This window comes from Saccostrea echinata, unplaced genomic scaffold (genome assembly GCF_033153115.1).
Source record: "Saccostrea echinata isolate AGI-Se365-2 ecotype Australia unplaced genomic scaffold, CSIRO_AGI_Sech_v1 ptg000003l, whole genome shotgun sequence".
Classification (NCBI taxonomy): Eukaryota; Metazoa; Mollusca; class Bivalvia; order Ostreida; family Ostreidae; genus Saccostrea; species Saccostrea echinata.
This window is the reverse complement of record NW_026889752.1, coordinates 13,243,452-13,314,974: the sequence shown is the minus strand read 5'-3', so window position 1 is coordinate 13,314,974 and position 71,523 is coordinate 13,243,452. Positions and strand designations below refer to the sequence as shown.

The 71,523-nt window shown below is 33.1% G+C and overlaps 8 protein-coding genes and 2 long non-coding RNA genes across 11 annotated transcripts; 5 read left to right on the top strand and 5 right to left on the bottom strand.

Annotated features, from left to right (window-relative positions):
* Positions 1–1,274: 1,274 nt before the first annotated feature.
* Positions 1,275–10,649, bottom strand: LOC133178639 (uncharacterized). Its single transcript, XM_061313364.1, has 8 exons — positions 10,563–10,649; positions 8,444–8,546; positions 8,044–8,254; positions 7,709–7,828; positions 7,511–7,580; positions 2,246–2,376; positions 2,071–2,151; positions 1,275–1,450 (listed from the first exon to the last, which is right to left on the bottom strand). Exons 2-8 carry the CDS (start codon positions 8,522–8,524, stop codon positions 1,275–1,277), a joined length of 870 nt encoding a protein of 289 aa, XP_061169348.1. The 5' UTR covers positions 8,525–8,546; positions 10,563–10,649.
* Positions 10,650–22,246: 11,597 nt separating this feature from the next.
* LOC133178638 (prostaglandin E2 receptor EP4 subtype-like) lies at positions 22,247–24,377 on the bottom strand. Its single transcript, XM_061313363.1, has 2 exons — positions 23,604–24,377; positions 22,247–22,441 (listed from the first exon to the last, which is right to left on the bottom strand). The coding sequence occupies exons 1-2, from the start codon at positions 24,360–24,362 to the stop codon at positions 22,247–22,249; spliced, it is 954 nt and encodes a 317-aa protein (XP_061169347.1). The 5' UTR covers positions 24,363–24,377.
* Positions 24,378–34,317: 9,940 nt separating this feature from the next.
* On the top strand, positions 34,318–37,218 carry LOC133178637 (THAP domain-containing protein 11-like). Its single transcript, XM_061313361.1, has 4 exons — positions 34,318–34,614; positions 35,406–35,589; positions 36,423–36,618; positions 37,182–37,218. Exons 1-4 carry the CDS (start codon positions 34,318–34,320, stop codon positions 37,216–37,218), a joined length of 714 nt encoding a protein of 237 aa, XP_061169345.1.
* Positions 37,219–37,386: 168 nt separating this feature from the next.
* Positions 37,387–38,305, top strand: LOC133178636 (uncharacterized). Its single transcript, XM_061313360.1, has one exon. It carries the CDS (start codon positions 37,387–37,389, stop codon positions 38,299–38,301), a length of 915 nt encoding a protein of 304 aa, XP_061169344.1. The 3' UTR covers positions 38,302–38,305.
* Positions 38,306–41,893: 3,588 nt separating this feature from the next.
* On the bottom strand, positions 41,894–43,968 carry LOC133178487 (uncharacterized). Its single transcript, XM_061313181.1, has 7 exons — positions 43,618–43,968; positions 43,264–43,400; positions 42,744–42,916; positions 42,526–42,642; positions 42,307–42,435; positions 41,997–42,192; positions 41,894–41,897 (listed from the first exon to the last, which is right to left on the bottom strand). The coding sequence occupies exons 1-7, from the start codon at positions 43,966–43,968 to the stop codon at positions 41,894–41,896; spliced, it is 1,107 nt and encodes a 368-aa protein (XP_061169165.1).
* A 1,814-nt stretch (positions 43,969–45,782) lies between these two features.
* Positions 45,783–49,183, top strand: LOC133178905 (ashwin-like). Its single transcript, XM_061313565.1, has 4 exons — positions 45,783–45,913; positions 47,023–47,216; positions 47,488–47,902; positions 49,038–49,183. Exons 1-4 carry the CDS (start codon positions 45,788–45,790, stop codon positions 49,098–49,100), a joined length of 798 nt encoding a protein of 265 aa, XP_061169549.1. The 5' UTR covers positions 45,783–45,787; the 3' UTR covers positions 49,101–49,183.
* A 3,090-nt stretch (positions 49,184–52,273) lies between these two features.
* Positions 52,274–54,823, top strand: LOC133178904 (uncharacterized). 2 transcript variants are annotated; one of them, XR_009720068.1, is made up of 3 exons: positions 52,274–52,525; positions 54,252–54,338; positions 54,479–54,823. It is a non-coding gene; the product is annotated as an uncharacterized LOC133178904 (long non-coding RNA). The 2 variants fall into 2 exon arrangements; XR_009720069.1 differs by lacking the exon at positions 52,274–52,525 and adding an exon at positions 53,852–53,915.
* A 1,104-nt stretch (positions 54,824–55,927) lies between these two features.
* LOC133178903 (snRNA-activating protein complex subunit 1-like) lies at positions 55,928–57,960 on the bottom strand. The gene is made up of 2 exons (XM_061313564.1): positions 56,915–57,960; positions 55,928–56,384 (listed from the first exon to the last, which is right to left on the bottom strand). The coding sequence occupies exons 1-2, from the start codon at positions 57,924–57,926 to the stop codon at positions 56,095–56,097; spliced, it is 1,302 nt and encodes a 433-aa protein (XP_061169548.1). The 5' UTR covers positions 57,927–57,960; the 3' UTR covers positions 55,928–56,094.
* Positions 57,961–59,320: 1,360 nt separating this feature from the next.
* LOC133178902 (uncharacterized) lies at positions 59,321–60,502 on the top strand. The gene is made up of 4 exons (XR_009720067.1): positions 59,321–59,382; positions 59,509–59,564; positions 60,109–60,256; positions 60,435–60,502. It is a non-coding gene; the product is annotated as an uncharacterized LOC133178902 (long non-coding RNA).
* A 1,162-nt stretch (positions 60,503–61,664) lies between these two features.
* On the bottom strand, positions 61,665–68,535 carry LOC133178900 (uncharacterized). Its single transcript, XM_061313563.1, has 3 exons — positions 68,489–68,535; positions 65,161–65,288; positions 61,665–62,619 (listed from the first exon to the last, which is right to left on the bottom strand). The coding sequence occupies exons 2-3, from the start codon at positions 65,281–65,283 to the stop codon at positions 61,738–61,740; spliced, it is 1,005 nt and encodes a 334-aa protein (XP_061169547.1). The 5' UTR covers positions 65,284–65,288; positions 68,489–68,535; the 3' UTR covers positions 61,665–61,737.
* Positions 68,536–71,523: the final 2,988 nt, after the last annotated feature.

Genomic DNA, 71,523 nt, shown 5'->3' with positions numbered 1-71,523 from the left:
TTTCCCTTCTTGGTAACCATAACAACAGTGATGTATTTTTCAATAAACTTTATCAATATATGATATTCAACTTTAGTTCTACCAGTTAAGTAGTATTCAAGGTGAGTCAAATAATATGTTTCTTGATTAAAAGGTAAGTAAATTCCTAAAGGAGCAAAAAATATCACTTTAAACGACTGATACATTGTTTCCATGGTTACAATGCAAAGTAACATTTAATCCCAATTTTTCTTATGTTGTTGGTGTTGCAAGGTTCCAAGGATGCATATGTGTTAGTCATGAATTTTATTGTTTTTCCTCAAGATAGTAGCATTAACCCAATCATAGCAACAGATTTTGCATGGTTACGCTGTGTTACCATGGCAACCATGAAAGTTATTTTTAGAATGATATTGCCAATACCTAATTACATAAGGTCAAATATTTTTTATTGTTTTTCTTAGGTTGTTGATTGAGTTTGATCATGTAACATCTAACATTGGTGAATATTGAGCGTTTTTCAGCATTTTTCAGCATCTATAATGTATTCCAAATGTACCCATGGTTACCATTTACTAAGAGATAAATTCTAAATAGTTTCTTTATAGCATAAGTGGCAACAAGGTGTCATGTTTTTGGGAGAATGGTTTGTTTGTTTTTCTTAGTCTTTATTAAGGCGTAATAAAGATTCAAAGTAGCTGAAAATCTCAATTTTTTCAACTTTTCTGGCTGTTACCATGGCAACCAAGACACATAGCAACGAAATTTTATTTAATATATGTTTCTGGTGTCAAGTTGTAATAATGGGCAAAGTTTCATCAAAATCGGTGACCATGCGTGGCAAAGAAGTTTAAGCGGTTACAGAGAATCGCTAATAACTTGTCATGATCTTTTAGAATTGTAGAAATGTCTTTTCTCAGAGCGGTGTATTGTCCTCGCCTTGTACGCCCTCATTCTTTTATTGTAAGACAAATGATACGCAGAAATATAGTGACGATACAAGTTTAAATTTTTGAGTTCTTTTCTAAATTTAAAAAAAAAAAACATTAAATAATAAATCAATATTTGCTTTCTAAGAGTGCTCTCGGTCCTCCCGGGGTTTCCTAGGGGTTTGTGTCAGCCCTATAATAGACCCCGAACAGACAATGAAGAACAAGCATTCGGTTCGGGTCCGCTTTCTCATGTGTCTGGTTACTGTATGTTTAAAGTTCTGAACATGTCCCGTGCCACCCATCTTTGACATTGTTAATCTGAAAGCAAGTTATTATCCGAAATTATCCGCTAAACCAAGAATTTTAAATTTCACTTCCGTTTTCCATTCGAATATTAAATTCCGACTCTGATTTTTCTTCAGTTACTGGACTAGGGAAAATGTTGTACACTGGAGGTTTCTCTGATGACGTTATTTTGTCCGTTGCTGTGTAGTACGTTGGATCAGGACTAATATTAATGATATTTTCTCCTGGATGCTCTGAAAACGATAGACAATACTTGTACTGGCGTGACATAAAACATTTTGACAAGATTCAGACCCTTATGACATTTGAATATCTGTAATATGAAATACATATGGCGATCTGATCTTAATTATTGTTGTAATATATTGATATGTTTAATATATCTCAACCCTTAAGGACATACGCAATGTACCTTACCTACTGATAATTTTTCAAAATATTCTTAATTTAACATTAAAGTGCCATCAGATGTTCATAGGCAAAAAATCAGCATGTATTACCAGGGGATTTGATAAGATATCAACTGATGAAATTTCTTGAATGATTCAAAGAAAAATATATTAAAATTGCTAAACATTATTCTATATTTTTTTTTTAAAATCCAAACTTGTTTTAGAAGAAGTGTACAACACCATATATAGACATAAAAATATAGCACACAGTTCCTTCAAGTATTGGAACTCTTCAACTCCATGGAAAAAGGCAATAAAGTTCAAACTACGTTGCGTATGTTCTTAATTCAACTGTGAAACGCATGATTTTGCAGAGAATTATACCAATTCTAAAAATACAGTGGGGTGAATACAGGTATGACATCGTTTCATTTATGCAGAATGAGGAATAGTGTACGTACCTGCGTCACTATTTTCGTGTGTGTCTGTTTGTGATTTTAATTCCGACGTTTGCACAAAAGGCTCACTTTCCTTTTTAGAGCCTAAAATGAAGAAGCAATTTCAGCGAAGTCTCAGTGATGTTCTAAAAATTCTTCGTCGAAAAAGTAGCATTTAACATAATTATATTAAAATTACCTTGTCTCAAAGATCCCTGCCCTCTTTTGCGTTTCCAGCATATGATACTGAGTATCATAATTCCTATGACTATCACACAGCCAAGGCAAATCAAAATCACTTTCCATATCGTAAATGACCGCTGAGTAGAGCTAAACAGCACAAAAAATGGAAGTTTATCATGAGAAATTTGTAATAAGGTATAGAAATATTATAGGGTTCATAGATTTTTCAAAGACGGATTAATATATGTTGGTAAATACAATTTCATCAGCAACCGCTTTAACAACATGTCTTCAAACATGTTGTCACTGATGAATTGAAATATTTGAAACTTTTATTCAAGCATCTAATAATTAATTTGACAAACTCTATTGTTCTTGAGATGACTTTATAAATATGTCAAATGCTAACCCTATGTGTGACCACATTCTGACACCAAGCGCTATGACTGTGTACTTACATAAAAATCTGAATATTTTTCTACATAAAGCTTTATAATTTTTTAATTCTAACTTCGAACAGGAGAGTAAAAGGATGCAGTTCCCTCCCTACTTAAAATCTGGTGATGTTTAAAAGCCTGATTTCAATGGATAGAGTCTCCTAATCCAACCCCCAACCCCACCGTTATGATAAGACTTGTAAATAAGAGCAATTAATTCACTTTTTGACACTCTTTTTCATATTATTAATCAATTACTAATGAACTCATCTTTGCATTCAAAGAGGTTTTAATGGCCAATTTGCCCATTTGGCGTTTACATTGAATGCTTCTGGATCCTTTTATTATTTTTCAAAGTATTTTGATAAATTCAGGTTGATATAGTATAATAGTAATATTTTGTGAGAATTCTTTGACATTTAGCTGTGAAAGTCTCAGCAATGTGGTGAATGTTAACTTAACTAAATAATCATTTGTGATACTACAGTTGTTCGTAACTAAAAAAAAAACTTCTTTATCAAATAAATCATATATGTTGAACCTTTTGTTATATAATGTCTTACAAAAATGCATTTGTTTAAATAAAAATAATTTTATTATTTTAACACGGTGATGTATAGAAATCGTTAAACTCAAAACTTTCTTCATAGAAATCAGTAAAATGGAGTGAAGCTTCTGTCTAGAAATGTGTAATTTTGCTCCTTCTTTATAATATTCGGGCCAATATTATCCTTCTTGAATTAGTTGAAAAAAATATCAGAATCCAACAACCTTAAGAGATTTAATAAATGTTTTTATAAAGTCATTCTATTCCATCATTTTAAAAATTCAATTTTTACGTTTTTCGAGGAATTTTATCAATTTTTTTTCAATATATAAATTTGTCCAGAGCTTTTTCAAATTGCGTTATACACTGCAAATATGGTTTTGAAAGAGAAATGAATAAATAAGTTACTTACATGTAAATTTTATAAGAACCGGTCTTTTACTACAGTAACTGTTATTTTTCCTAATGGAGAAATATTTCGTTTAGACCATTGGTTAATTTTTTTTCTAAATAAGTTTAAACTTCTTGTCAAATTAAGTTCTTTCATTTCTCTCATTCTTCGTAAAAAGATTTTCAGTAAATTAGTATGTAAAGCACAGAATTGAAAACTGTTCTGTTGTCTATTTTGATCCTACTGTAAAGTGTATTTTCTGTGTTAATTTCACAGCCAACCCAGACTGCTTTTGCTTTTGGAATATTTCTGAAAATTTTGAAAATTGGAAGAGAAGATCAAGGAACTTTTAATATTTTTTGTGATCCATCAAAAAGCAAGAGGTTCATGAACCACGTTGCTCACCTGAGAATTTTGGCTAGAGAAAAGCAGAAATCAGTCCATGATTAAAAAGTTCTAATATGTAAGTGGTCCATACCTACCCTCAGGGGGTCATGATTTAAACAAACTTGAATCTTCACTAACTGAGAATACTCCCATATTTATTAAATGATGGATTAAGAAGATTTTTTTTTTTAAATTCTTATATATTTCTAAGTAAAAGTTTGACCTTCTATTGTGGCCCCGACCTACCCCCAAGGTCATGATTTGAACAAACTTGAATCTAAACTTCCTTAGGATGCTTCTGTATTAATATGTGTAATAATGGCTTTGCTGTTTTTTTCTTGAAGATTGTTTTTAAAGATGTCTCCAATATATTCCTATGAATAACTTTGATCCCTTGTTGTGGCCCCGCACTACCTTCCGAGGTCATGATTTGAACAAACTTAAATCTATACTATGTTATGAAGCTTTCACATGTTTCATCTTTTCTGGCACCGTGTTTCTTGAGAAGAAGATTTTGATTTTTAAAAGATGTTATTAATTTTTCACTTATTTTCGATTTTCTTCCCTTGAAGGAGGGCGTGGTCCTTCATGTGAGCAAATTTAAATCCCCTTTACCTGAGGATGCTTTACTGCAAGTTTGGTTGAAATTGGCACTGTGGCCCTGGAGAAGAATTCGTAAAATTGAAGTTTACAGACAACAAACTAGAGGCAGACGGTTATGGCAAGGCGATTGCTTAAAAATTATTTTCTGCACAACGATCACGATTTTATGCACGAGCTTGATAAAAAATATACACGAGTACAATAAAAATGCGCGTATCGGTAAAAATAGTTTGAAAGATTTTTACACAAACATAACGAAAAATACACGATTAAAAGGTATAAAATGCACTATAGAAATATTTGACCGCCCATTCTGGTCCCATCTTTGTCCCGGGGGTCATGATTTGAACAAACTTAAATCTACACAACATAAGGATGTTGCCATATAAATGTGACTAATCATGGCTTTGCTGCTCTGGAATAGAAAATTTTCAAGAAGATCCTTCCTATATATTTCTATGATCGCCCGCTGAATCCCCTTAACCCAGGGATGCTTTGTGGCAAGTCTGGTTGAAATTAGTTCACGCAGCTATGTTAAGGCTTCCCGAAGCTTTAAAATGCGCTCAAAACATAATATGTCATTGCGAGGTCGGTTTTGGTTTTAATTTATAAGTATTGAACTTTAGTACTTCCAATTCATATAAAGGGTTTTCTCGGCTATATATTAGCATATTTGTTATGATATCACATGACTTTGTTGATCACGTGACGGTCATTTATAATTTTGTGAAGTGTTTCATATAAATCGCTTCGGCGCAGCTGATTAACACAATAATTATTAACATTTTGTTATATAAATAAACTCATCGTATCCTTGTGTATCCGAAATGTGCTTGGGAAAAGTCATAGTATTACTTGGGTACAAAATATTTCCTGAGAAATTCAACTTACCTACAAAATTGAGGGTATTTTCCACACAATATCGTAATCTGTATTAAAACAAAGCCAACACACATTTTTCCCAAGCAAGATTCAGTTAGAGAACAACCTCTTCTTACAGATTTCCACAAAAATTCTCAGATTAATCCTCATTAATCACCTGCGCCAGGCTCTTTTATACATACAAAACAAATTCTACCTCCAATCACGGGTATAAATAGAGTACATTTCAAAAGTATATTTTTCATTAGCATTTTGAACATGATGAATTTCAATCAAGGGTAGGTAAGCGGTGTATTTTAAAAATATTCGGACATATAAGACTTAAAAAACCTTTAACGACCCGTGGATTTTTCAATAGCTATCTAGCATTTTACATGCAGTTTGAAATAAAGAGTAAAGTTCATGACACTCTCCCCGTCATAGCACCTCAAGTTTGCAGTGACCTGACGTCATTTTCCATTATGACGTCACATTTTGGTAGTTCAGAGATGTAAAGGCACAGAGTGCACTGTCATTTTCTACGGGAAGCCTTAACCTACCTGCGCAGTTATTCTTCAGAAGTCGAAAAGTTTACAGATGCAACGATAAACGACAGACATGTGACGAAAAATTAAGAACCGTGTCATCTGCATATCGTTCTTTCCCTATTTCAATCCTTTGATATTTCTACATCAAAGCATAAAGTAAAACAAAATACAAAACGAAATCAAGAGATTTTACAGTATCATGATCAACAGTAACAAATATATTGTCTGGACAGAATATTACAATTGTAAATTGCCCATGATCTTGATCTGGGAGTTCCTGAGTCATGATTACAACAAATCTTTTCATGGTCAACAAAACACAGACTGCAGTTTCCATTCAGTTTAGTCTAAGTTTTTATTAGTCCCCTACCGGTGAAACCGGGGGGGGGGGGGTCTATAGGTTTCCTCAGAGTCTGTCCCTCTGTCTGTCAGTCTGTCCCATTTGGTTTTCCGCACTTTTTCCCTAAACGCTTGCAGATATTGAGCTGATGTTTGGTATGTGAGTGTATCTTGATGAGTTACAGATCAAGTTTGCATTTTGTTCCGCTTCATTGATCTTTGACGGAATTACGACCTTTTCAATTTTTAAGGGTTTTCCGCGATATTTTTCTAAACGCTTGCAGATATTGAGCTGATTTTTGGTATGTGACTTTACCTTGATTACTTTTAGATCAAGTTTTCATTTCGTTCCGTTTCAATGATTTACGAAGGAATTATGGCATTTTCAATTTTTAACGGGAACCAGATCATACATGCCAGTAGGGGACTAGTATTGCTAATGCAATACTCGCAGAATGCTTTTTGTTATAATCATTGCCTAATGAACTTGGCCTTTGGCATGTCACGTTGACCCAAGATCATGAATACTCGTTAGATTATAAGCATCAGAAATTGGTTCCTGCGAACTAGGGGGAATTGATTGGAATGGATTCAAATGATGTCCTTGAAATAAAGATACATCATAAATTGATTCAAGATCAAAAATCAGGGTTAAAGTTATTGAGCAATGAGATAATAAGATTGATTTCGAGCAATAGTTTGTGTGTGTTCCCCTTCCAATATATATATGTAAATACCCATAAGCTTAGTATAAATACTTTGTCATTATGTAATTTATTTTATTACTGTGACAAATTGTAAAAATTCTTCTTCTACATTATTATTCTGTATATTGTATTTGTATGTATGCTACCCGATCTAGGGAGCCCCTGGCACCCCTGGTGAGGATTATTAACTTGTTTCTATAAATAAATAATCAAAAAAAGATTGATTTCGAGCCACAATTTAAGAAGATTTGATTGCAATGGATTAAAAATCATGTGCTTGGCTGAATTTATTCTAAGTAAGGTTTCAAAAGTTAAGACAGATAAACAATATGTGACAGACACATAACCATAACCGTAGTAAAGGCAGTTGTCTCCAAATATTAAAAATATTATTCAAAACCATTTTCCTCCTCACTAGACCATTGATCATTTTATACAGAGAGAGAAAAAGAGTGAGTCACTTTTCGTTGTTTTGGGTTATTTGTCTTTCACCATTAGGTTGCAGCTTTGTCAGATTATAGCACCCAGGATCTGATCGAGAGAGAAAACATAGTCAGTCCAGTTATTACTTAAGGTTATTCTGAGCGCCATATTTGATTTAACTAAAGCAACAAAAAATCTTAATAATTAATATGTTCAATAAATACAACATATCTTACATTTATAAGCAGTCGTCGAAGAATATGTGTATGAACAATTCTCTCCTGCTCTCTGACAAGTTGCAAGAGAATTTTCTTGTATAACTTCCCCTCCTGGATTAAATTCGGCACATTTTCTCTCTACAGAAACATTTATTCAAAAACAAGAACAGTAAGAATTGTTTCACATTATATTAATCCTCGCCTCATGTAATCACCAATCATTTCTTAATCTAACATGAAAAAGATTAATTTTATCATTATAAAACCTAAGTTTAATTGATCATTTATTCACTTATGTAACCTAAAATTGAAATTTTACACACATTATGTGATGCTAACACACAATACTGTACCTATTATATTCACTCTTTGTGCACAAACTTCTAGAGTTGCGTTAAGAAATGGATTTATTAAACAATGGTATTCATATTGACATTTCTCTGAATACTGAGAGCAATTTTTCCTCAGAGAAGAAATCTGCCATTCTACAGCCGTAATAGGACAAGTAGAAACATATCTGACGGTAGAACTTGGCTTAACACATCCGTCCGTGTAAGTGGAAGCCTTGTGAAAAAAATTATTAAGCACCAATCAAGATGTATTAGACTTGAATTAATGTAATGCTTGTTTGGTCGTTAAACGATAAAACTATAGCTTTGCATCATATTCTTTTGTCTATACTTGAGTTAAAAAAAACTACATGTAGGTACTATTTTTAGGCAATGAATTGAGTTTTGGAAGACATTTACTTACCTGAATAACAAAGAGTAAAAGGTAGACTTTGTGAAGTAGTTGTAGGCAAAAGTATTTTATCATATTTCTCCTTTCTACCATAGCATAGAATGCATTTCACTTCCTGAAATCGAATGATCTGTTGATGTGTGGGTCAACATAAGCGACATATATTTTTACATCTTCAACAAGGTTTGGAAATAAACCCTAATATTTCATTATGTAAACTGTTGCTTCTTTATAAAAAACCAAAATTTCCAATCTTTGTTCAAAACTTTCTCTTAAATATTAAGACATAGTTAATTAAGGTCAAGATCCAGTAAATGACTTCAGACTAGCTTTTTGGTGCTAGATCCATTATGACGTCATAATCAATTTTAACTTTCTTTTTCCCGTACTTTACGGCTGTAGTAGAATTTTGTAGAAAATAAAGTACTTTCATGGAATTCAATTTGAAATCATGTGAAAAGTAATCCTGATACCTATATTCAATTTGTTATTATTTTAAAGAAGAGGCCAAGAACATACAAATTATCGTTTTCTGAGAGACTGTAGGCAATCTGGATACATTTCTTTGTCTGATATGGAAAAAAACTCCCGTATTCATGACTAATTTTCTTAATTTTCCATTGAAAATGACAGTTTAAAATATGATTTTTCGTCTTGTTCATCTACAAATTATGCCCCGAAACACCTTATTTGCCCAAGCTAAAGTTATAAAGCACCATTAAAGGTCTTTATTTCTCAAATTTGAGAAATCTGTAGGCACCTTTCATTTACTAGATCTTGACCTTAATGATTTTCAGCCGTACTCACCGAATTGTCGAGAACCATTTACTTGAATTTTGCAAGTACTCGTACATTGCAAAATGTGGCTCAAAGTGATAAATTATGTACCTTTATAAATTCGTTACAGTCGCAGTCAACGATTTAGAATATAAACCATTTTTTTTTTATTATCGTCCAAAAAACTTGTTTTTCCCTACAATCATGCTGATATGACCTTCGTGACATCTTTAATGCAATTTTCACAGCAAACAAGTATTAGGGATTAACATATTTAATCGACTGTTCTGGCTATTTACTTGACTGGGAATATTATTCTCTATCTCACTGTTCAGTAACTTCGACTTTTTAAGGTATGAACTTTTTGTCAGGGTCAATGCACAAGGTTTAAGTCTTTAAGATATCAGTAACAAAATATTCGTCTGAATTCATTCATTCATAAATAAAGGGGTTTGAAAGTTATGTCTCGAAGACGGTTGCATTTCATTTTTTAAAATAATCAACTTTTCATTTCCGACATTTTGTAGTTTTCATCCCCGACTTTATCATAAAGTACTTTTCCCTTAATCCATTTCCATCAAGGGTTCTAGAGTGATAGTTACAGAGATAGACAAACACTAGATAGACAAAAATACATGTAACTATGCTATATAAATATGTATCCTCCACTTGGAAGAGATTAAACATCTTAACACTGAAAAGCTAAAAAACCGCGGAGCCTGACGGGCGGCGGAGATTAATACATGTTACACATGTTTTCAACGGGTATACATGGCCCGATTTTCTAATATTTTAAAATTTTGCAGCTACAATCCAACCCTTTCCCATCGCCTAGTTTTCACTTTTCATTGCTACAACTTCAGTTTAAAACTCAATGATATGCATTTTAATGCTCATATGTTTGGACTTTGGTCTTTGGCTTACTAAACGAGGAAGAAACTATCTGTTTCGAGCATTTCTTAGTTAAATAGTGTTAAAGGTCAAGAACACTGGTACTATTTTGTTCACAATATATTAGGATTCACATCTCTCTGAAAAGTCTATCGAAATTATACATCTTCAATTCTTTAGATGTATATTTTGTTTACCATTGAATTAGATAATTTTATATGTTAACATAGATTCAAATATTCGTCATAAGTAGAAAATGATTCCAAGGGAATAATTGCTAAGCATATGCCCACTAAAAGAAAAACCCATTTAGATTGCTGTACTTGTTTGTTGTTTTCCCCCTCTCCCGTTCTATACATATTACTAGTACGTAGTAGACCCACTTCCGCTCTCTCTAATTTTATAATATCTGGAGAGTTCTTATTTCCATTTTAATTCCAAAACTGTTAATATAACTTCCTACCTTCCCCACTGTGGAATATTTTCAATTGTTTCAGACTGAGACAACATTTTTCCGGAATGTGTACATAAGTTTTTCACACCATATATTCCTCGAACATGTCGAAGTATTATGATCATATACAAAACGAAAGTAGAAATTAAATACATAGTGAAACTTAAATTTTTTAGATAAAATTAATGTTCACATGACATTTTTCTATTGAACATACATACAACAAAATTGCTTCATGAATATGATCGATGTGAGGTGAACAGTATATTACCTTATTTCTTTATTAGTTGTTGAATGTATTTGTAAAAATAGAAAAATAAAATCAAAGTACTGCTATCCAATGAATATTTAAATAACAAAAACATTGGTTGCGTTTGTGAAAATAAACAACATTCAGTACTCATCCCCCCCCCCCAAAAAAAAAATTGTATATTGAATCGTTTGAAAGAAAATTAAGTTAAAGAGGACTGTGAAAAATTTAAGACCCATGGGAGGGGGTGAAATTAAACAAAAATGAAATTGAAGAAATTCATATTTTAAAGTATACACTTGTTGTCTTGTATATATACTCATTTGTACACATTGCCGTCATAGTCGTAACTATAAAAAAAATCATTTTCCGATAGTTCTCCGATTCTCCGATAGTTGATTGAATCTGCAAGTGCCCCAAAATTTTATTATCGAAAAAAATGTTTTTCCTTGTTTTGATTTCAAACTGTAGCTTAAAGCACAAGTCAGTTATATTTCTCATTATATTAATTCTTCGTATTTTTTTCCTTAACAAGATACTAGTATATTTTATTTTCACAACCCTTGATTGAAAATCCTGGTCACTTCCTTTATGTAATCTCTTTAGCTGAAGTTTGATGTATTATGGTTCTATATATATATAATTTGCGCCTATGAAAAGGAAACAGATTTATGCAGTATCCCTAAATGACATTTCTTGAAAGTAAAATACAAATGCTATAATTTCCGTGTTCACTTAAAAATTTATATTTTTGGTGCTTTAAAAAGTTAGTGTCAAGTAAATTATATCATAATCAACGTATTGTCTGGGATGATAAACTTTAGAATTAGTTATAATGATTCCACTGTTGATTCTCGAGCTTCTGCTGTGGTCTTCGCCTTCCTGTCAATCTAAGTGCACAGGGTAAGTGTAGGGGAGGGTCATTATGCGAAGAATACAAAAACCTAGCCAAAATATACTGTAGGGACTTTATAAGAAAACTATAGATTTTTTGTTATTCGAAATAAAAGAAACAGAGCTGAAATATTAGTTACCGACTTGTAAATTAAATTAATGTTTTCTAGATTGTATGGCAATGTTTGCTGCTCTGGTTACATGCTTGATGAAGCTTTGAATCAATGCATAAGTGAGTTCATTTTTTTTTTTTGTATTCCATATATGATTAATTTTGAAAAAGACATGAGGAGTGGAATCGATGCATAATTGAGTATACATGTAGTACATTATAACATATCTATTTTTGATATTCTTTACATTTGTATATAAATTTACTATGATAAAAAACCTAGATTTCTATAAAGTTAAATGGTCCGTGATAACTTGCGTAGGAAAAATGCCTAGTAGATAAATGAATTTTTCTACTTATTCTGAAATGTACAAAATTCAAAACATCGAATCTCGGGAAAAGTGAAATGAATTTATCAAAATGCACTTTGGCAACCTCCACAGCTGTGCGATATCCTAAGCAGATCATTTTTAAAAAGATAAATACCAGTAGATTCGGGTATCAATAAAGAATTTAAAAAAAAAACCAACATGTTTTACAAAACGGGTGTTAAGTTAACCAGCATGTTTCACTTATTCCTCGGAGCGAAGTCACAACAGCATGTTTCGATGATTAATTTTATGAAAACATTTGTTTACAAACATGCATCGGCAATGTATTCTAATTTGATGTATATTTCGAGATAAATGATAATTTTCTTCAGAGAGTAATTTTTTAACTAAACATGAACCATAATATCTCACACTTAATTTCTTTGGCCAAAAATATCTTGTTACGGACCGGACAAAATCAAATAAGAAGAATACAAGGTAATTTTAATTGAAAATATGATGTCTATCAGCAATTAAACTGTATGTAAATTCTGAATTTACCGGGTGAAAATGTCATATCGTAAATTTTATTTTTACTTCCAACCGTCAAATTCAAAACTTACAAAATGAAAAAGCTCACCTGTGCCATATTTTAATGTGGTCATTAACATAAACCTGATTTCCGTTATAATATTAATAATACAATATTAACAGTACATAAATGCTTTATGTCAGATGTATTCTTGCTATTCTTGCAGCAATATATCGATTTCTATAAACCTATTGTCGCCACATCTCAGCCCAAGAGGTCGTGATTAAAACAAAATGGAATCTACATGGATATGCATTCACATTTATGTATACTTAAATATTCTGAAAACTGTTGTGAAACTGTTCTCGTTTTGGAGAAAAAGGTGAAAACGTGAAAAATAATAAAAGGCACATATGTTCATGCGTACATGTACATATAAGTACATATGCTTAACAAACTTAGATCAGGAAAGGTTCTTTGGGATTCTGGCTCAGGTGAGCTTAAAATTAACAACACAAAAGAATTAGAAAGGACAAAAAATGTATTTTTTACTTCAGAATGTCCCGATGGCTTTGTTGGTGACAAATGTACAAGACAATGCCGATTTCCAACGTACGGATTTAGATGTCAAGGCACTTGTGATTGCCCCGAACATTTATGCGACTTCGCTAAGGGATGTATAACGTTGACAACTAATGGTAAAGAAACTTTTGAAAATATATATTTAGATTAATTTTAGATCAGCTTCTTTTACTTCTCTGAAATCAAAATCAAAATGACTATCATGCTTGAAAGGCAACTATTTTCGGGCTAACATGTATATTGAATATGTTATTGTAACTTCCATTGTTTGTCGTTAATATCAAGATTTTTTGATACTATTTTAGAGCAAAAAATTACAAGAACAACAAAAGATAAAGAAACAACACCTAGTGCCGAGTCAAAACAACAGGAAACGAACTCATTTTTCATCCCAACTAGTTTATCTACACATGGTCTTGCTGAACATATTTTCCGTACTTCTGCAACAATTACTGATTCACCAGTGCTAAAAAACTTTTGGAATTTCCAGAATATCATGATAGTTGGAATGTGTAGCATATGTTGCCTTATTCTAATCATTGTCTGTCTTCATGTAACATGTCATTACCAAAACAGAAAGAAATACAATATTACAAAAGGCAAGAATAATAAGTCGATCCAACACGATTCCGAGGACCATTACTTTGAAATAGAATTATCAAACTCTGCCATTGGCATTGGTCCTCCCCTTTCGCAAAGTATTTTATTTGAGGGCTTGACAAAAGCAAAAATAACACATTTGAATTCCAGCTCATATTTGATAGAACTTCATGGTGTTGAATCCAAATTAACCGAGGAAGACAACAAACCATTTAGATTCGAACGTCAAGCAAAAATACAAGAAAATCCAATGGAAGGAGGTTACATAGCACCAAACTACCATATGGAGATGAATAAATCACTCACTGAAAAGGAGACAACAGAGACCAGTGATTCGGACTTAAAAACAGGTCATGATTATTTATCTGTTGTAGCTGATCACAAAGTGTAAAATGGGCTGTCATTTTACCCGTGTTTAAAGATCAGATCAGTTAAAACTGAAAGAAGAACACAGCAGAGAGATTGTATTTTTCCTGCTATCAAAATTGTTTTCAAACTCACATTCAACAATATACATGATATCCGTTTCAAATTATTGATTTAATTGATATACCAAATGACTTAACAAGTTACCAAATTATTATTTATTTCCCGGTGTATATATTTAATAATTTTTTGTATCAAAGGATTCTTTGGTAAAGTATTATGACACGTCCATCCTAATTGCACAGATTTTTAATTGTTTTAAACAATGTCATAGGTTACAAACCTGTGTAAATATCTTTAAAAACAAAAACAATTGTATTTGAGCTGTATTTCATTTTATATATGTTTTTCTCTACTAGAGACAGACATTTGTAATCTAGCTGGTCTTTTCATTTACATCGCCAAAACCCTATAAATCACTGGATTCCGAGCAACAGCGAAGAGCTGTTTGGAACGCATTTGTATTAAATATTTCTTCTAGATTGTCATAGAAGGGGGTACTAAATGATCTTTTAACGATTTATGACATAAAATAATGCTTTGAAGTACGCCAAGTCACACTTTACGATCTTCCGACGAAAGTAATATGAAAAATATTTCAAAATAGATATGAAATATTTCAACTATCAATTTAAGTATGTAGTTCTTTGGGGGGGGGGGGGGTATTTTCTGTCAACATTGATGATTTTCTGACACATCTTCGCTAGCCAAGGGTTTCCGATCCGAAATCTACTCTACAACTAGTAGATTTCGGATCGGAAACCCTTGGCTAGCGAAGATGTTTCTGACAGAGCTTAAAAAAGAAGTGTGAAGTGAGAATAAAATTTACAATTATAAATTAATGGTAAGAAATTATTCACAAAAGTCGGCAGAACATAATGTTTAATGTATTTCTGTATTGTTTTGGAAGATACAATCTTAAACATTAAAATTCGGAAGGGGGAAATTCAAGTTGTTTTTGTTTTAAATAAATTAATTATTTGCTTTATAGTTAAAGGATTATTTAATCAACACGGAATAGGTAACTTGTATTATCTCATAGGCAAGGCACAAAGAGAAAACACATAGTGTCGCACTTATGAAAAGTGCCTACAATAAAGACAATGGTTCTTCCACGGCCGTTATCAGAAAATCGAACTTTCTCGCCGTGGGTATTTACTTTCCATTTCGCTGCTCCGTCGCGTTTGAAGAATACCTGAGCTTGCTCATTCACACCAAGGGGTGCAACATGATATATGTTTCGAGGTTTACCTCTGCACTCTTTACAACCCTTGAAGTACTTGAGGGGTATACTGTATGTCTCCTAAACTCTCAGCGGGAGAGCTAGGGTGCGTGCTTATTATAAATACGACTGGAGCAACAACTTGGTCATCACTGTGAATCTATCAGACCAACGAATAATACCAAAGTACATATCCAAGCATTTACTGCTAAACGATGTCCGACTTGACTCTAATTTGTCCACCACAAGGAAAATCTCTTGCCGATGATTTTGCAGAGCACATCAATAACTGGGTCGAAAAAAGGATGAAGCAGTCGATGTCTGATATCGAATTCAAAAGACAACTGTCCATGGGTAAGATGTCTAAAGAACAAAAAGACTTATTAAAAGACATGGCTAAGATAAGAAATGTGAAAGAAACTGGTAAAGGAAGGAAGAAAGCAACCTCAACGTTATCCGGACCTACTTTTCTTGCTACAGAGAAGGCGCGACTCCAAAAATTAAAAGAAAATATGAACCAAGACAATTATCGCTCAGATGGCAATAGTTCGGATGATGGTTCTAGTGTATACTCACTGGAAGACGAGGAGGAAGAAAATTTGTCACCAAAGTCCAACTCTATGTCAAAATATAAATCAAATATTTCAGTTTTGTCATCCAAAGCGAACAGTGCTAAAAAGTCCTCTTATGAAGACAGACTACGGGATGCCCGAATCGACAATCTTCAGAGGAGATATTCAGCGCAAGTTCGAACCGAGCCTATAGTTAATGTTAACAGGAGACTGAAGTATGACAAAAAATGATAGATGCTGCGTTGGAGAAAGGAAAATATCACATATTAGCTTCCTCTCAGTAACTGGTGCTGTGATGAGGTGACATCGAATGGTGCTTACAAAGTGAAGCCAAAACAAACCTAGAATGTGTTTCAAACTAAAACGGTGCTGTGATGTCAGAGTTGGTCATAGAATTAAGACTGTATAAAACTTTACTGAAACTGCTAAATTGGTCTCTGATTTATCAAGTGATTGATGGAGTAGAAGGCGATATTTTCTATTTTTGAAAGACACAGTATGCAGTTTTGTACTATATTGAATGACAAAGTTTAATTTTTTTTTTCATTTTTACAACATATTGTGCAATAATTAATCATCGTCTTTGTTCTTTGTTCAAACACATACTTTGACTGGGGCGTATTTACACAGATGTGATTTATCTTATCTGTTTCATTCATTATTATCTTAAACATGCCAGTTAGTTTAATAAATTAATCTTTAAAAAAGAACATATTTTTTTCATTTTAAAAACAACTGTTAAGTTGAAGGCTCAAAACGATTTTCAGTTGATTAAAAAATAGAACGTGAATTATTGTATGCTTAAACGTTTTATTTTATGTAAATTGTTGATTTTATTATTAAACAAAGAATTAAATGAAGAAAAGTTTTCCATCTCTCTTTCTCTTTTATTTACTTTGTTCATTTTAAAAGTAAATAATATTATTTGGAAGCCAGATATTTTCTACCTTTGCAATGTTTGAAAATCAAGGCATTTTGTGTGGGAATTATGCAAAAATGGATTTTAATTTGAAAACAGAACAAGTGGGAGCGCAAAAAAGAAACTTTTACTTTTTTCACTAGGGTGACACTTATGACCTATTTTTTCCTTCTATCCGTTGATCTATCATAGAGGAAATATCTGTCAAAGGCAGGTGAGCGTTTTAAAAGAAATGAATTAAATAAATAAATGAATGAAATTAAAACAAAATATAATTTAAGTGATTTTATACCTCGTTTTAGAGCATTTAAATTATGTTATTTGTTAACACCCATGATATATCAAGAGAGTTGGAACCCCCTCAGATTTCCAATGCCACTAAATTTACATAGAACATGTAGAAAGGTACGCTGATTGCTCCTCTTCCCTTAGAAGGAAAGATGGGTTAGTTATCAGAAAGGAAAGTCTTTACACACACACACACACACCCACACACACACAAACACAGGTTTTCAGATTGATAATAACGTTCATTATAATGTGCTACAGACGTTTGTAACAAATTGAATGTTCATTATGTTTCCAAAAGATATTGAGCTTGCTCCTTCCATCGGCCAATGTATGGATAAACACCGTTATAGCAAAAAACAAATAAAGCCATCAACCTGACAATGTATGGATAAACACCGTTAAAGCAAACAACAAATCAATTCATCAACCTGACATGAATTTAGTTTTTTATTTATTTTTTTAAATATCGTCCACTTGCCCAGTTTCTTTATGTCAGTCAAAGCACAGCAATAATTTGAGCTTCCAATTTTCACATTACACATTAAGATACATGTACGTGAAAATTTCATTATCATCTCCAATTGAACCAAAATCGTAATGGATCAAGGACACGACTTATTCTCAGGTCCTAGCAATTTTTGAGCTTCCAAAACTTCGTATTAATAACTATGACTCAGAAACGAGTTTTGCTACGAACAAACAGTCTACATAAAGATTCATGTTTATTTGGGATATAAACTTGTGCAGACACTCTTATGAAAAAAATATATATTTAGAATACACGCACTTTCGATGTTCTCTAGGTTTTCCTCTGTTCTACACAATCATATTACTTTAAGTACAAGTTAAACATGTTCTCAAATTACTCTGTCAATATCTTCTAGTCCGTTACGTAAGTACAATCATGCTAGTTGCCTGGCAAGGCCGTCTCCGAACACACTCAGAAATTGTCCCTTTCACTGCAGGGGAGATTTTTTTTTTTGAATTTTAAACTCTGTTTTCTATCTGCATTGTTTCTGTAACACTTAAGTTTTAAAAAAAGAACAAAAGAAACTAGATAATGTAGAACGCATGATTAGTCCTTCCCAATTGGTCTTCATGCTTTGTAGTTTAACTTTGAAGTTTTCTGATCTTAAAATTTGTAAAGGGGTTCTTATATGTTTCCTATATGCATGCAGAAAGCTTAATATATATAATACCGAGTGTCTGGAAAAATATACGATTTAATATCGCAGGAAGTACGGAGGCTACAACTTCTAACCTAATTGTATGGAGTATTTGTTTTCAGGAGAATAGCATTCTATTAACCATTCTGTTTAGAACTCAGCAGTTGCGTGAAAAAAATGGTGCCACTCAAGTTATTTCATTTAAACAAACTACCGAGCTCTGTAATGCTTCCATCCGTTTATGTTGAAAGGAAAAACCAGTGTGCAGATGTCCAGCTACGTAATACAGCTAAAATACTCTCTGACCAAAAGCAAAAATACATCAAGTCCTTGAGTAAACGAAAAATAGCACTTATACTAGAAATGAAGGAAATGAAAAGAGTGAATTCAGAATCTTTAAAAGGTATGGATTCCTCGAAAGGGAACGCGGAAGAAACTCAGAAGGGGCCTTCAAAAATCACTCTTACCAAATACTCAAAGATACGACCAAAGGTTCGGCAAAGAAAACTGGGGAACTTAAAGCAGAATATCACGGCCGAGGAGTTTCTAAGATTGGGATTTAAAAAAGTATGCAATGATAATGAGGATGAGGACGATGATAACAAACGAAAGAAACTCAAATACACATTCCATGAGCCGGAAGTACTAGAATTCGAAGATATCAAACCAGAATTACCAATCGAAAAAGTGGAACAAAAACAGTTAATCAATATGGTAAGGCGGTTTCGATTGAGCTCTCTTGGTAACAGAACTATTCAACATATTTGCAAAGTGCAAGAAAGAAAGGATATGAGTAGAACGAATGCCGAACGACAAAGACGAAAGAGTCAGAGAGACATCGATATTAACTCTGATGGGTGCTCTTCTGACAGTGAAGATAGCATTTTTGGAGATGATTATGTGACTAATAAACATAAATCTCGGCTCTTATTACGAGCAAACACTGCTGGAAATCTTCTGTTGAGGCGGAAGCACAGGGAGACTCGGCCCTTCTCATACAGAGAGAAAACTACCATTCTCAATTTTTAAGATTGATTTTTTTAAAGACTTGCATTTGAATGAAGCAAATTGGAGTACAATTAACATGTACTTCCTGTTTATTCCGAGACTTTAATGTAAAAATAAATCTGAACTATGTGATTTTTGGATTTTCAGATTTCTCCCTACTGTCCAAAATAGAGTACCATTAAATTGTTAGTTTTTTGAGTGTTTTTGTTGCCGGAATGTTATTCTTTGATATTATGTACAAAGACACAATTGGATTTCGTTTTTTTAAAGTTGTCTATATATATCAAAAGATATCATGAAATTGTAGATTTAAATTGTAGTACAAATTTCTTCTGTTTTTTTCATCATCCTCATATCTCTCCCTTTATAGGGCATTACTGTACTGTGAAACTTTAAATGAAATGTGGAACTTAATGCATTTAAACTTATTCATTTTACTTAAATAGACAGATATTCAGTCGTTTTTTTTTCATATTTTTTAGGGAAAGAGTTTGTAGCATTTCTTCTTAGATACGTATTTTTTCTGCAATTTTGATCAGCATCGTCGAGGTATTAACTTGAAGTATATGCCAGTCAGGCACAAAAACTAATGAAATATGATTATATTCTAAATTTCCTGCACTAATTTAATGACAGTTCTTGATGCTTCGATGATTTCCTTGATAATTATGACATTCATATTAATCTCTAACCTATTTTTTAAATTTGATTTTTTTTACACAAAACTAATTTTCAAAAAAAAAACTTTATCAAAGACAACACTGATCAATGATTTAACATTTATGTAAACTTTGGTATGAGGAAACACAGCAAAATTTCCATTGAACAGGTAGAGTACATGTAAATGTTCAACATTGTCGCGGGTCACAGGTTTCTTGTCATTTCTATGTGGATATAGAATGGACACAAAATTTAGAATGGACTCAAAACCAATACCTGCAACGATGATGATCATCAGAGGCATAAAGTTTCATATCACAATCCAATACACACACATATTTGCAAGATTAATTTCAATGACACGAGCTTTCAGTGCATTTGTTCATCAAATTGATTCATCGATTTGAAAATTAGTGATGAATAAGAATGACATTGTATTGTTAAATGCAGATCTTCAGATGACTCCAGGAATAAACTCTCCACGTGCTGATACCCTGGATCTTTGTCATGTGACAATGATTTCTGCAGACTATGCTGCCAGGGGCGGCGATGGACAACACAGTAAATGCATATAGTGAAGAAAAAATATCGTTGCATCATTTGCAGCTGTAGCATATTCAATTATTTTTCTCTGTTTTACCAACTTTTCAATTTTTATTCCTCTTTTTTTTCTCTGCATTATTAGTATCAGGAAAATCTGACGATTTACCATCATATCTTGCACTCTCCCCATTGAGGAGAACGCATTGTAATCTCTAAGACATAGTGGTTATCTGATGAGAATTTGAATGAAACATTGAGATAACGAACAGTATTCAAGCTCAAAAGTCCATTCAATCAATACAAATCAGTAGCAGAGCAAACAGGGACCTCTAAAGTATCAGAGATGAACTAATGAAACGATACAAATTTTGAGCAGAGCAAACACGGACCTCAAAATTTAGAGGTGGGATCAGTGACCATGGAGTAGTGAGCATCCCCTGCCGATCGGTCACACCCGTCGTGTGCTCCTTGTGATGATCGGGAAAAAACGAGAAAAACAGTAGACAATTCATTGTGTAAATATTGGCCTAACAATTAGTATGAAAAACTTTATGATAGATTGTATTTGCTGACAAGGTCATAGAACTTGCGAAATGATGACTTTTAACGAGACTGTTGATATTCCTGTTTTAACAAATTGTTTGTCAATAGCTTGCCTCGTTTTAGAAATTGTTCATACGTAGTGTATGTTTGTACACACAAGTACTCTGAAGTTGATGTTAAAAAGATGCTTGAGTTCCTGATTGACAACATCTATGTAGTTTTTGGAAATCAGGTCTTCCAACAATCTGTTTGAATTCCCATGGGTGCCAATTGCGCCCCCTTATTAGCAGACCTGATTTTGTATTCATATGAAGCAGAATTTATTCAAAAACTTCTACATGAGAAGAAGGAAACACTTGCTGTGGCCTTCAACTCGACATTTCGATATATCGACGGCGCATTATCAATTAACAATAGTTACTTTCGTTCATATGTCAACTCGATATATCCCAGTGAGCTTGAAACAAAAGATACCACAGATTCTGGCACATCTGTTTCATATTTAGATATTTAATAGAAAAATACGTTAATGGTAACCCAACAACAAAGCTTTATGAGAAACGTAATGACTTCAACTTTTCAATCAACTTCCCTTACTTATGTAGCAATATACCCATATCACCTGCATATGGGGTTTATGCCTCTCAGTTGATTCGATACACAAGAGCATACTCTACGTATGAACAATTCTAAAATGGGGCAAGCTATTGACAAACAAGTTGATCAAACAAGAATATCAACAGTCTCGTTTAAAGTCATCATTTCGCAAGTTTTACGGTCGTCACAATGACCTTATCAGCACATACAACCTATCATTGAGTCAAATGCTGACTGGCGTTTTTCATACTAATTGTTAGGCCATTATTTATACACTGAACGGATTTTTCCTTTTTTTCCCGATCATGACAAGGAGCACACGGCGGGCGTGACCGGTCGGCAGGGGATGTTCATTCCTCCATGGAACCTGATTCCACCTCTAAATTTTGAGGTCGGTGTTTGCTCATACACACATTTCGTATATCAATTTTTATTTCATAATAAGCAAGTGCAGTATCGCTAGCTTTAATTTCGAGTGTTTCCCCCTGAGGACCTACAGCAATAATAATACAGCCTTACAAACTTCAGCAGACTCTCTTTACGGAGTACAATGTATAGCCAGGGGTTAATAATGGAGTTCATGTAACTGAGTCTGATCAGCCATAGCTCTACTGATCCATTGCCCTCCACCAAGCCAACAGCATGGAGAAACACGTCCATCTGTGTAAAGAAACAAGATAGATATATGTCATCATCCTTATTGACAGGTACTGAATATTGTTTTTTGATATACAGTTTAATTCTTACAGTGGTCTTACATAGTGTCTAAGTAAAACCATGCAGACAGCAATTCTTGCTTAAGTTGTCAGTAAATCACAACAGAGTCCTAATTACTTATCTCTATAGCACAGAGCAGGCTTTTTAGTGAGCTTAATGTTACAACTTGTACTCTAATGAATTCAAAGAAAAACATAAAATTGTCAGTTTTATTGTAGAAGAGGCTGTATTCTTTCTTCTATACTAAAAATCCTGACCTTATGGATCAACTAGTTTTAGTGATATTCTCTCAGATGAGACTTAAAAAATACTGATTCCAAATGAGTAAAACAAACTCTTTTATGTGCTTTTTACTTAATTTAAGCAATATTTTATTTTCAAAAATGATTGGGATTGGACAGCAGACACATTCTATTTTAGCACTCTCCCTAAACTTTTTATCTGCATGGTATTGTTTTTTTTTTTTTTTTTTTTTTTTTTTTTTTTTTTTTTTTGGGGGGGGGGGTGTGGAAAATCTATGCATCAAGTTAAAATCTGAATTTTAAAAAATGATTCTCAAAGTAGGGAGAAATCGTGTATCTTTTAACAACTATTTTTCAGTAAAATTTAATATAAAGTGTTTAAACAATCTACATCAACGGAAAAAATAAAGCCTTGATTCCTGTTTTGAGTATTCATACTAAATTTGACTGGGGAGTATTCCGTATTCCTGATCAATACATACGGATATGACCAGGTCAACAGGGGATCCCTACTCCTCCTAGGTACCTGATCCCACCTCTGATGTTTCCAGGGGTCCGTGTTTTACCCCAGTCACGATTCGTTTTGTTTACTGGCTTTAAAGGTTGATTTCTGTTCATTATCTTCACATTTTACCTCGCAATTTCACTTTGTGTGTCCATGACCATTCTTACACAAAGTAAGCAATCTGGGGTAAAGAGCTTTGTAAAAGGATGTAAGAAATTGCATGAAATGTGATGCCGAAATAAGTTAGACTTTTTCCTTACTCGATAGTAGTTTAAATCATATTTTTAAGTGATTTTTGACCATCCAGTCTCATTAATTAAAATTTGACTGAAAATAATTTCAAGTTTGGTTAACTTACAATGAATGGACCAAAAAATGCCACGTAAACAAAAAGTGCTACCACGAGGAAGATAGTCACGTGACTGTCATATACTCCAGTCACCCTGTTCTGCTCCAGAAGTCTAGCTCTATATTCATTGTCTTTACACGATAACATGACCGAGGCTATGTTCGAGAATGAAGTTGAAATTATCACACATATTCCACATACAGAGTAAATAAGGGAATTCACACGATTTCCAATGGATGTCTGTGTAAAATCTATAAAGCACCATGATCCGGGATAGTAGAGCTGGCTATTTCCGACGCCAATAAGATGGAGACTGCAGACAAGAGCTACAAAACACCAAATGGCACAAAGGACGCCAAAATATCTAAAACGAATGCACTTAGCTCTTTGTAAAAAGTTTGTCCGTTTGAGACACAGATAGCGATCAATGGCCATGCTAGAAACGATGGCACCAGAGGATAACTGTGTAAAGGAAAATGTGAACGACACAGCATCACAAAGAGGCTTCGTGTAGCACCACGTGAAGTTACTGGTATAACGCAAAATGGAAACCGGATACAATACGCAAGACTGCAAGAGATCCGTGAAGACTAAACCAGCAAAGAGTATATAAAAGGAATGCCACTGATGGTACCTACTATTAATCACCATAAGGAAAAATGCTATAAGATTCCCTGCTATTACTAGACAGTTTTCCACATGAGTTGGAACCTGACTGGCATGTAAATCAGTAGTTTCATTGCAAACGGCATAAGGATAATAAGTCATTTTTGATTGTCAATCTAAATTATTGAATAAGGCGGTACTAATGTCTGCAATATATATGGATTTCCGAAATATATGCTGAGTATGTGTATAAACATGTATAGATTAAATTATTCTTATTTGCCAGTTAAGTATTTACAAGTGTCACATAGCGATCAAGTACCGGTATCAGATTAGATAAACTAATTGATTAAAAGCAATCAGGAAGTCGACTAAATTTAGAATTTTTTTATTTAAAATAAAATCATGGAACCAATTTAAATATACGTGTAAAAAATTTAAAATATTTATATAAAGAAGGGTTTTATAAGGCAATAAACAGCAGCTCTGTTATACATTATTCAGTGTGTTGTAAATGTCATAAAAATCTGCAGCTATAATACTAGTAGAACTCATTTATGAAATTTTAAAATTAGCTATTGACAATGTCGAGTAAGTTTCTTTTTTAACTGCAATACTGAAAATCATGTGTTGGATTCTCTTGCTCTTTACGAAAGTCTGCAAATAATACAGTAGAGTCAAGGTGTTTACATCGAATTTCCATAGACGAGCCGAGCCGCGTGCCCAACAATTCAGAACTCAGATCAAAGCAAAGCCAAGCAGAAAATTTCCTTATTGTTAAATACAAGTAAACAAGTGAGGATGACTTATCTTCCTATTTAAAAAAAACCACAAATTGGCCACAAGCCTTTGCTGAAATTTTACTATTTAAAATGCCAATACTAAGGACTTTCTCTGCTATGACCTATTCTTGACCGAGTATTTAATCAGCATGATGATGACCACAAATAACATGAATTCTCAGTATTGCTCTGATAAATATGATAAAAGGTGTTCATATTTCAATCCTTGACAATAGATACTCTGCTCAATGCAAATATATTTTCTAAACCAAACCCATTGGTTTGACTGTTATTTTCAGGAGGAAGGCAGATGGGAATAGATTTATATCTTCTAGTGTGCAAAATGCACGAGGTTCTATCTTAATTATGAAAGAGACATCCTTTTTTTCATAGTCGTATTTCATGACTAGTAACATTTCGCCATAGTAAAGATTTTATTGCTTTTCAATTAACAAAAATTCTAAAATATTACTGATGTAAAGTTTTATTACATTTTTCAAATGACCAATGTGTGTAAGGTCAAAAACCCCAAATGAAGTGGGTTTTTTAATGTTTGAAAATTTTGTGTTCAAGGAAAAAGAGTCCCTTGTTTTACCTTCATTTTAGCTGGAAAAAAAATCAAGAATACAAATATAATTTTAATTCTTAAACAAATTTAAATGACTCTAAAAATTATGAACATTAAAACCTTGCTAATCTTTGCGGCTAAGTGGAATTCAAATGACTGCAGTTTGGTGACATTGAAACTAAAATAATGTGTGAACCAAACATTTGTCATCATGCAAAAAGATTTAAGCATCAATATTATTATTAGTAGAACTAAAACAGCTTTCTTGCGCTTTTGTCCATGCAATTAGTTTAATCTATTTCTTGTAACGTGCGTGGTCATTAGAGTACATGTATGTAAACGGTGAAGATAACGAACAGTGATCAATGTCATAAATCCAGTAAACAAAACAGACCGTGAACAGGACAAAAACACGAACCCATGGAAACAACAGAGGTGGGATCAGGTGCCTAGGAGGAGTAAGCATCCCCTGTTGACCGGTCAACCCGCCGTGAGCCCTATGTATTGATGAGGTAGACAGAGTATTCAATAGTCAAATTAAGTATAAAAGCACTGGCCTAACAATTGTTATATGTGGAATATGTCAGTCAAAAATCGACCCATTGATAGGATGTATTTTCAAATAATGTCATTACAAGGACCATGTAATTTGCGGAAAACTGACTTCAAATGGGAATGTTGAAATCCTTGTAACATCAACTTATTTGTCAATAGTTTGCCTTGGTTTAAAAAATGATACTCAGAGCATGCTCTTGCTAAACCATATGCGGGTGATTTGTCATATTACTATATAAATCAGGGAAGTTGACAGTGGAAAAGCTGAAGTCATCATGTTTATCATTCAGTATAGTTATTAGTTGGTCATTGTCGTCTATAGTCAGTAAAACATCCAAATACGAAACAGATGTGACAGACTGTGTAGTGTCTTTTATTTCGAGTTCACCTAGATATATCGAGTCTACATATGAATGAAAGTAACTGTAATTGTTAATTGATATATTTATTAGAAAGTGTGCCTACGTAGAACATGCTCTTGGGTATCGAATCATCTGGGAGACATAATCTCCATTTGCAGGTGATTGTGGTGACAAGGGAAGTTGACGATAGAAAAGTTGAAGTCATCACGTTTATCATAAAGTTTAGATGTAAGCTTGCCATTAACGTCTTTCTTTAGTAAAATATCCAATATGATATTAATGAGAATTTTTTGGTAAAAATATGAAAAAGGGATGGTAAAAAAGGAGAGTAATGAAAAGAGGGTAAAGAGGGTTTTTTTTGTTTTTTGTTTTTGTTTTTTTGTTTTTTTGTTTTGTTTTTGTAAAATATGTGTATGTGTGAGACACAAAAATGGACTTGCTGGGATAAACATGTATGAAAGAAAATGTGAACCATGCATAGAGCATCATAAAGAGGTTTTTTTAACACCACAAGAAGTTACTGGAATACCGCAAATTGGGAACCGGGTACAATACGTAAGACTGCAAAAGATCCGTGCAGACTAAACCAGCAAAGAGGGTATAGAAGAAATGCCATTGGTGGTGCTTATATGAACTATCAATTGCCATTAGGAAAAAACCATAAGATTCTCGGTTATTAATTGACAGTTTAGCGCGTAAATTGTAACCTGACTGGCATGCGTAGTTTCATTGCAAACGGATGTCAAACTAAATTATTTTCAGAAAATGTTAAATGCGGTGACACTATAATGTCTGCAATAAGATTTCCGAAAATATTTGTTGAGTATTTGTATATAAATGTATATATTAAATTATTCTTACTCGCCAGTTAAGTATTTACATGTGTCACATGGCGATCAAGTACTTATTTAAGATAAGATAAACTGATTGATAAGAAAATCAGGAAGTCTGTTAAATTTAAGACATTCTGATTAAACTGCTGCGATTCCTATGTAAACATTAAAGTAGAATAATCTTTATTTTTTAAAAGCAATAAACGTCAGTCGTGAGTACTATTTATTGCTGCATTAATATTGCGTTGGTACATTGACTCAGCTAATTATACAATCGCTGTAATAACTACTTTGGTTACTTCCCAGGCTTTATGAACATAATTCAATCTCTTGTAAAATTCATTAACATTTATTCAATTTCTGTTGATCCAACTCCGTGTGCGGAATTTAACTAGATATTTCCAATATCGGCTAAGTTTCTTATCTGCGATTTTAATGGGTTTATACTTCGTTCATTTGTTCATATAAATCAAAGTACAGACTGTCAAAGAATATCTTTCACTACAGCAAATTACAGTAAATAGCTTTCTTCTGTTGGTGTACCGGTATCTATATGCAGGAAGGATGAATTACTAGTACCTTTAGGGTTCACCCCTACCGCCATATCCTACCCATCCCTTCATTTTGAACTAGCAGGAAATTCTCCGTTGATTTTGCTCGATTGGATATTTGGATTGAATTTTTTGTCTCACATAAGGCATCAGTCCAAATATCAAGTCGAATCTCAACCGAGATAAATGTCAATTTTATACCTATATATTTTGTATAAATCTAATAAAATCATTGATATCTGTAATAAAATGGCTGCCAATGTTCTCTACAAAAGTTTGCACAATAACTAAAAAACGTTTGTTCATCATTGAAACCTGTCTAATACGATATGTGCTGGGGAATTTTGTGTCGGAATAGACAGGGTTTCGGATTGCTCAAATATATAGAAAAAAGTAAAATGGGGGAAGGGGGGATTGGAATTCACAGTGAAATGGATTGCACAGATTCATACAAGATGGTTACTAGTATACTGTATTGTCATATACATGTGATTGTAAAATTTTGAATTTATTCCCACGGTATTATAAATTTGTATTTACAGTCACCTGTTAAATTAAGAATGGCAGTATTATTGTAGGCTTACTCTCGATTTACATCAAATTTCCATTGCCTAACCGCTCCCCACACACTGACAGCTAGATTTAGAGCCCCTCCCCCTTCCTTTGTGACCCATAATTTAGCAAAGATGAATAAATCATTGGGGGGGGGGGTAGAGATATTCCTATTTTTTACAAAAAAATATGCAAAATAACTCACAAAACTAATCTTAAAAAACACCGAAAACCTGGGAGCTGGGTACCTGGGCGAGCCCCCACCAGAGCTTTGCCCAGGCCTCAAGACCATAACTGAGAACAGACTTAAATCGGAATTTTAATTTTTAATATCTCGAGTTTTATTTGATATATGTGTTTTAAAAATTGCAGGTTTGTATAATATTCATGATGAAAATTGTGTTTTATTATTAAAAATAATTTCAGAAGTTATATTTTAAAATTTTGACTTATGTCTGTTCTCAGTTTATGGTCTACGGGTCTGCTGGACCCACTGTGATGATTTTGCATCAGTTTGAATGTAAATACTATATAAAGGTTTCTTCCTCTACTATAAATACCCTAAAACCTTGAAAATAAGCCGCGGCTTATTTTAAGTTTTGGTAAGAAAATGGGGGCTTATTTTCAAAACCGTCTTATTTTCAAATCGCGGCTTATTATCAAAACCAAAAACCGGTAAGCGACGAGAGCATAATCACGGCTTATTATCTAAACAATAAATTATAATCGATCGATTTTGAACTGCCACATTTGGCCGAGTATAATATGCACGGCTATCGGACATACTGTAGCATAACCAACAGACATAGACAATTTCTTATTGTTTACCGCTATATTTAAAACCTTAGTAAATTATGATAAGAACGTAAACTTGTTGAAAATGTTAAATTTATAATCTGTTGAAGGTTAAATTATATTGGAAAGCGAGTTAAAATTAATTTTAGCTGCATATTCAAGCTGCCATATCACGATGTTATTTATAGACATTTACACATTCCTTTGCCAAGTGCTTGCGTAATGTATCAAATCAGTCTGACACTCGGTTTTCAAAAAAAAAAAGCAATTTATAAGTTTATTTTGATTTTAAATAACTCAGTGGATCATGTAAACAACCCCGTATACGTCCCAATTAAAGCCATTGTTGAGAAGGAGTGTACATGTTTGTTTAATAATTTTCTCATCACCCCTATTATCAATGGCTTTGATTATTTTCATTGTTATAATTGGGGTCGATTTATAACCTTCGTCCATTATAGTTTTTTAAAAAAAGAAATATAAATGTTGTTAAAACTTAATTATCAACATAACCCGAGCTCTGTTGAAAATAAGAGATTACCGCGATGCACACAGTCATGATTACTGTTGCTAAATAAAGATTTAAGTCGATTTTATAAAACTGAAGTTCAACAGTTTCTCGTGCATTGTTGATAAAAAATTATTTCTGCGAGGATAAAGACGACATGTAATGAATGTCAAGATTTCTGTGAGCTAATAAGAAAATAATAGTGCTTTAATATCTTGTGCTTTGTTGAATAAAATTATTTATGTCATAGAATGTTTATAATAAAATAAAATATATAGTAATTAAAAATAACACTGTGTTCTAAATGGAACTATCATTACCGGCTTATTTTCAAATCAGGCTTATTTTCGAGTAATTTTCATTGCAAGAAATAGGTGGCTTATTTTCAAAACCGGCTTATTATTAAATCCGGCTAATTTTCAAGGTTTTAGGGTATATACTTGTTTACCGTGATTGACCTTATGTATGATGACCACGAGTAACGTGAATTCCCAGTATTTATTTGCTCTGGTAAACATGATAAAAGTGTTCTATATTTTAGTCCTTGACAGATTTTATTTTTAAATGTACTTCTGCACTCGAATGAAAGTATTCAAACTAAGTTTACGGGTTTTGTTTTTCAGAGGAAGAGGTGATAGGAAAGGGAGAGGGAGCATATATAATGAATGATCCGTGTAAAATATTTAAAATTATCCATGTATGCGAATATTTTCATAGTCATGTAGAGTCAACATGTTCCGTGTCGTAATTATCAGAAATTTTTGTGTTGGTTTTCCAAATGACGAATATGTTAAAATTAATAGTTTTTTCGCACTGAAACTTTACCAACTCATATGAATTCGATTAAGTTTGCTGTTTATAAAAATTCAAAAAGCCTAATATTGTGAAAGGATAACTGCACTTAACGCTGGGTTTTGGGTCTTTTTACGTCGCTTCTGTTGCCTTTATATCTTAACCTTATTTCACTTTTGTATATTTACTAAAGATTTCTGTCAATTTGGCACCGAATTAAAATGTTAAACTGATATTAGACTGTAATACAATAAAGTAATTCTATGTTTTTTGTCCTTACTGCTTTCCAAATATAGAGAATTTACACTTACCTGCCCTTGATTAAACATTAGGTATGCTTGAGAGGTGGAGCTAATATTGTAAGAATGGCTCTAAAATTAGACTAGATAAATAACAATGACGTGTATAGAAATACGAGATTACTCTTTCTCATCTCCCCCTTTATTCTGTGTGGCACAAGTACATTATTTACAAAGGTTTCAAAACGAAATTAACAATATTAGCACGTCCATGTAAGTAAAGAATATTCTGAATTGATGCCTGACAATTCAACGTGTTCGAGCACGGTGTCCTATAGTTAGCACAAAACATGCTATCTTACAAGTCACGTGACGGAATTTAGTATTCACAAAGTTTACTGAGGTAAGAAATCATGTGGTGAAGTATAATATTCAACATGCCACAGCCCTTGGTTACAACAGAGAGAGTGAATGTAAGAAGAAGGAGTTTTTTCGCTTTTAAACTATGAGCGCATGTTTGTCTATTAATCTCCCTTTGACACAACATTATTAATGCAAATATACACCTACTGTTAAACGGAGAACAATAGACAAACATGCACTGACTATGTATAAAGTCAGTAAAAAAGTGGGCGTCCTCATTATCGTACGGAGATTCAAGAAATTGCGATGACCCCCGCCTTTGAAAACAGCTTCGTACTTCGTAAATACATACTTTTATTTAATGTAATTACGCAAAGTTGTAGATTAGATGTTGACCATTCCTGCAATTAAAAGAAAAATGCTTGTTTTGAAAGTTTATTTTGTCGCAATTTTCGCATGTCCTTAAGTGCAGTCATCCTTTATTTTTGATGTCCCCAAACCAAAAGATTTTTTTAATTTTTTCTTAATTTTGGAAAATTTCAACCAGTGTCTTGTGACTGACTTTTCACAGAGGACATTATTTCCAAATCAAGTATAATCTCAACCGAGATAAATGTAACATTTAGACCTGTACAAAAAAGAATTATCTGTGAAAAACCTGAAGCTCATGGAATCCAACACTCATGTGTCACATTGTAAATTCCTTCTCTCTGTGAACCGGAATGTAATTAATCACACCTTTTTTGACATGACCTAACTATGATCACTTGGTCCAAATCACTCTAGGAAATATCATCTCATGGAATAAAGGTTAACAGAAAATTGAAAATTTGTGTTTTAATTCAATCTACACAAACACACACACCCTCACACACACACACTATCCCCCACATCTCTCTCTCTCTCTCTCTCTCTCTCTCTCTCTATGCCAGTATTGGAAAACTAGGAATTTTTTTTAATCGATATAGAAATCATTGCTTTGACATTCTCAATTGCAATGTATGGAAACACATTCTCTAGAGAAATTTATATGATCAACAATAGTACATATTGTAATAAATATTGAATAATTCTTCAAATTTACACATTTGTTTGATTTAATTTCTTGGAACTTTAGCCCTACATATTTTTACTCGAAGATTTTTTTCGTTATTTAATGCTAGGAATATCTAATATAGGTTTCGGTTAATATTCTAAAAACAAACTTTACACATTCACTCAACAGACTTTGTCAAAAAATGAATACATATTAAAGAAGTGAATATGAATTGACCTTGTTTTTCACCTGAAATCGCAAATTTTAACCAGTATCTCAAAATTTACATCACTGAACTAAACTTTTTCTTGCATTTTATTGGCATGATACATTCAACAGATCGGCACTTAAGTCATACAAAAGCTTGATACAAGAAAATATTTTATTGCCTATCTAGATTTTTTAATAATGCTTTAATTCTTTATTAAACAACTTTAAGCCATACGGCCCATCAGTATACACAAAATTAACATAATTATGTACGCATAGCGAGAGTCTACGGGGGTGGAACCCCTAGTGTCCATCTGTCCGACTCCTCAACACCAACAATTACAGTAAGCATTAAACTCTCCATTTTACATGAAAAATATCTATACACAATATGCATATAAATTAAATTATTCATCATTTCTTAATATCATTGCATAAAAAATAAATTTCCCTAATCCAACTAAAACACCAACATCATGAGAGCTGAGTAACTGAGTAAGCTTGTACATATTTGGAGATCTGAAATAATATGGTTTGATATATTTTCTTCTTAAAGAATCATAAACAGGACATTCAAGCAAAAAATGATATTCATCTTCGATACGGTGATCATTACAAAATTGACATATTCTATTGCTTCTTTCTATTTTCTGATATCTTCCTGTTTCTATACTTAAGCTATGGGAAGAAAGCCTTATTCTATAGTAATATACTTCTTTAACTTAGAATGAATAGGTTTTGTCAAATATGCATGGATTTTGGAAAAATTGTCACACACAATGTGCTTATACAAGAAACGCTTTGTTGAATTTTCAAAAAAGGCATTACAATCTTGAAGGTAGATATCCAACAGATACCCCAATATGATTTTTTAAGTGCAAAAAAGGTTATACAATACTTTACGCGCATTTAAAATTTGCATAATATTTATTATTCAAATTATTTTACATACGATAAGGTAATAATTATTGCCACCTTTACATTTTGTAAAATACGATTAGATTAAAGCTAGTGATTAACCTAAAAGTTACAATTTTAGTACAAAAAGGTCAAGTTAATTGTACCATTGCTCAGTAAGATGCACACTGACCCCAATTTTCTTTGCAATTTTGAGTCATGCTATAGATGAATAGTTAATTATATAAAATGTACTTCTTAAAAATCCTTGATATAACTCATCTCACGAGTGACATACCTTAAGGTAAATATTTATTAAGTAGATCTAGAACTATTACTTTAATTTGAAATAATCCATGGAATAAGACCGCAAAACATTACGTCATTTCAATCTGTTACAGTCAAAATGTTTAATGATAGACAATGAAATGGGCGGGTACAATTCGACACGGACGTCCGAGAAAACATTGGATTGAAATTCTAGTATGAAATTTATTTTCAATCCACCTGAGCTGTTTTCAAACCTACTGTGTGAATGTATGATCCAGAAGACAAATAATTTCAATTCTCAAATACATGTTGTGTGAAATTCATATTTACATGTCAGAGTTTTTAGCCTATAATTTTAAAGTACATGTAAAAGTAATAGAAGAGATTATTTTTTCAGGGGACAGCCATTTGATTCTAGAAGGGGGGAGGGGCTGTCAAAAACTGTAAAGTGAGATCATGCCTTCACGTGACAGAATATGTTTATTTCTAGGATGACAAGAGTTTTTTTTTTTTAGTTTTGTCTTCACTGAAAAATGTTTGACAACAAAAACATATGGAAGGGTTGTCCAAACTAAAAGAAAACTTTCTTATTCATTTCCAAGATCCCCCCCCCCCCAGCACACATATTAAACAGAAATCAAATATTTGTCCCATTATATTTCTTTAAAAACGTAACACTGGACAAAAAATTCTCATTTATATAAATTTCAAACTTCAAACTATTCCGAAATAAGCCCTTTTTGCTTAACTGCGGGATTAAATATCGCGCATGCGCTGAAGTACCATGGGGTGGCAAAAAGAATCATGGTGAAAAGTTGTTGTGTTGTTGGGTGTACTAACCGAGCCACAAAGGACTGTAAGGTGTCGTTTTTTAAGTTTCCTGCAAATAAAACGAAAAGGCGAGCATGGGTTAATGCTGTTAACAGGAAAGGCTGGTTGCCTAACAGCAGCAGCAGGATATGCAGTGAACATTTCGAGACGGGTTGGCACTCGGATGACCGTGAAGACCGTAATTACAGGCCGACATTATTTTCTTATAAGTGTACAAAGGAACAAAACAGTGAAAGATTTACAAGAGCATTCAGGAGAAATCTGACAAAGGTATGATAATTTGTATTATATAATACGAATATCTTATTTCAACATGCATTACAAACATGTCAACCCGAGATTCCTCTGTTGTCTACCTTATACCCATTAATTTGACGTGACATTTAGCCTGATTTGAGCTGGTCGCAATTCCAGGCTAAATACGTCTTATTGTACCAAATTTATTTATTAAAGTCTATTAAGATTAAATATTTCATCCCATTTCAAATATGTACAAGTCACTGCAAGTCATTTAATATTCATTAATGTGCTAATTTTTCTGGTTATTTAGATTTTCCTGGTGTAAATATGGCACAGTTACTTATTTGTTTTAGATTAGTGATTTGATTAATTGAAACTGTCCTCTTAACAATAGTGCAACTGTCAAACTGTTAAATAATTGAAATATTCAGTGTGCAGTTGCTATTTGTTTTGAAAAGTTTCACAAGCTACCCCATCTTTGCTGGTCAAAGTATGCTGGTCATTTATATGGGGAACCTGGATTCTACTAGTGCCATAAAGTAAGATCTATCCATATACGTTAAATTTGCTGGTTAAATTTGATGGAAAGAAGCACTTATCATATTTATATAACTGCACAGCCGTATTATACATTTAGTGTAGTACATATTTTGTTTGTCAAAATGTGCATTTACTTTGTATATCTGTGTTTAATGAAAAAATATTTAAATTTAAGGAATAAAGCATAAACAATTAACATGAGGTTTATCTTTTGTTTTCGAAGCTTAGAGTTAATTTTATTTGTAATATTATTGTTAGATGTAATTGATTTTTTCCCCTAGACTTTTGAGGAAGCAGCTGCAAAACAAGAACATTTAGAGAGAACCAGACTAGAGGCATCCATAAGAATGCATAGCTACAGTGTCCCTGAAGAGCAGCAGGCATCTCCAGGGAAATTGTACAATGTAAATGTATTTCATGAAGATGATGACATTGACATAGGTGTAGTCCTTACAGCTGATGAAGGTTTGGACTGTTTATTTTCCCAAAAGTATTTGCTTTGAAGTTAACTTATTTCTAAGTATTGAATTATTTTTTGAAAGATATAGTCCCATAACTGCAACAAGTTGAGCAACATGCATTAGTGTGTTATGAAAATTTGTTTGCTCACACCGCGTTGCTGTTATGAGACAATGTCTTTAAAAAGAAAATGATTCAATGTTTATATTTACATTTGTAACTCCTTGTCTTGTGTGCAAACATGATTTTCACTTCAAAACTCCTGTATTATCCTTTCGCTAAGTTACAATTAATGGAAGACTTAGAGCAATTGCAATCTTTTCAATCTGAGTGTGATTTTTAATTTTTGCTTAAATGATATTGCACTTGCATGGCCTTCAACATTTTTAACGTTAAAATAAAATGCATACTTTAATCTTTTGACCCCGTGTCCTGGTTATGGTATTTTGAATGTCACAGCTTTGCACACACTTTATAAGCAAACAGCATGTGGAATGTAAATACAGATGAACTTTGGTATCTCGAACACTGATATCTCGAATACCATGGATATGTCGAAGTGATTTGGAAGTCCCAACCCCTTATTGTTTAAGTATTTTACCCTGGAAATCTTGAATCCTCGGATATCTCAAAGTTTTTCCTCGGTCCCATTGAGTTTGATATAACAAGGGTTGACTGTATTACATTTTGAATACCAAAATTGATGTTGACTTTTTATTATGATGCTTTAATGGCAGGTAGCTGCAGTTAATAAAATCAACATGCTCCTCCTCACACACACAAAAGATACTTATGTTTTAATGTGATGGAGACCAATTGCAATGTATAGTCATTAATAGGTTCACAGTGTGACACTGATCCTCTTCTCCAAGAGAATGCCTTGTTGAAGGAGGAAAACATGCTTCTGAAGGAAAAGCTGCATAAACTACAATGGGGTGTAAACAAAATTAAAGATGATGATGTTGCAACAAGATTCTACACTGGGTTGCCCAGCTTCCCTGTTTTCCTCTGGCTGTACAAGTACAGTATTTTTAGGTCACCTGAGTTGAAAGCTCATGTGAGCTTTTCTGATCACCCATGATCACCCATTGTCCGTCGTCCGTCCGTCTGTAAACTTTTCATATTTCCAACTTCTCAAGAACCGCTGGGTCAATTTTAAGCAAAGTTGGTACAAAGCATCCTTGGGTAAAGGGGAGTGTAAATTGTTAAAATGAAGGGCCAAGCCCCCTTACAAGGAAGATAATCAAGAAAAGACAAAAATAGGGTGGGGTCATTAAAAAATCTTCTCAAGAACAGCTGGGCCAGAAAAGCTGAAACTTATATGGAAGCATCCTGGGGTAGTGTAGATTCTAAATTGTTCAAATCATGACCCCGGGGGTAAGGTGGGGCAACAATAGGTATTACAAGGGTGGAAATCTGGTGAAGAAGATCAAGGCCAAAGTTAATCAGGTGAGTGTTGTGGCCCATGGGCCTCTTGTTTTTATATGTATTAAATGAGCATCCTACATTTCATACAAAGACATGTAATATCAAATAAAATAGAAAAAGAATAAAAAAAAACTTTTGTGCAAGGTTGAAGGTACATGTATCATCTTAAGATTAGAACAGAAAAATGCATGTGCACAAGGGAGCTAATTCCTGAGTACTGTAGAATCAGAAATATTTGTTGGGGATTTAATTTCATTTATTTCTTTGTTAACAATAATCAACGAAATTAAATCCCACAAGAAATTTTATATGACTATATGATGAGTAGGAGTACATTCGTAACAACAAATTTTAATGCACACGAAACCCTTTTAGATGGCAAATCAACAAAATTTTATCCCCATGAAAATTTGTGCTTCTACAGTATATTCCATAATGAATGGACATTCAATTCTCTTTTGCAGTTTCCTACTTCCTAAGGCAAGATCTATGACCTATTGGATTGGTGAAGGTACGTCAGAGACAGGAAGGCAGAGGCCAAACAAAAGTACTCTCCCTCTCATTGATCAGTTGCTGGCCGTTCTTATGCGTCTGAAGGTTGGGCTTTTAGTAACTGATATTGCTGAACGGTTCGGAATCTCAACATCAAGATTTTCTTCTTTTTTCACGACATGGATTTGTCTTCTTCATGCTGAGCTCTGTGCTCTGAATAAGTTTCCCTCAAGAGAAAAAATTGCATCTTGTTTGCCTGAATGCATGAAAAAGTTTCCAAATTTAAGAGTAATTCTTGACTGTACTGAAATATATATTCAGAAATCATCAAGTTTAGTTAACCAGAATTTAACTTTTTCAAATTATAAACATCATACAACAATGAAGTTTTTGATAGGAATTTCACCTGCTGGAGTAATTTCTTTTGTGTCAAATGCATGGGGTGGGAAAACTTCAGACAGACAGATGGTTATTGATAGTGGGTTTTTGGATTTATTAGAACCAGGAGACAATGTAATGGCCGATAAAGGTTTTACAATTAGAGATTTACTGCAAGAAAGAGGTTGTACTTTAAATATTCCACCATTTAACACCAAAGGACAATTTTCAGTTGATGAAATCCTGTACACACAAGAAATTGCAAAAGTTCGCATTCATGTTGAGAGAAGTATAGGTAGGATTAAATGTTTTCATATTTTTGATGGTGTGATGCCACTTTCACTTGCACCTCTGTTAAATCAAATGTTTCAAGTTGCCAGTTTCTTGACAAATCTTGATGTTCCACTTATTGAAAATTAAATGTACAAAGAGATTTCTAGTCACTCTATAAAATGCCAGTTTTGTAGCTCACCCTGATGAAATAGAGATGAGAGTATCTATTAGTTAGGTAGATGCTTGGAAGGTAAGTTTGGAGGTATATTGGGTCCTTGAAAAAATGTATTTGGGAGGCATAAGCTGTTTACATGTTTTATGTCTGGCAGGCATAAGCTGTTTACATGTTTTATGTCTGGCTTTTTATTGAAAGTCATAGAATTTTACCTTTGTAAACTCCAAACCACCTTTAATAACCACTTTACCTATACATGTAAATAGAGAATTGAAGAATGAATCAATTTTTTTTCTCTTTTTTTTTTTTATCATGTAGATGCAATTTGCAAGCCCTGTTTTTGGACAAATAATGGTTGTAAAATGCACATGTTCATGTACATTAGGTCACATGAAATATATTGTCAACAGTTATTAGTTTTAAGTAAAGCTTTTGTATATAATGTCTACTATTCTGAAATCTATGAAAAGAAAAGAATATCTGTAGAAAGAGTTTATATATTTTTAAATGTTTCTGTTTCTTTTCAAAATAGAATTTAAACTTCATATATGTTACAGAAAATGCATTAAAATCAAAGAATACAAGATTCTGGGATTAAAATAAACTGTTTCGCTTATATTTTCTGGTCTTAAATAAATCAGATAGTTTCAGTACAAATGTTTGCAGTTAACATGAAAAAAATTAATTATTTAGGAATGAATTTAATAAGGTGGGTTGGGGCAGTTTAAGCTTTATAAACCGCGAAGCGATTTATAAAACAGCATAAACTGTTCCTACCCACTTTATACGGTAACCGTATAAATTGGGTAGCTATGAATTTCATTCCTTATATTTTAATTTTCTTTCATTTAGTGTAAGAAAAAAGATGATTGCCCTTAAAAAATTACTTCAAATTGTACAAAATTTAAATGTAACGTCAGGTGGAATGATATGTTTTTGACACAAGTCATTGTGATATAGGCAACCCATTTTATACAATATAAAGTAAATTTTTTATGCCCCGGGATCGAAAGATCCCGGGGGTATATTGTTTTTGTCATGTCTGTCTGTTTGTTTGTTTGTCTGTCTGTCTGTTGTCAACTTTAACCTTGCCCATAACTTTTGATTGGTTGGAGCTATGACTTTCATATTTCGCATGTGTATTCCTTGTGACAAGACCTTTCTTTATGTACCATCATATTTGACCTTTTGACCTTGACCTTGGAGTTTGACCCACTTTTGCAAAATTTTATGAGACTTTAACCTTGGCCATAATTTCTGAACAGTTGGTGCTTGGGGTTTTAGACTTCACATGTGTATTCCTTGAGACAAGGCCTTCCTATGGATACCAACAACTTTGACCTTGGAATTTGACCTACTTTTGAAAAACTTTAACCTTGGCCATAACTTTTGAACAGTTGGTGCTTGGGGTTTCAAACTTCACATGTATATTCCTTGTGACAAGACCTTCCTCTGGATATCAATCTCTTTGACCCTTTGACCTTGACCTAGGAGTTTGACCTACTTTCGAAAAACTTTAACCTTGGTCATAACTTTTTAATGGTTGTTGCTAGGGTTTTCATACTTCACATACTTATGTAATTCTTGTGACAAGACCTTCCTTTGATACCAACAACTTTGACCTTGATTTTGACGTTTTACTTACTTTTAAAAAACTTTAACCTTCGCTATAACTTTTGAACAGTTGCAGCTAGGGCTTTCAAATTTCACAAGTATGTTCCTCGAGACAAGACCTTTCTTTAGGTACCAACATTTTTTATCTTTTGGCCTGGATTTTGACTTGCATTTGAGAAACTTTAACCTTCGCCATAAGCTGCCGTACAGGGGCATCAGTGTTTCACAAACACATCTTGTTTATCCAATCAATTTCCGCATTATATCCAGCATTAAATTATACATGTATGTGGATCAATTATGTTCAGGCCCATGGGCCACTTATTCAACATCTTTAAGATGGGGTATTATATGTTTCCCATAGAATTCGTGAAGTTTTGAAATCATACTGGAAACGTAAGTGGAGTCAAAATGAATCCTTTCAATGTAAACATTGCTTTTAGTAGCGGCAGTCCAAATAACGAAGTCAGACCATGGTAAGCCTAAAACAGCCATCTCCCCTTGCACCTGAGCATAATACTTATGTTTACAGCTTAATTTTGCTTTCCCATTTTTCACTTCCATGAAATCCAGATGATCGTATAGCTCGTGCACTTCCTTACTGACAATGACTTTGCCATTAAGTGAATATGGACACTTGATCTCCAGGACACCTTCCTGAGAGCCCTCTGGCATACTCTTGTCCAGGATTTTGCCATCCCCAGATGCTCCAATAAATGGACATAATGCTAGTAAAGTCAAACCAAGTGGTTGGACAGAAACATCTGCAACTCTCCTCACAAGTTCTAAGTAATCCTGCCTGGCCATCTCCTCATGGTCAATTCCCCACTGGACTGCAGGTGGCATTGACGGGTACCTGTTATTAGGTTGTTATTAGCTCACCTGAGCCGAAGGCTCAAGTGAGCTTTTCTGATCAAAATTTGTCCGTTGTCTGTCGGCGGCGGCGTTGTTGTTGTTGTCGTTGTAAACTTTTCACAATTTCTTCTTCTTCTCCAGAACTACTAGGCCAATTTCAACCAAACTTGGCACAGAGTATCCTTGGGTGAAGGGAATTCAAGTTTGTTCAAACAAAGGGCCACGCCTTCTTCCAAGGGGAGATAATCATGAATTCATGAAAAATTAATGGCATCATTTAAAAATCTTCTTTGCAAGAACCACTGTGCTTGAAAATATGAAACTTATATGGAAGCATCCTCAGGTAGTGTAGATTCAAGTTTGTTCAAATCATGACACCCGGGGGTAGGATGGGGCCACAATGGGCGATCAAAGTTTTACATAAAATGCATAGGAAAAATTTGTAAAAACCTTTCTCTCAAGAACAGCAAAGCCATGATTGGTTTTTTTTATGGGTGCATCCTCAGGTAGTGTAGATTCAAATTTGTTTAAATCATGACCCCCCAGGGGTAGGGTGGGACCACTATGGGTGATTAAAGTTTTACATAGGAATACATAAGAAAAAGCAAGCCTTTTAAAATCTTCTTCTGCAAAGCAATAATTAGTCATATATAAATGCAAGCATCCTCAGGTAATGTAGATTCAAATTGTTATACAAAGGAATACATATGATATATCAATAAAAATTGTCTTTCTAAGAACAGCATAGCCATTATTTGTCATATTAATTCAAAAGCATCCCTTTGAAGTATAGATTCAAGTTCAAATTAACACCCCCCCCCCCCCTCTGAACCACTTTTATATCAAAACTTTTCAAGACTGAACTGATTTCTGCTTTTTCCTAGCCAGAGTGCTCAGGTGAGCGATGTGGCCCCTGGGCCTCTTATTTTTAAATGTCATATATATGCAGTATAATATTGAAATTACTAACAGGTCCAGCTGAACTCTAACATATTTTGCAAGGAAAAGGAGGGTAAGAAAAATTGTATGTAAAAAATGTTTTCTAAAGAGGTTAGTCAAATTATTATTCAAAATTCTAATTTTCTGTTCTTTGGTTTACCTGATAGGCAACAGGATTTGTCTGTATATTTAGAATGTAAAATTAAGTAAGAATGCTCTAAAGTTTAATTTTAATTTTTCTGCAGAAAATGAATCATACCGTTGAAGACTGGAACCATGGAGAATTCCAGAGATGAGGCTCCTAGGATGTTCTCCTGCCCTGATAATGTCTCCAAAGATTGAGGAAGTTAAGCGACCCTTATGGAGTGATATCCATTCTGGACTATTGCGCTGTGATCTGGTTCTCATCTCCACAAAGGACGATAACTCCTCACTGATTGGTTGCAGAATGTTAGCTGAAAGGTTTTAGAATACTGAAAATCATTTTGAAGTACATGCATTGTTTTATCAAAATTTTGATTGAAGAAATTGGCAATAAAATTTTAGTGATCAGAAGAAATTGAGTATACCATGCAGAGATTCAGACAAATCCACCAACTTTTGCAAATCAGTCTCTAGAGGATTCACGTAAGAAGTCACTGTTACTTCACTCACTGGGGTTGGTGTTCTTTCCGGAATATCCCATATACATGCCATTCCTGAATACAAGAAAAAAGAATATGAGTTAACCTTTTACTTTGAATTATTGTCTCCAATATCCCCTAATCTAAATGTGCAGTAGTAATTACCTGTGTTGGGAAAAACATCCCTCAATGCTTGGAGAGCACTTAAATCTGTGTCCCTGTGATCTGGGTGTCTTGGATCAAACTGTATAGTTTTTTTAATTGGTTGATCTCCACCGCTTGCTGAAATTTGTCAGAAACATTTATATCTTAATCCTGATTTAAATTTCTGCAGCTGCTGTCATTCATGGCTGCAATTACCATAGTTACCATAGTTACTTTACCTATTGAACCTGCTTTTCTTAAATTCATCTCGGATAAGGGTGCTGCAGGAAGATTCAGTTGTCTGGGCACATTCCATTTACAGAGTTTTGATGTACAGGAATTTTCTGCTTCTTTCTTGATAGAATTAAGGGCAAAAAGAAGGCTCCCAATGTGACTGCATGACTGAGCCAACCTAAAAGTAATGTGACAATTGTAGTACTTTTTTTTCAAATTTATGTAACAAGTTAATGTCTATTTCTATTTTTTGTGCTATAAATAAAATACTGAGTAATGATTTTTTTTATACATCATTCATATGCAATATAAAATCAGAATGTGAAGGGACAATGGTTCATATTCCTCAAGCAGGAAGCAATTAATCGCTCTGATTATTAAGTTGTGGAACTTGTAGTTTTGATAGTTAAGTACCATTATATATAAGGTGTTTATACTTGTATGACTTATACATACACTGAGTATATATACACAGGGCTTGAACATTACGATATCTGATACATGTATATTAAATGTAATTCCTACCCTATAGGACACTGACAGTAAGCATGGTTAATTGTCATTTCCCCCTCCAGACATCTAGCAGATATGAAAATCTGATATTTAATTTTCTTCATAGATGCAAGGCAGAATGCCTTGAAGTATATGGTTGAGTCATTCACCTGAAAAAAAGTATATTACAAACATGTAAAAGAGATATCATAATATGGACGAAAGTAGTTTCACTTTTTTTTTTTTTTTAAAAATTGAAATTTAAAATACAATTATGTTTCCCCTGATTATTGTACTGCTTGGTAATTTCTTATTTTAATTTTGCCAACCTTATTATTATTATTTTTTTTAAAAATAGTTTTGCTACCGTCACAAAATAAAGATTACCTTGGCCATGAGGATTTCCTTCACATCTCCTGCCTCAAAATGTTTTGCAGCACGATCTAGACCACGAAAATTTTGGACTGCACGGCCTTGTACCTGGCGATCGACCATAAAGCGGACAATCGCCGAGAATGGTAGATCAGGTATCGCCTCCGCATCTAACGATACATACTGTACCTCGGTAAAATGGGGCGTATCTAAAGGACTACCCTCGAAATGGATAGGGACATTAAGGTTTAAGATGGAGTTGATTATTTCCTCTTTTGTCTTTTTTTCAAAAACCACTCCCAACTCCTCTGCTAACCGCTGTAAGGAATTTTTTTTAAGTTTGTTTAAACTTTCCCGGGTCGCCATCTTACTCTATGTAAACATTGCCGTAACCAAGGCTTTGCCGGAAATTAGTTACGTATGCACAGTCATATTATTGGAAATTAGAGAAAAAAACAGTCTCATGAAAAAATATAGAATTTATTATCGTAATATTTTACTAAAATAATCTGTAGCAAAACTTTTATTCATGTTAATGTCAAAGTACACGTGAATTTATGCCACTCTCTATTTTGCCACCCCATGAGCGTTATGTGCATGCGTGCATATTATCTTGAAAGATATGACGTAGTTTATCAAAGTCATGTGACCATGTGTCCTTCATCCCCTTAAGTCTATTATCAGTTTATGGTCTTAGGGCCTGATTGACCCAAAACGTGTAAAGCATCAGTTCTTGTAAAAAAAAATTGACAATTTTTTTTCTTTAATTACCATCTTATATTAAAAAAATAAAAAGTATAACATTCTTGTAAACATTAACAAATTATGAAAAAAGATTGATCCACTCCTCTGTTTCTTTAAACTGTGCGTCCAACAAGTCGGTGACGTCATACACGATCTGCTAGTACAGCAAGATCATACTCGGTGAATACAAGGGCGGTATTATTATGTAAAAACAGGTCACAATAAGTATATGATGAAGTATTTTGAGAAACGGGGAACACAAAAATTATTTTTGCATGGCTGATGACGGAAATCTTATGTAGGTATATCTTATTTCGCTTATTTAGCTTACGTGTGACGTCATAGTTGGTTTTTCCCGTACTCGAGAAATGTAAACATGACAAGTTTTTGTCCTGCTTATGTCGTCTTTAACGATGTCCTGTGCAATATTGAAGTCAGCTTCACCATTCGAAATTTTTACAGTTAATCAATAATTTGAAGGACTTGCATTTCAACGTAAATTTAAAAATATTGAATGATAGGATTTTTTGTAAATTACGTTTTTTGTTGTTTAAGTTGTCTTAAAAAGTTCGTAATTTTCCTTATCCAGATGCTGTGTGATAGATGAAACTTGCCTTTTCGAATTTTAAACCCAATTCATACTCTGAAATATTTTAAAAGATACATGTTCACTTACATATTTTTTATATATGCTTTAAAAATCCAATTATGGACAGAGTAATGAGCCCGGAAACATGGAGAATTAAAACTCCACTTAGATACTGTAGGGCATTATATTTGTCAACCAATATCTCTAAAATAAGGTAAGAAACCTAATGATATAACTGCTTTAAGATATGTGGGACATACTTAATAAGAAATATACAAAATATAAAAAAAAATTGAATGACAAGTATTTTTTCAGCTAAAGGTCCTTCTTCCCCTTAAGTCAAAATTTCAATTTTTAATATTTTGAGTTATATATGTAATGTATTTGCTTAAAAAAAATTGCAATTTTATATAACATTTCAATTCAAATATATGATAAAAAGTTTGTTTTATTATCAAAATTATTTCAAAAGTTATATTGGTTTGAAATTTTGACTTAAGTCTGTTCTCAGTTTATGGTCTTGGGGCCAGTAACATCGTGCGTTCTAGAGAAGCTAAGGTATTTCAAACTAGAATTTCAATCCAATGATTTCTCGGACGTCCGTGTCGAATATTGTACCCGCCCATTTCATTGTCTATCATTAAATGTTTTGACAGTAACAGATGGGAATGACGTAAGCTGCGTATTTCTAATTTTGGCAGTTAATGATCCCAGGTCTTATCATGTTTTTAACTTTATATAAAAAATCTTGACGCGATCCCTTGCAGAGGTGTCTGAGAGAGGAACGAATGACATCTCTGCGACAGGAAATCGGGATCGAGATCCCATTAAATTTAATCAAACACCGAGGAAATGCAGGCTGAGAACATGGAATTAGAGAACGAAGTGTCTGAGTCAACTACTCGGACAAGAGATAGCCAAGACTGGTTGTATCCAGAACTCTTGTCCGAGGAAAAACTTGTACAGATTCTCAGACAGGTTAGAGCACAGACATAAAATACATAGCATGGTTAAATATATCGATACATGCAGTTCAGGAACCTGCGGTGCTCCACATGTACTTGGGTCTTGGCTTATAAATAAGTATACCTGTTGATATAGGTATACATGTATATAAACAAGGACCCAATTACCCGTGTGGTGCTCTAGTGACTGCATTTGACATCTATATATTTAAACTATACCATACAATAATTTATCACACGCCATATGGCATATGGTTTAAAAATATGTAGTACCTTATTGATATGTAAAAAAAGTACTTTTTTTACATATCAATAAGGTACATATATATATTTATAAACCAAGACCCAAGTACCTGTGCGCATGTGCATGTGGCGTGTAATAAATTTGTACCGTGTTTGTTTAAATCTCTTTTTTTCCTATTAAGAAATCTATTACAAATTTTGGTAAATCAATGCATATTGACTTTGCATGCATGCAGTTACCATGCATCTTGAAGTGTACCAAATTCTTGAGGGTGGGATGATATCCCAAATGAGATATAAAGTTGAAAAGTGTTTTTAAACATCATATTAGTGCAGTAAATTGGATGTTGAATTTTCACACTGAGAATGTAGAACCTGCTTACTGCAGACAGTGACTGTTTGTGTCTGCTACAAATGTACTACATGTAGGTTAACTTAAAGTCTAGATGAGAACTCCAGTAAGTTAACATGAATCTCAGAGTGTTCTAGAGGGATGGGATAGGATATTTTCTTCCTGACAAAGATACTCAGTATTTTATTTTCACAGTTATGTGAGTGCCTGGATCAATCAGATATGACACCTTTTACAGAATTATAATGATTGAAGTATAATAATAGTATATAGCTCCCTGGTTGTATAATGTGTAATGTTTAAACATAATTTACTACCTTTCCACTTCAATTACAAAATAAATATGTAATTGAACAATTTAAAGTTGTTCATTACTTGCATTATGTTAAAATGTGGTACATTACCTTCTGAGATGTAAATAAGTACATGTACATGTATTTGTAAATGCATGCATGGGTAAGAATTTGTATTGAGAAGGTTATATTCAATTTCAATTTTTTTTCTGTCAGCTTTTTCTTTGTTAACAGAGATATATCAGACACACAGATTTAACACAACTAGCCAAAGAACAGTTGGTTGATCTGTACTATAAATACATCATCCCTCTGCCCCAGAGAACCTACAGGAACAACCGCCGGGGACGGGAAATGACAAAAAGACAGATTGTTCAGGCAAAGAAAAGAAAGAGCAGTCTGACTGAAGTTGGGAGTCCTGATAAAAAGTACACGATTAGTGTTGTTGCTTGTTATGTGAAAAGTGAAATACATGTACCCGTGTTCACAGTATATAATTCATTAACATCATGTCAATAAGATGTGCCCTCTTCTTACCGATGAGCAAATTTAGTACTAAAACTAAAATTTCAGATTCTGTAGCTGATCTTTTATTGAAATTTTAAGTGATAGACACTTTGAAATGTTTAATAGATATTTTGTGTATATACCTCTGAAGTATGTAACATTATACACAATATCATGTATTAATATTTGTAGGAAGGTGAAGAGTGTGGGCAGTGAATCTCGTTTCCTGACCTCCTTTAACCTTCCGTCATCAGGCTCAGGGGAACGGATCAAGCCACCCCCGTCATGTATTAACTTTGAAAAGAAAAAGATCAAGCTTAGCTCTAGCAGCACTTCATCCAAAGCAGGAACAGTGACAAAATTATCAGAGGAGAAGACAAAAACATCTATAAAACTAAAGCAAAATGGAGGTAATTCAGAAAAGATTGACAATTCAGAATCAACCAAAGCAACAGAACATACAAAGTCAACGTCCTCTCCAGAGAAGAGGACTATTAAACTGATAAATAACTTGTCTTTATCAACATCAGAAGCAGATGTCAAGAAAAGTAAAGTAATTAAAGATAATGCGCAAGAAGAAAAAACTCAAGACAAACAAGAGGCAATGGTAAGTTCCAATTAGTACTTGTCAAGATTTTATGTAGTTTATAATCTTTTCTTAATAAACTGAGGAAAGGAAATTTTTAATAAATTTATATTTAATATTCATTTACAATGTATAACATGTTATGATAAAATATACTTTAAATATTCAGTTTGCAGTATTGTCAAAATTATACCTGTCTAACCACATAAATATGTGGAATCTGGATAGGGCCAAGAAATTCACTATCATACCATCGAGCATTGACTAGAGGGTTGATTGGGCAATAATGCAATGGCTTGATGATGATGATGGTGCAATGACAATGATGCAATAGTGTGATGACAATGATGCAATGGTGGGACAATGCCATGCCATAGCATGATGGAGCGATCATCACACCATCGTTTCATCGCTATAGCACCATTGCATCATCGAGATATGCACCATCATGCCATTGTCGCATCATTCTGCCATCGCATCATTGTCATCACACCATTGCTTCATTGTCATTGCATTATCGCATCATCCACCAAAATCTCGATGGTGTGATGATGCGATAGTGAACTACATAGCCCTATCTGGATTCCATAGAAAAGTAAATTTATGTAATATTGGGCAAGTGTCTCCTTCACAGGAATATTCAATATCAATTTTGAAAAGACACCAGTCACTAAATTTTTATCCTGTTTAAAAATAAACTTATTCTTGTAATTTTAAATGATGACAAAAAAAAAACCATCAGGTGAAAGTTTTATTTAAATCAAATTATTTTTGTAGCAAATCTGAATAAACTCTGATTAAATAAGTTTGAGTGTGAAACTACAGTAAACTCTGTTATATGGAAATAACTGGTACTTGGTTCCTCATAACAGAGATTCTTTATATCTGTATAAAGAACATAGTGCAAAGTCTGCTATGGGATTCAAAAAAATTTCTTTCATAACCGAGATTTCCTTATAAGCGAGTTCTTTGTAACCGAGTTTTACTGTTTTGGGACTTTTTAAACAATGTATTATTGACTTTCAGTAAGCCAAATACTGTACTTTTGGCCAATGTATTTTTTGAGAGGACATTTTAAGTGTACTATATCTGTTTTTTATTGTTATTTATCTATTGTTACTACAATTTTTTATTTGTTATATTTTTTGGTTTCCAGGACACTTCCTCTGAGAGCTCCTCAAAGAAAACTTTTAAAATGAAGAAGGTTTCATGGCCTTGAAATGAACATTCAGTAATTAATGATATATTTTAGTTTAAAATGGATAAATTGAACAATGAATTAAAATGATTACATGTAAATTATGATTACGTTGTAGCTTTTATTTAATATTTTCTAAAAATGAAAATAAATGTTGACATGGAGATATTCAGAATATACTACACAATTAGTGATCAGTCTTTCATGCCTGTCCATCTGAGTGTGTATGGCTATTTACTGGTATGGAAATGATTTTCTCTCCTCTTGGTCCTACTTGGTTTATACTTCATCTACAGAGTGTCGTGAAGTAAAGGATATACAGGGACCTTGTTACATTGTTTCAAACATTACAAGTTTCTAAATGTCAGGGTCAAATCAGGTTTCTGCATAAAATTTTTGTTCAGTGCCTATTTTTTTCTTCTTGTGATCCAATCTGGTTATTAAACACTTCTGTTTATAAGTGACTTAAGAAAAGGATGAACGGTGACCTTGAAGCAATTTGAGGTCAGAGATAAAGGATAAAACAGTTCTTTTTGTGAAATCATTGTTTCTAACCTTTGTCCAGATTTTAACATAGTAAACTTAGTCTACATATTCCAGATCAAGGTCAAAAGAAGCCTCTATATATGCAGAGTCCTTGTCCAAAACATGCTTTCTGCCCTTGGTCAAGTTTCATTCACAGTTAATCCATAGAGTGTCATAAATTTATCAGGGTTTGAACAAGGCAATGACTAAAACAGATTTTGTGTAAAATACCCACAAGAGATGATTCACGGAAATAGAATTCTGTAATTTATTTACTCAATGAGATTTAAATTAAACTTGGGGATAACACATTTTTTTCTTTTTACCTTTTGAAAAAAGTACAAGATGCAATGCTTTTCCTAACACAAGTACAAAAACTTTCTGAGTTTAAAAAGTATTCAGTTACAGTCCTTTACAAGCCTGTTTTGCCTACAAATGTTCCTTACATTTACATAAGTGGGACCATCAGAGATGTTAAATTTTGTCTTTAAAATCTTAAATATATTTGTTGTTCATTGCATTTAGTATTAAGACACTAAATGAAATTATTTTTGTATGCTAAAACATAGTCTAAATGAAATCTATATGTTTCCTCTCCTAAACTCTGTATTCACTGACTTTTATTTTTAAAGTTAACATTTCCAAAAATGATGAAACATTTATAAAATTCAATTCAACACGTTCATTTCATATCAATATCAACTTTGTGAATAAGTGATCTGATAAATAATAATAAACATGTCAAACCAGATCAAGCTATCATGAAAAATAAGAAATATTTATCTTATAATCATAGGGGGAAATTGGATGGATTTTACAGAGTTATGCCCCTTTTCATAGTCATTTCTGTTACAGTAGGTAATTAAATCATGCCAAAACATGTTTCCCTTCATTAGATTTTTTTCTTTACTTTTTACTACATATATTTCAAATATATCTGAACTTATTTGATTTACAAAAAAAATGTCTGTTGCAGTTAGTTTGAGGTTGAGCCTTAATTATTTGCTAGAATGACTTAGGCTACATGCACATTATATCATGTTAAGGTTAACAGTTGCTGGTACATTGTATCTTGTGAAGGTTAACATGTTGATCCTTTCTGTCCCATTTGAAGGAAAAAAGAGAAAATGTCACCCTAAAAAAAAAAAACAGGAGGGGGATGCTACAAGTCCAAATACATTTTTTTTTTGGTTTAACTATTTAATAAGTTCAAATCAGTAGAGGTACAGTCTAATCAGAGATCCTAGCTTAGTTGTGTTCTACAGAAATAGAGAAGGAACAGCTAGTAAATTAAATTTAAAAAAAAAAATCAAGTTTTGAAGCATTGTAGTTCATTAACTGAGGATACTTTAATAAACTATCACCTAACATGTATTTTTTTAATATTTAATTTAATCTGAAAATGTAAGTCCATCAGTGCTGTATATTAACTTTTAAATCTAATTTGGTTGAATCACACCATCCCTGTGGTGACATTAGTAACTAAAATTTCAGTGGATATTTTTGTTTGGATGATGTTGACACTCGATATTGATCAATATAATGTAGTAGATGGTGTAAACATTGACTTATAATCCCCCCTAGGTTAATTGTTTAATCATTGTAATTATGACAAAATGCCAAGGATGTTGCAACTTTACCCTACTGACTTCATGTCATAATTTTAAAATTCATTATTGATGCATGCACATTCCCCCAACTCTACTTCGAAAAACCCCTTGGCATATTAGTCCAACAGCTGTTAATATCAATCACTGATCGTAATAATTTCTCAACATTTAATAAAAAAGGCAACATTAACAAAGAATTGTACAGTTAGACAACATTAACAGAGAAACGTGTTGTTATTTTGCAATCTCAATAAACCGAATGGATAATGTTTAAGATGGTATCTATAAACTCTTAAATAACAATATGTATAATTTAACGATATTTCATTAAACAACAGTTTTCACTGATAATAATACCACCCACTAGAATATCCTGCAGTTTAACTAGTTGAAAACTGCATTAATTAATTTTTCTTTTTAAAAAATTTAGATAAAGTTGTTCTTCTATACATGTTTGATTATCAGACTGAAGTAAATAACTTAAATCCTTCCAGATTATTGTCACATAATTATATTGTACATCTTTTATCAAACAAGAAATATTTGAGAAACATAGTATCTCCCTCCAAATGTGGCAATATCCAAAAAGGATTAAGTTCAAATTTAGAATGCCTGTAATGAAAGTAAAAAAAAATAGGGTATTATTTAACATACCAGTCAAGGGAAAACATAATTCAAAGTTTGATCTTTATCAGACCTCAATATCAGGGGTTATTACCCAGTTTGCGAAGTTTGATGTCTGAGTATCAAACAAGGGCTCTTAGATACCAAGTGGTCAGTATCTTTCTATGTCCAGCAGACCTGTTTACTCTTCCGATTTCGCCGTATTTTGTACGGATTTTGAGTCCAAAATACCTCTCACGTTTTGCTATTATGAAAATACGGAAATCCGTTCGCAGTTAGGTTTCGTTATGATCTGTCTCAGTTTGACGCTTTTTAATTGCTGGAAAAAGAGAAAGTGATGTGGGGTTGCCAAAACGCAGTGGTTTCAAAAATGATAGAAACCTCTCGAAAGAAAGCAAAGTATGATGTTTATCCTTGTTAATTTACCATGTTTTCGTTAATCAGAAATGTAGTTATTCTCTAGTTATATATGTAAAATCGATGGAAAGTGAAATCTTACGGGCAAATGCCAAATCTCACTGACAAATCTAAAAAAAAATACTGAGAGACAACAATATAGGTAAACAGGTCTGGTCCAGATTGACCTTGACTTTTGATCCTGTGACCTCAAAATCATCAGGAGCCATCTACTCCCTAGATACAAACAGTAAAACAAGTTTGATGTCTGTCAAGCAAAAAGTTTTCCAGGTATTAATTGGTCAATTTTTCCTTATTGCTCTGTTTGACCTTATTACCTAAAAATCAATAAGGTCATCTACTCCTTAAGGGGAACCAGTGTCAAAGTTTGAGATCAGTCAAGCGAAGGGATCTGAAGATATGGAGTGAAAATATCTTCTTAATATGAGTTTGACCTTAAACTTCGACCTCAAAAGCAACAGGGTTATCTACTCTCTACAGTAACCAATGTACCAAGTTTGATGTCAGTCTGACAAGCAAAGGGTTCTCAAGATATTGAGCAAACAATATCTCCCTTTTTCTTGAATAATTTGACCCTTGACCTCAGACTTTAGGGGTCATCTATTCCTTAGGGGAACCAAGTTTGATATCAGTCAATCAATGGGTTCTCAAGATACTGAGCTGACAACACTTGGTCTACAGGTTAACTGACACTGAACAACAGGTGCAAAATGATATTCTCCCTTTGTTAAATGGGTCATTAAATGTGTATTGTGGGCTAAACACTAGAATCCATTTAGCAGTTAAGTAGATGGAGAAACTTGCACCCCCCCCCAAAATAATCTCAAGCTAATACTGAGTCAGTCTCAGGAAACCATCATGCACCTTATTACATGTACACTGTATACATGTATATAAAATGTTAAATCATTCAAGTCTGTGAAATTGAACATATGTACATGCACAATTCATAATATTGCATAACATATGATAGGTATATTTAGTACATACCATTTAGAATGTACCATTCTCAATTTTAAATTCCAGTGATTTGTATTAAAAAGCTCAGTCAGGTGAGCCTTACCCCATTTAATTTATCAAAAAGGTTTTAAAGTTTGACATGCAGAAAGAAAGCAAAACAACTAAACTGTCCAAACTTGAAAATCCTATTTTTTGCTTAGTACATGTATGTGGGGTGGGGGCGTTGGACCTTTCTCTGACTTTGTTAACTGTGTTCGACCTAACAGCAGCAAAAAACTGGGGGGAGGAGAAACCATTTCAATGAAAATTTACATATTAAAACTACTATATACTCGGACCCCCTCTCCCCATTTTGCTTTCTACAGGCCTGATATAGTTTGTAGTACCACATCACTTGACGTTATCTATTTTTCTTGTCATGAAAAAATATAATCCCCTACCTAGAAAAATAGGTAAGGTAATCCCCTACCTAGATAAATAGGTAATGTCAAGTGCCTGTGTGTAGTATGTGGCAATAATGAATCACCACTGCTAGCACATTGGTAACCCATACATCATTAGAGTCATGTGCTCTGGATTTTTTTTTGATGAAATTTATAAATTGCGAAATATATGATATAATCAATGTATTATTTGAAAGTGCTCTAAAAGATCAACATATATTTCAAAGTAATTTTTTTGGAAACTTTCCCTTCTACAGGTGGGTTAATATTGAAATATATTTTCATGTAACTTAATATGAATAATTCATCAGCTAATACAAAAATGTGTGGAATATTTTCTGTGCACATTGAGCCACAGGTGCCATACTGCAAGTGGAGCTGGATTGCTCCAACTCGTCATATTTAGAAGAAAAATGTGTGATTTTTCAACTAAATGGTGGATCCAGATAGAAAATAACCTGCTATATCAGCTCTAACATACAATTTTTGATGGGAATATCTTTCTCTAGTACTAAAACCACACTGTCTCCATGCTATTTAATTTTTTGAAAAGTTAATTTCTATAGCACTATGTTCTATGAATAATTCTCTAGACACAGAACCAGGCATGTCCGTGACTGTTTGTCTCCTTGGCATCATACTTACAGCTACAGTCCTTTTGGATGGCCTACCCATTTCTAGTAAGTACTAAGATAATGCTTTTTGCTGAATGTTGAATTAAGTGTATGCCAATAACTTTGAACAATTAAATAACATATTGCATTTTCTATTTCTAAGCACTAAACAAATATAAATATGTGTGAATTTTCTTAAATTTCAGAGTCAAATGGACCAGGAAAACCAGAATTTCTAGGAGGGTCCACAGTTCTCCGTTCTTATGCAGGATTTGGTTTTTGTTTAGAGAAACATATGAATGGATCCATTGTCTGTCAAGAATTCGCTGTGGAGTGCCATGATTATTGTAAATCACTTCAACCTGTGTGAAACTCTGAAAATTGTTCCTTAACTTCTTACTGGTTGAAAGCTGTTAACATCATGTTTGAGTTCTTTTTCAATATATTAAGTATGTACAAATATAAATTACAAAAATTAAGCCGGGCTTCTCCAAACATATACAAATGGAAAGATGGAATAAAATGTGAATAAAGTGTTTTAACAAAAGACAGTCTACAGAATATTTTTTTTTTCATTATGCAGTATCCATTGGCTCAAAGGTCAAGGTCAATGCACACCATTATGTCCAGCCAATAGAATAACTCGATACTTCAACAAATACTGATCTTAAGACTTGTCATTCTGGTGACAAATTTAATTTTGCATGCATTCACTTGTACCAAGTTTAATTGAGCTTTGACAAACACTGTATGAGGAGTATCATTTTGAAAGATCTAGAGATTGCTCTTTTTTTACAGTAATTAAAGGCAACAACACTCTTCAAAATCTTGAACTAGTGTACAGAGTTGACAAAAACTGTGCTTCAAAACCATAAACTGAGAAAAGATTTCAAATGAATACAACTTCTGAAAATATTCTGATAATCACACAAAATTTTCATCATATGTTTGTATTTAAATATTATTATTTAAATATTATACGAACATGGAATTTTTTAAACATATTTGGAAAATAAAACTCAAAATATTGTAGACATTTTTTTCTGCATGGGATGAATGTACGCTATTTAAGTGGTCAGAATTTTTCTTTGCCAAAATTTATCACAGCATACTTAAAATACATTAAAGACATATAATGACAATCCAAGAAATCAGCTCTATTTACTACTCGCGGATTGAAAGAAATTGTGATTCTGCAGAATTATGACCCCTTGTAAAAAGTAAGTTTACAGTATCAACAATAAACATTTTGACTATAAAAGTCTACTTTCAGTTTATGGTCTTGGGGCCAGATCTAAACTGTACAAGAAACAGTTTAAAAGAATTCCAAACACTCTTTTTTCAGTAGCTACCATGACTGTGGCAATACTGTGTATCCAAAAAAAAAAAAATGGGTAGATGTAGTATACTTGGGTATTGAAATTAGAATCTGTCAAAGAAATACCATTTTGAGAGAATTTAACAGAAGTTTCTATTTTCAATAATCATTACCTCAGCATAAACACCTCTTATTAACACTTCAATATTTCATGAGTTCCTTTGTCCTTTGCCCAGCACATCTGAAAAAACTGAAGTCTGTTTTTTATTATGGAAATTTTATTGAATGCAAATACATTGTATATTACACCTTAATATTTATTGGTCAACAACACAATAAAATATGAAGTTTAACCCCTCAAAAAGATGCTGTATCTTAACATTAAGATTTCATTACTGTTTGACACTAAATTTCACTTGTTTGCATCTGGCCTGTGCTTTTTTCTCTTTTTAACGTTGCATATACGTAACACTAACTTTTCTATGCCTTGTCACCTAGTCTTTCCTATGCCTTGTCTGTGGTTTTTCTTGGTCTGCCTGGTCCTCTTCTCTCCTTTTTAAATTTGACCTTGAACTTTGGTGGCTGACTTTCTAATTCTGCTGACACTTGTGGTCGGGGTTTGGACTTGGTGGCTTTCTCTCCTTTTGTCTTGTTTCCTTTCTTTGCTGACTTTCCACTTTTGGCTGTGTCAGCCATTCTAATGGGCTCCTCCTCTGTTAGGGTGGGCATGCTCAGTAAGAAACTGCCGTCATCTTCATCATCATTCACAGATTCGTCTTTGACTTCATTTTCATCTGCAAGTTATAAACAGGTAACATGGTCATTCAATTTAGTTTTAAAGAACTTTAATAAGCAAATTTAGACATACAGTAATACTTGTTTAGTACGAACACAGATATAGTGAATTCACAGATATAGCGAAGTTTTCTTAGATCCCCAGCAATATAAATTTTACGAATTCCTTATATGGATATAATGATTTACGGATATAATGAAGTAATTTCACAGGTCCCAATGATTTCGTTATTTACTATAGTATCTATTATCACAGTAACATGAGAAACATTTGACTACAGGACCCAGGCCGGCATACTTAAATTGGCCTGATTTCTTTCATAAGGAAACCAGACCTTATGCCCGATAAGGCTCTGTATTGCTATGTTCAATCTTTAAATTTTTGTGGGTTTGTGGGAGGTTAATTTTTGTTGTATGAAGAGACCCATTTATTCACAATCTCTATGAAATATTAAATTCTGAACTTCTATCCTGTTCCTTGGTTGAATATGCTTAAAATCAAGAGTTAAAAATAAGAAAAATACGACACCTTCATTCTGGCTGCTTTCAAGCTCTAACTCTTTTTTTCTGCTTTGTACAGTTGCATATATCTTTCTTCTCCTCTTCTGTGGACTTTCCTCTGTTTCACTGGTATCTTCTTGTGTTTGTCTATGTCTCCTTGACCTGCTAGGCTTTGCCAATTTTTTGTATGCTCTAGTCTTTACTGAGGACTGTCGAGATGTTCCTTCTCCTAAATGCAGAAACACAGAATAATCCTCATCACGCTCACCATCTGACTCTGTCTCTGTGGCATGTTTTCGTGGGTGAAGATTTGCTTTTCTTTTTTCCTGATAGGTTATTAGAGCTTTTGTAATACTTGGGACTAAGTCCTGCTGAATGACATCCAAGGATTTAGCAGGCATGTCTGTCTCATTTTCACCGTGGGCAATATTTTTTTGGTTCTCCATGGCAACTTTCATGTGATGATAATGTTGATGAACTGCTGCTAGTTGTTCCAAGACATCGGTTGAGAACAAATCATACAGCATGCTCTGTTCCTCCTTAAATTCCTCACGAGTGGAAGAATCATCCACTACAGTATCACTTTTATTTGGGTACACATGGGACTCTGTTGCACAAAACTCAAATGCATCATAATACCGCAACTTATGAAAAATAAATTCAACATCTAAGTGCTCTTGTAAATGAGCTTCATTCTGGAATTCCAGTATTTGATTCCACGTATCTGAGGTAACTCGAATTTTCCGCTTTCTAATAATTGGTTGTATGCTATATATTCCAAACAAGATATACAAACCGCCCACCCGAATCTGAAAACTGTAAGGAGGCAAATAAAATTTTAATGCAATCTTTAAACACTCGTCTATGAAGTCCTGTAATTCTCCTTCATCTTGGCGCCCTGCGTAAATCTGGGAAAATTTCATGTCTCTCCAAATTGCAGAGAATTCATCATATCTAACGGAATCTGTTTCTGTAAACCGTTTTAAGAGGGCTTCATAGTCTGTCCTTACACCTTTTCCTGGATTATATGTAGGTTTCATAGTCTATTAACAGTGAAAGCTTACAACCAAGTACTTAGTCTACTTTCTCTTTGTTGTAACATTCTCAGTAATTTGTTCCAAAACAAGCTCGTGTACAGAAAATATAATTAACTCGTACTGTTTTGACTCATTCGATTTTATTTTGTTTGTTTTATATATATATATATATATATATATATATATATATATATAGGCCTATATGTATTGATCATCACACGGAACACAAAACAAAAACCATTTCACAATACGATTATGCAAATTAACTCTTTCTTTTTTATATAGTAACACTTGACAGTATTGTAATTATTAATAGTGATAAACAAGCTTATTTCCCCCTACCATGTACATACTTGATGATTGGTGTGTTTTGTTGAAAAGGTGCACCATTGCTCCACGATACAAAAAAATGATCAAATCTGGCGCGGATCCAGGATTTTTTTCCGGGGGGGGGGGGGGGGGGTCGGGGGTTACCTATCAACTCTAACTCTAACAGATGTGCGACTCATAATTTTTTAACAAGCCTAAAAACCTCTATCAAAGCGTAATCAACTTCCTCAGATCTGAAAAAACCTATTTCGGGGGTGGGTGGGTGTGTAGGAGAAGTCTATTTTCTTCAGATGCATGACTCTTCTTACAAATACCATTTTAGGAGGGGTCCTTGTTTCCCGGGGGATTGTTCCAAAGTTATTTTTCTTCGTTACTTTTACACAAAACCTTTTACAATTGTATATACCTCTGAAAATCCAATGGGGACGAACCCACCCACCCTACCCTCTAGATCCGCGCATGCAAATATTTCACCGACATTCCAAAAGGATATCAATATAGCCTTTAACCTGCTGTTCGATATTTTAACCACAAATCGTAAAAAAAATTGTATAAATATCGGTTTTTACAGTTTGAGATGGACAAAGTGATTACATGTCCATACGCCCGCTTTCTTTCTTTCTTCCAGTAAGTTAATTTCATCAACAAACTGGCTCTCCCTATTGCACACGTCAACAATTTCTTAATGGAATAAAAATTGATTTTCAGACTTAGAGAAATGACTTTATTTGCACCTCTGTGCAGAGGCGCCAGATTGCGTATTTTTTTTAATGATGTTATAATGGTTTACGTCCATTCAGGATAAACGTAAAATATTGTTTTGTCAACTTGACACCTTGCGGTATGCACATGCACGTCAAGATTCTAATACATTTTCCTTTGTCGTATCTCAAAATTTAACAGTTTTATGAATGATATTAATGTCGTGTTATTAGAATGAGTAATATTCAACATACGCACTCTTTTTTTTTTTTTTTTTTTTTTTTTTGCATATATTTTGTTAATTACGGTGGCCACTGCCCGACGTTTTATTTTATCAACAACAAATAAATGCATGTATATATATAACGCTCAGATTGATCTTACAATAATCTTTTAAACCATCTCTGAAACGACTTAAACAATTGAGGTAAGTTAGAAACTGTATTCCTTCTGTTTTCTTTTCGCGTGTCGGATAAAAAATTGTAAGCCATGTTGAATCCATTGATGTAATATTTTTTTTCTAATTTCAAACATCTTTTCTTCTCTTTTGCAGACTCGAGATGATCAAGTACTTATTTTTATATACAATGACTTTTCTAATGTTGTTCGGTAAGATTATTATTTATTTTTGTTTTTGGTAAGATTAGCATCTATTATTGTTTGCACGGTAAGATTATTATTATTGCTTTGGTAAGATTATCATTCCTAATTGTTTTGTCGTTTATTAATTTTCAATCTGAAGTTGAAAAATGATTACATGACATGTGATCATATTCAGATTGAAAATTAATAAACGACAGTTTGGTAAGATTACTATCTTTTGTTGTTTGGTAAGATTGTTTTTTATTATTGTTTGGTAAGATTATCATCTATTAGAAGTGTTGGTAAGATTGATAGTTATTATTGTTTGGTAAGATTATCATTTATTATTGTTTGGTAAGATTGTTATTCATTATTGTTTGGTAAGATTATTTTATTATTGTTTGGTAAGATTGTTTGAAAAGATTATAATGGTTTTCTTAAAATTGACAATATTTAATTATATACAAATGTACATCGACGTGTTGAGTGGAAAGTAATAATTTCTAAGCTCTTGTATAATAAATGACATACTATTCCACACACACTGAAGTTCTTATCATCAATCTTGTAGTAAGAGAAGTGACAGGGAATATGGAGGCGGTCAGCTATTGCTTTGAGCTTCTGTTTGGAATGGATATACAATATGACCACTTTTGTGAGGAGTATGGCGACATCTGTGATATATTCTGCAAGAAATAAATTCCTCACAACCTAGCAAAGTAAGGAGTAGAGAATAATTTGCTAAAAATAATATTTGCTAGATCTATTTAATCAAAGAAGTCATTTGTTCAAAAAGGGTAATGTGGACTTATAAAAGCCCCAATTGTTAATTAACAGATTTAAACATTATGATAGTCGCTTGTCAGAACATGGTACATTAAAATTTTTTTCTTTCAGTTTGATCCTTCGATTCGTGTCTGTAATAAAACTACAAGCAGCAATAATAAAAGTCCCAGACAATGTGCATTTAATTGTTTTTATTTTGGAAACAAGGAAAATTAAAAGCTATGTCTTAGTCTTAAGATTTTCTTCTTCAAATGTTATTCCATGTTTTATCTAAATGTACGAAGATATATATTTCGTATGGTCAACAGTCCGTAATTACAAAGAGAGGTGAAATGGGTTTTACAGGTCTTTTAATTATTCCAACCAATAAACTAAAAACTATACCAGTTCTAGTTATAATTCAAAGCATTTCAAAACTATAGTTACAATTAAAATGCTATGTGTGGAATTGCTAAGGTAAGTCAGAATTAATGTATAAAACTTTAAAGATGCAGTCTTTGCAAACATATAGGTTCTATCTATATATCTAAATCATGTTCAGTATCAAGCAATCCACAGAATAAAGCAAATATTTTTCATATTTTAGTAAGTTAACTTTAACGTAACACATTTTAGGATTCTCTGCACCAAGACGATATAAAAGTAATGATTACTTTTTCAATTGCACGATTTTATTTTGATACGGGTACTACATGTACATTATGGGGCGCTTCTTTACTTCGAGCTAGAATATAAGAATCCCCTCCAATACAGTCAATAGTTCAGGGTGAAGGAGGGATATAGGGAATATTGTAGATGAGATATTCCTAAGCTTTACAAATGGATTGTTCTGTTTGTTCGATGCTAGGGGACAACCATTTAATTCTGATAAGGTGGCTAGCAGGACGGAATATTTATTCCCAAGATGACCACAGACAGATTGGGGGGGGGGTGGGTTATGTACAAACACAAAAACTCTATTGCTTGGGGGAGGAGGTTCAATAGCACCAGTGGAGGATAGATTATTTATTTTCAACATTTTGAAGGAAAGTTCAATTATTCCAAAATATGTCAGCACCTCCCCCACCCCCTTTTCAGTATCAAATGGTCGTCTCCTTACCAGCTGATCATGGCCTTGCAGACATGGTGAAAAATGAAATGTAGACATTAACTTGAGTACGAATGAGTTTTTGATCATGAGAAAAGCTGCTACTGGTGAGGAAGCTCCAAACGCTGACAAAAAGTGTTTTATGGACTTGGAGAAAAATATGTAATGTAAAGGTGTGCATATTGAGACCACTTAATTCATTTTCTACATAGGGTGCCTGCCTTATTTCAGTTTTAATTTAGAATTGTTTTCAGACATCATCACTATTGTTGCTTACCAATCAGATTTATTGAATAACACAATAAAGAATAATAAAATAATATTATATCAGACATATTCAAGGCAGACGTAACCTAAGTAAAACCAAACATTATCTGTGTCGACTCTCTGTGAATCTACAAGGGAAAACACTTGTAGTTCCACATCCGGTTTTAAATATTCCCTGCCCTCACTACTATACAATCCATAGATAATTTGTTGATCCGAGTTCATTATTTTGAGATTTAAAAAGAATTCAACAGATCTTTTATATAATTTTTCAAACTTAAGAAAAACATTTTTGGTCGCTACTAGCATACCCCCTCCTACCCAAACCTCGTTTTCTTTGAATATAGACTCTATAGATATATTGCTTCTAAATTCATTAACCTTGGTCACAGACAGTCGGCCTTTGTCTATTTTTGGTGGTGGATTAATTCGGAAATAATTCTCGTCACAGACAACATCACGAAAGTAGCCAATATCTAGCCAAGCGTAAAACTCTGTTTGAAAAATGTCCATCTTCAAGGCGTCTGCAACAACGGCGTACTTAGTGTGCTGACATGCAGAATATTCCGGAAGTACCGTATTAGGATAAAACTTTGGATAATCTGGCTGTTCAAACACTGAACTAATATTGTTAACGATTTGGAAAGACCAAAATTTTTGCCGTTCTGTGAATATGATTTTGGTTTTATTTGGATAACTTTCACGATATTTTTCCATTATTATTTTAAAGTTCAAGGAATCGGTGTAAACAACCAATGGATTGACCATCCACGTAAATACAGACGACCAGTCCCTGTAATCATATGCCGAGTATTCGAGTGATCCATTTCCTTTTCGAAAACTCCCGAGGTCCCAGAATGCTGTTATGATTGTCACATTTTCGTGTATTTTTATCATCATCTCTGTGGACAATCTTTTTTTCCCAAATATTTGATATTTCACCTAAAGTCGAGACAAATACCAAAAATTAATTAATAACATTAGACAATTTGACATTAAAAAACGAGAAAAAAGTATCTTTTGTTTCATTGATTTTAGAAGTCATGTATATATATTGTCATGTTGTAAATTTTGAATTTACCGAGTGGCAGTAAATACAAAATTTACACATGACATGTAAATTTTGCATTTACTGCCACCCGGTAAATTCAAAATTGAACTTGTATAGTGTGAGAAATGTTGTATATGTACACACATCTACTGTTACAGACATCTATATAGATTACAGAGCAGTTGGCAAATTACTTAATAAAAGGGATATGGCATGTCAAACGTTGCAATATTCGAATTATTCCATTTGTATAATATAAATTTTCATTTGTATTCTATAATTTTACATATGCATTGTACAATTTTCCATTTGCATTGTATAATATTTATTTGGATTCTATAATTTTCCATTTTTATTCTATAATTTTTCATTTATATTCTATATTTTTTCATTTGTATTGTAAAATTTTTATTTGTAATCTATAATTTTCCGTTATATTCTATTATTTTTCATTTGTAGTGTATAATTTTTATTTGTATTCTATAATTTTCCATTTGTATTGTATAATTTTCCATATGCATTCTATAATTTTTCCATTTGTATTCTATAAATTTTCATTTGTATTCTATAACTTTCCATTTGTATTCTATAAATTTCAATTCGTATTGTTTAATCATACAATACACATGGAAAAGTATAAATACAAACAAATGGAAAATTATAAAATACAAATTTAAAATTACACAATACAAATGCAAAACTATAGAATACAAATGGAAAATTATAGAATACAATTAAAAATTATAGAATACAAATAAAAATTATAAATGAAACTAAAGATTATACAAATCAAATAAAAATTATACAATACAAATGAAAAATTATACAATACAAATGAAAAATTATACAATACAAATGAAAAATTAAACAATACAAATGGATAATTATAGAATACAAATAAAAATTATACAATACAAATAAAAATTTTACAATGCAAATGAAAAATTATTCAATACAAATGGAAAATTATACAATACAAATGGAAAAGATCGAATATTGCAACGTTTGACATGCCATATTGGGACATCCAAATTACTTTGATATATCCATGATATTCGAGATATCGGTCTACAAAGGTTATTAATCGTCTTTACACCGGCATAATTCGCGTTAGCGCTTTATGATAATTATGCAGGCGTGAAGCGTGGTAGTTTATGTACCTCATGAATTTAAAAAATTAAATTCATATCGATCTTATATTTACATTATTTATCTGATTAATAATGATTTACAAATTATTCAATGAACTATCATTTTTTGAAAAACAAACAAACAAACAAACAAGATGCGTTTGTAAAACAGTGATGCCCCCGTATGGCAGCTTATGGCGAAAGTTATTTTTTTTTCAAATACATGCACATGCATGTCAAACTCAAAGGTAAAATTCAAGAGATAAAAATTGTCATCCGTAGAAAGGACATGTCTCAATGAATGGCCATAACCTTTGAATAGTATGTGCTAGGGGTTTCATACTATAAATGTTTCTTTATTGTGACAAGACCTTTCTTTGGATTAAATATATTATTTTGACCTTTTGACCTTGATTTTAGAGTTTGACCCACCTTTAAAAAACTTGAACCTTGCTCATATCTTTTTTACAGTAAATACTAGGGCTTTAATATTTCACAGATGTATTTCAAGTGACAAGACCTTCCTTTGCATACCAAATATTTTGGACCTTTGACCTTTTGGACCTTGGACCTTTGACTTTGATCTTGAAGTTTAATTTACTATTTACTATTTACTAATTTACTAATTTACTATTGAAAAATTTTAACCTTGGCCATAACTTTTGGACAGTTGGTGCTAGGGCTTTTATACATCAAATGTGTATTTCTTGTGACAATGCCTTCACCTTGGTACCATTAATTTTGACCTGACCTTGGGGCTTGACTTACTATTATAAAACTTTTGTCTCGGCCATAACTTTTGAATCATTATGGTTGGTTCTTGGGCTTTCATATTTCACAGTTATATTCATTGAGACAATGTTAAGTCCTTTCTTTGGGTAACAACATTTTTTTTTATCTCTTAGCCTTGACCTTGGAGTTTGACTTGCATTTGAGAAACTGTGCCTTTAGCTGCCATACGGGGGCATCAGTGTTTCACAAACACATTTTGTTTCATTGAATTAAGAAATAATTCCCGCGTCGGAGGAATTGTTGGAGAGTATACCCTGATAGTCGAGAGATTTTGTAGGCAAACAAAACCCGAGCCCGAAGGGTATATAATAGATGTTACCAATCTATTAAGATAATTGTCATTTGCATATTGTGTAATTCAAATTATTTAATACCATTTCTGTTTTCACGTTACCTAAAATTTCTAAGCATAATGAAATTAGCATGTTTCAAATTGAGTGTGTACAGTAGAAGAAAAAAGGGTCATGGTTATTAATATTTAAAGGGGTAATATTGAAGTATTTATTTTACCCACGCAAGATTCGCCCGTAAGCTACATTTTCTGGTGATGTTTACAAGAATCACCATGGAAACAGTGATGAGCACGACACACCATAACAATTTTCTCCTGCATTTCTGGACTTGCTTCCACATTCAGTCTGCAAAATGGTACAAATATATACCTTATCAATAATCATGCAAAACAATCCCTTTCCTCCAAATTGTGCAACATACCTGCATTTAATACATGTTTAAGTGCACATGAAGCAAAGAACCACGCAACGGACTTGCGAAGTTGATATAGTAACGCACTATGTGTGTGTGTTTGTGGGTGGGTGGGTTAGTTTGTCCTTGTGCCTTGTGCGAAACGGAGGTGACGTTATTTGCAAGGGATCGAATGTTGCCTTCATATATATATATATATATATATATATATCGCATAATCACCGGTGTTATGTAGACCTGTCCAGTGTGAGACAGCAGTGTGAGATTTTTCTGTCTTACACTGCGTACTACTACGCTGCGAACAGTAACGTAAACATTCCTTCTTATATAATACTTGTAACAATGTCTAAAAAAATCACATATTCTTAAAATGTTGTTGTTTTATTTATTTAATCAAACTTATTTTCATTCAAAAGATTATCTTATTTTCACTTTCTAAATGGCACTATTTGTAGGTCGCGGAAGGATTCTTCTATAAGTTACGCTGTCGTTTTTTTTTTTTTAAATCCAGTTTATTTAACTCAGAATGATTTAAGTGGACTGAAATTCATTTTCTGAGTTTACACCATTTTCAGGTACGATTTCTTTAGTGGTGGATTCAGATTTTTGATTGGATACTAAATTAAAAATATAAATTTTTCAATGGCGATGGCATGCCGTTATTTTGGATAAAATAATGCGAGAAAAATAATCTTTCATTACATACTCGTGTGGGATAGTGAAATTCCACCACAGGGCCAAGATTCACAGTCTAGGACTCGGCAAAGCCTCGTCCTAGACCGTGAATCTTGTCCTCTCGGTGGAATTTCACTATCCCGCACTCGTAGTAATGAATGATTCTATTAATATATATACACATATATAACATACAGTATTTTGTTTTTCCAAGTGTAAATTATAATTAGGGATGTCAATTCTGTCTATAATTCATACTCGAATATTCAGTGAAAGTATTCGAATATATTCGAATATTCGATAAATAAATAAAATCTGGTTTAGTTTAAATATGTATCATCCTACTTGAAAGGTTTAGAGTAGGTATTCTTATATTGGAAGTAAAATTGTATGAAGACTTTGATATTTATCAATGTTTGAAATATTTGATTTAAATGTAGAAAAGTACAATTTTAACAAATTATACAATCATGTGTTTTTATAGTAGCTCCAACTGAGGAACCAATCGTCTTACCAAAGGCAGGATAGTCGTATAATGTTCAGATTTCAATACGTGCAATTAATTACAATTATCGGCCTAATAAGAAATATGATCATAATCTTTGATACAATGTTTTTAAAATATAAACAAACATTTCCATAGATAATTTTCCTAGGTAATTAACTATTTTCCCGATAATGAAAATAAAATTCAGGATTATGTACAACCCGTAATAATCAAGTAATTTACACATTTATTCTGAAATTGAGCCCTTTACAAAATTTAATTACAGACATCTTCCATCGGACATCCATTCAATGATCAATTAAATTTATTAAGATAAGTATTCTCTTCATGTCTTTTAGATATTCTAAGAAGGTTTGCCTTTTGTTGTCCTCGATTCTATATCCGATTGTATTTAACAAATAAAAAAGTATGAAAGTACGTTTTGTATTATACATAAAACATTAATGTATAATTCATTAACATCTTACTCAAAACAAAATAATTTAGTAGATCTATACGTGAAAGAAATCAGGCGATCAAAATTGATCGCTTGTAAATTAAAGGGGATATCTAATCAAAAATTATTAATCGCAGTACTTCTTTTAATGAAATCTGAAAAATACCGAATATTCGAATCTTAAATTCATATTCGAATATCAACTCATCGAATGAATATTCGAATGTTCGAATATTCGTTGACATCCCTAATTATAATTGAGTTATGTGCAATCGGGTTCGAAATTTTTGTTAACATCATACTTAGCTATACGTAGCTTGAATTACATAAATTTCATAAAACACAGACCCCTGGAAATTCCAGAGGTGGGATCAGGTGCATAAGTGGAGTAAGCATCCCCTGTTGACCGGTCATACCCGCTCTACGTATTGATCAGGTAGACGAAAATTTCCTTACAAATTCGTTATAAAAAACAAAGGCCCAACAATTGGTATGAAATAAGTCAGTCAAAATACTACCCAATGATAGGTTATATTTGATAACAAGGTCATAATAACGACCATAGAAAATATGAAATGCCGACTTTAAACGAGGTTGTTGAAATCCCTGTAACATCAACTTATCTGTCAGTAGCCTGCCTCGGTTTAAAAATTTATCGTATTCGATTGATCGTATGTTTTTGAGTATCGACTAAGTTGGGAGATGTAAATATCATATACAGATGATAGCGGGATATTGCTACATAGATAAGGAAAGTTGACGGTGGAAAAGTTGAAGTCATCCCGTTTGTCATACATTTTAGTTGTTAGTTGGCCTTAACGTTTATAGTGATTGAAGCGTCAAAATATGAAACAATTGTGGTTAAATATCAAGTTGAAGGCACAACAAGTAGTTTTTTTCTTCTCATGTGGATGTTTTTGAATAAATTCTGCTTCATAGGAATATAAAAACAGGTCAGCTAATAAAGAAGCACAGTTAGTCCATCGGGATTTTAACAGTTTGTTGGAAGGACAGGTCTCCGAAGACTATATACATAAATAGTTCTCGGGGCCATAACTCTTAAAATCACGGGTGATGTGAAAGTATATTGTTAAAAAATAAACAATAACAAAGAACTGTAAACATAATATCGACTTTGATCAACCACGCAATAAGTTAGCTTATAAAGACCATGCATATACTGTATAATTATATACTTGTCCTTTACAGGCGTCTTCACCGAAACAATAGAAAGAGGAGCGTTTTGCAAACATTTCAAGCTTTTTCCCTATTTTTAACTGCATCACAATGCATAAAAATCAATTACTGACTTATCTTGGTGTATTCTTGAGTATACCAACTTTTATTGATATCAGACCAAAAGTTTAGAAAAACTACAAGTAAATCTGTGTAAGTAAACGAAGGAGCAAATGAAATGCCGTTGATTTATATTACAAGATGTCAAATGTAATATGGCAATGATTGACCAATGTTTTAAATAAAAAATATTCATTAGTAGTTTTAAATTTACTTACTGATCATAAATGCTAAGAAAAATCAAGCATCAAATCACTGTATATTGCAGTCAGATTAATGTGAATGCGCCTAGCCAAGATACATGTAGCCTTCAGCAATCTGAATGAATTAGATAGATATATTAATGAGCACGTGTTACAATTAACCTGGGGAAATAGCAATGAACAACAGCCCACTAAAGTATGTAAATTTGACTTCAACTGAACATTTACCTACGTTTAGAAATTTTCAAAGACTTTATTATTCTTATTTTAAAACATTCATTCCTATTCGATAAAATGTGATTCCTATTCGTTAAGTTGTGACTCCTATTCTAAGAAAAGTTATTCCTATTCGATAATTTGACATTTCTATTCGATAAATTGTTATTCCTATTGAAAGAAATATGATTCCTATTCCAAAATGTATCATTCATATTCGCGAAAAACATGTGTTTCCTATTCGATAACATGTCATTCATATTCAAAAACATCTGATTCCTATTCGACAATTTTGTCATTCCTATTCGGCAATTTTGTCTTACTTATTCGATAATTATGTGATTCATATGCAGTAAACTTGCTTTTCCTATTAAAAAACATATCATTCCTATTCGAAAATATACGATTCCTTTTCGATAATCTTAATTGTTATTCTTACTCGATAATTTTATCATTCCTATGCTATGTTTTCTTATTCTTATTCAATAATTGCACACTGGGTAATTATGTTTTTCAATAGGAATAACATGTTTCTCGAATATAAATCATTTAATTATCGAATAAGAATGACAATATAATCGAATAGGTTCTACATGATTTCGAATAGGAATAACAAATTATCGAAAAGGAATAACAAATCATCGAATAATAATCATGTTTTCGAATAGGAAAAACAACTTATCAAATAGGAATGACAAATTATCGAATATAGGACATTTTTCGCATAAAAATACCAACTTATCGAATAGGAATCTCAAAATTTTTGAATAGGAATAACAAAAGAGTATATAATGCAATGTTTTACACGCCATGATCGAACATTGAAACGTTTGTCATGCCATACGCTTGTGTTGGATTTCATCTTGTAACTTTTAAATTTGTCTTGAATATACACTTAGAGTACAGGTTTGCCAAATATATTGACTGTGCATAGCCATCGTCCCCTGGCACCCTCTGTATTCAAGTCACTTTTTTACACTACACAACAGTATGCTGCTATTATATTATTTAAATTACTTTTTAGCTCACCTCGACGAAGTCGAAATGAGCTAATGCTAAACCCGAGGCGCTGGCGTCGGCGTCCCGATTAAAGTTCTTGGAGCAAGTCCATTCCTAGGTAACTTTAAGCCATACCTGGACCAAACTTGCATGAATGATGCATCTATGGATGGACACTACCACACTTGCTTCGGATGCTGGATCTGACCAAGACTTTCCATATGAGTTGACCAGGTTAAAGTTTTTGAAGCAAGTAATTTTAAGCCCTTCCTGGACCAAACTTGCAGAGATGATGCATCTAGGGATGACGTTACCAGCCTTGTTTTGGATGCTGGATCTGACCTAGATTTTTCAGATGAGTGACCAGCTTAAAGTTTTTGGAGCAGGTACCTAACTATAAATCCTACTTGGACCAAACTTGCATGGATGATGCATCTAGGGATGGACACTACCACACTTGCTTCGGATGCTGGATCCGACATAGATTTTTCAGATGAGTGACCAGGTTAAAGTTTTTGGAACAGGTTCATTCCCAATGAACTATAAGCCCTACCAGGACCAAACTTGCTTGGATAATGCATCTAGGGATGGACACTACCACACTTGCTTTGGATGCTTGATCTGACCTAGATTTTCCATATGAGTGAATTTTAGCCATATTTTAACCAAATTAGCATGACTTTAACTGATCACTCATCCAAAAAATGTAAGACAGATCCAGCATTCGAAGCAATCCTGGTAGTGTGCATCCTTAGATAATTAAACATGCAAGTTTGGTCAATAAAGGGCTTAGAGTTACTCTGAAATAAGACCTGCTTTAACCTAGTCATACTTTAGCTGAAATTGCAACATCTGAAACTTGAACTGGGAACAGTGAAACATATTAAATGTACGAAAAGAGTTCATGCATTTCTGTTTAATATAGAGCATTGATTATATAATGAAAATACATTATTTTTTTCAAAAATCTTCTCTTCTCCTGGATATTTAACAGACTAAATGCATAGTTATGGTGAGCAAGAATGCCTTTTTCAAATTGTGAATTTCATGGCCTTTGGGCAGGAGCTCTGGTGTTAAGGCGGGGCTCTATTGTCCATATAATGAAAGTTTATCATTTCTTTAAAATGCTTCTTCTCTGCTCTTTGGTATTTAAAAGATAAACTAAGTACATGGTTTATAATGAGCAATGATGCATCTTCCATAATTGTAATTTCATGGCCCCTGGGTCAGGGGTGGTGTTAAGGGTTGGGCTCTGTTGAATATATAGTGAAAATGCATTATTTTATTGAACATCTTCCTCTCTGCCCCTGGGTATTTAGCAGACAAACTAATTGCATGGTAATGATGAGCAAGGATTCCTCTTTCAAATTTTGAATTTCATGACCCCTGGGTCATGATTTCTGGTGTAATTGCTGGACTCTGTTAGATATATGGTGAAACTGCATTTCTTCTCTGTTCATAATGCCAACACAGTTACTATTTGATTTGTTTGATGTACTCCGACCGACCCATTAAATCACCCCTACCCAATCATTTTTTTTAATACTTTAAATGTTCATTTCTTTTCCTGGGTACCAAGGGAAATACAAATTGTTTCATTTTTAAAATTACGCTTTATTATTTCCTAAGATGAATTAACGATTAAACATTTTTACAGAAATAAATATTAAATCTGTAAAGCTGCGCAGTGTAAAATGAAAACATAAATAGATTTCTAAATTTGTGATATTTATGACAATAATCAGACTGTTAGATACTCCCCCCCCCCCCCCCCCCCCAGCTACCGACTCGCTTTGGGTTTTTAATGATGGCCTGGGCAACTAGAGAACAGACAG

Excerpts from the sequence above, each read along its gene's own strand:
- LOC133178639 (XM_061313364.1), bottom strand. The coding sequence starts at position 8,524 with ATGGTAGAAAGGAGAAATATGATAAAATACTTTTGCCTACAACTACTT. Across the intron at positions 8,255-8,443 it reads TTTTACTCTTTGTTATTCAG|GCTTCCACTTACACGGACGG; the intron begins GTAAGTAAATGT and ends TTTTTTCACAAG. Across the intron at positions 7,829-8,043 it reads ACAAAGAGTGAATATAATAG|AGAGAAAATGTGCCGAATTT; the intron begins GTACAGTATTGT and ends ATGTTTCTGTAG.
- LOC133178638 (XM_061313363.1), bottom strand. The coding sequence starts at position 24,362 with ATGACTTATTATCCTTATGCCGTTTGCAATGAAACTACTGATTTACAT. Across the intron at positions 22,442-23,603 it reads CATTTTTTGGTCCATTCATT|ATGGACGTGTTTCTCCATGC; the intron begins GTAAGTTAACCA and ends TTCTTTACACAG.
- LOC133178637 (XM_061313361.1), top strand. The coding sequence starts at position 34,318 with ATGGTGAAAAGTTGTTGTGTTGTTGGGTGTACTAACCGAGCCACAAAG. Across the intron at positions 34,615-35,405 it reads TCAGGAGAAATCTGACAAAG|ACTTTTGAGGAAGCAGCTGC; the intron begins GTATGATAATTT and ends TTTTTCCCCTAG. Across the intron at positions 35,590-36,422 it reads AGTCCTTACAGCTGATGAAG|GTTCACAGTGTGACACTGAT; the intron begins GTTTGGACTGTT and ends AGTCATTAATAG.
- LOC133178636 (XM_061313360.1), top strand. The coding sequence starts at position 37,387 with ATGGCAAATCAACAAAATTTTATCCCCATGAAAATTTGTGCTTCTACA.
- LOC133178487 (XM_061313181.1), bottom strand. The coding sequence starts at position 43,968 with ATGGCGACCCGGGAAAGTTTAAACAAACTTAAAAAAAATTCCTTACAG. Across the intron at positions 42,917-43,263 it reads TACTGTCAGTGTCCTATAGG|GTTGGCTCAGTCATGCAGTC; the intron begins GTAGGAATTACA and ends CATTACTTTTAG. Across the intron at positions 42,643-42,743 it reads AAGAAAAGCAGGTTCAATAG|CAAGCGGTGGAGATCAACCA; the intron begins GTAAAGTAACTA and ends GACAAATTTCAG.
- LOC133178905 (XM_061313565.1), top strand. The coding sequence starts at position 45,788 with ATGCAGGCTGAGAACATGGAATTAGAGAACGAAGTGTCTGAGTCAACT. Across the intron at positions 45,914-47,022 it reads TTGTACAGATTCTCAGACAG|AGATATATCAGACACACAGA; the intron begins GTTAGAGCACAG and ends CTTTGTTAACAG. Across the intron at positions 47,217-47,487 it reads GTTGGGAGTCCTGATAAAAA|GAAGGTGAAGAGTGTGGGCA; the intron begins GTACACGATTAG and ends TAATATTTGTAG.
- LOC133178903 (XM_061313564.1), bottom strand. The coding sequence starts at position 57,926 with ATGAAACCTACATATAATCCAGGAAAAGGTGTAAGGACAGACTATGAA. Across the intron at positions 56,385-56,914 it reads TGAAAGCAGCCAGAATGAAG|ATGAAAATGAAGTCAAAGAC; the intron begins GTGTCGTATTTT and ends TATAACTTGCAG.
- LOC133178900 (XM_061313563.1), bottom strand. The coding sequence starts at position 65,283 with ATGTGGAAGCAAGTCCAGAAATGCAGGAGAAAATTGTTATGGTGTGTC. Across the intron at positions 62,620-65,160 it reads TACGGGCGAATCTTGCGTGG|GTGAAATATCAAATATTTGG; the intron begins GTAAAATAAATA and ends TCTCGACTTTAG.